Here is a 66662-nt window from a genome sequence, read left to right as displayed (position 1 = left end):
GGGTATTCAGTTAGGAAAAGAAGAAGTCAAATTGTCCCTGTTTGCAGATGACATGATTGTATATTTAGAAAACCTCATTGTCTCAGCCCAAAATCTCCTTAAGCTGATAAGCAACTTCAGCAAAGTCTCAGGATATATCCCCATTTTTAATGAAGATATTCGTATTGCTTTTTACAATATATGTGATGACTGTGTTTTTTTAATTTTTAATTTAATTTAATTTAATTTTTTTTTTTTTTTTTTGACTCAGTCTTGCTTTTGTTGCCCAGGCTGGAGTGCAGTGCCATGATCTCAGCTCATTGCAATCTCTGCCTTCTGGGTCCAAATGATTCTCATGCCTCATCCTCCCAAGTAGCTGGGACTACAGGCATGCACTACCACACCCGGCTAATTTTTGTATTTTTAGTAGAGATGGGGTTTCACCATGTTGGTCAGGCTGGTGTCAAACTCCTGGCCTCAAGTGATCTGCCCGCCTTGGCCTCCCAAATTGCTGATATGAATGAGCCACTATGCCTGTCCTGCTTTTCTTTTCTTTTCTTTTCTTTTCTTTTCTTTTCTTTTCTTTTTTTCTTTTCTTTTCTTCATAGTTCACGGAACATGAAAAGGGCATCCTTATCACTTGGACTTTTGTTCTCATCTTTTTCTTCTGTCGGTGGCAAGATGGTTGTTGCATTCTTGCATCTCCAGACATCACGTCTATATTCAAGACAAGAAGATTGAGAGGAATAAGCCATGCAAGCTGAATGTGTGTCATCTACTTAATAAAATAATTGCTTTCTCAGAAACCTACCCACATAACTTCTGTTTTATTCTCATTATCCAAAACTGGATCATATGGTCATTCCTGTGGGTAAAGCTGGGAAATTGGAGAACAGGATCGTCATGATTGATTTGAATCAATTGTGATTTATTGCCTGGGCCTGAACAAAAGTACAGGTCTGTTAAATAATAAGGGGGACATGGATACTGGTAGGGAAATTTAATTCTTGTGTGTTCATTAGTCCTTCTGTTTACATAAATAGTATTTTTATAAGCTGCTTTTCTTGTTTAATGTACCACACACATATATCTTAGTCCATTTAGTGTTGTTATAACCGAATAGCCGAGACCGGGTAGTTTATAAAGAAAAGAGGTTTATTTGACTCATGATTCTGGTGACTGGAAAGTTCAAGATTGAGTTTCTGCATCAGATGAGGGCTTCAGGCTGCTTCAACTCACTGTGAAAAGCAGAAGGAAAGCCAGTGTGTGTAAAGAGATCACATGACAAAAGAGGAAGCAAGGGTGGGGAGGTGACAGGCTCTTTTTAACAACCAGCTCTTGTGAGACTTAATAGAGTGAGAACTCAAGCGCCCCTGAGAGAGGGTATTAATCTACTCATGAGGAATCCACTGCGATGACCCAAACACTTCCCGCCAGGTCCTATCTCCCAACATTGCCACATTGGGGATTAAATTTCTTTCTTTCTTTCTTTCTTTCTTTCTTTTTTTTCTTTTTGAGACAGAGTCTCACTGTGTGGCTCATGTGGCTCAGGCCTGTAATCCTAGCACTTTGGGAGGCTAAGGTGGATGGATTGTCTGAGGTCAGGAGTTGGAGACCAACCTGAGCAACATGGCAAATCCCTGTCTCTACTAAAAATACAAAAAATTAGCCGGGTGTGGTGGCATATGCCTGTAGTCCCAGCTACTCAGGAAGCTGGGGCAGGAGGATTTCTTGAACCTGGCAGTTTGAAGCTGTAGTGAGCAGAGATCATGCCACTGCCCTCCAGCCTGGGTGACAGAGTGAGACTCTGTCTCAAAAATACATAATTAAAAAAAAAAAGAAAGCAAATGCTAACTTCTCTACTGAAAATGTTCATGGTTTGAAAGAGAGTAATTTATGTGGGCATACACAATTATAAATGTTGCTAGATATACTTGTAATTGAAAAAATAGGCCTGGCGTGGTGGCTCATGCCTGTAATCCCAGCACTTTGGGAGGCTGAGACAGGCAGATCACCTAAGGTCAGGAGTTCAAGACCCGCCTGGCCAACATGGTGAAACTCTGTCTCTACTAAAAATACAAAAATCAGCAGGGTGTGGTGGTGGGTGCCTGTAATCCCAGGTACTCAGAAAGCTAAGACAGGAGAATCGCTTGAGCCTGAGTGGCAGAATTTGCAGTGGCTGAGATTGTACCATAGCACTCCAGTCTGGGCGACAGAGTGAGACTCCATCTCAAGAAAAAAAAAAAATATTATGGCAATTCCTATTCTGTGAGTTTGTTTATGTGTATCACATTATTTTACCTTCAGAGGTACTTTGGAGTTTTTGTGAATTGCCTAATGCAAAAATATAGGGCACTCTACTTCATTTCATAATTATCTCTTACCCTGTTTGTTAACAGGGAACCGATATGTGTACCCTGAAAAGGCACCCAGGGAACCTGAATACTGACTGCATCCCCAATCGCTTTATAACTTGACCTCCTCCTAGCCCAATGGCAACGCAATCTTTAGTCAGGGTGCTGAAAAAGCCCAGGGATGAGGTACATGGTAGAGGAGTTAGGGAGATTGGTTAGGGAAATCTTCAGGGAAGTGGGAAAGGACTAGGGAATGGGGTAAGGGTAGGGAATTGGGTTGGACCAAGGCAGGAATGGAGAAGGGAAAGAGGTGGAGGTAAATAGAGAGGTTAGGGAAGGATCTGTCAGTAACTTTTTGAGACTGAAGAAAAGCTATGGTTACACTAGGAAGGGTTAAGTGCACAGATAAGAGCTATATTTATACAGAGAAGTGCTATACTTCGGGAAAGGCAAGCGCCAAGAAAAGAAAATGCTGAAAGTGGGAAACACATGTGGAGTTTGTAGGGCTGTAGGGTTGCTTGTGTATTGGAGACTGAGGTTTAAGCTAGTGTTAATAGGTGAGAGTATTCAGTGGGACCAATGGCCTCAGGGAGAATGGAGCCGGCCTTTGTCCCAAGACGAAGAAGAATCTAAGGACATTTTCAGGCACTTCCAGAACAGTGCTAAATAACAGGGGGGATAAAAAGTATTCTTGCCTTGTTCCTGGATTTAATGTGAATACCAGGTATATCATGATGTTGGTTTTGAGACAGATATTTTTTGTCACATTAAGTTGTCATATTTTATTTGCTAACAGTTTGTTTAAGGTGTTTGTGTGTATGCATGTGTGTGTGTGTGTACATATATATATATTTTTAAAAATTTTGTTTTGAGACAGGGTCTTCCTGTGTCACCCAGGCTGGTGTGCAGTGGCATGATTATAGCTTACTGCAGCCTTGCCTCCCTCGTTCAAGCAATCTTTCCACCTCAGCCTCCCAAGTAGCTGAGACCACAGGTGTGTGCCATCATTCTCGGCTAATTTTTTTTTTTTTTTTTTTTTTTTTTTTGAGAGATGGATTCTTGCTCTGTCACCAGGCTGGAGTGCAGTGGCATGATCTCGGGTCACTGCAACCTCCGCCTCCTGGGTTCAAGCAATTCTCCTGCCTCAGCCTCCCGAGTAGCTGGGACTACAGGCGCACCCCACCATACCCAGCTAATTTTTATTTTTTTAAATTTTTTTGGTATTTGAGTAGAGACGGGGTTTCACCATGTTGCCCAGGCTGGTCTTGTACTCCTGAGCTCAGGCAATTCGCCTGCCTCGGCCTCCCAAAGTGCTGAGATTACAGACGTGAGCCACCGTGCCCAGCCTCTCAGCAAGTTTTTATTTTTACTTTTTTGTAGAGACAGGGTCTCCCTGTGTTGCCCAGGCTAATCTCGAACTCTTGGGCGCAAGTGATACTCCTCTCTTGGATTCCCAAAGTGCTGGGATTACAGGTGTGAGCCTTAATCTAACCATGCCTGGCCTGTAGATATATATTTACAAGCAAGATGATATATAGTTTTCTTTTTAGTACTATCTTTTTCAGATGTGGTACCATGTTTATGCTAGGTCCCTAGAATAAATTTGTAAACTTTGCCTTTTCTTCTCTCTTGAACAATTTATACAGTGTAGGAATTATCTGCTCTGTGAAGGCTTGAATGAATAGCCTATGAAACCATCTGGGTCCAGCACTTTGAGGGTGCGAGAAGAGGGGAGATATTTGGCAACTTTTAAAAAACTAATACATGTATACATTTAAAATTTCAAACTGCTTCACATACAATGAATAGTCTTCACTTGCAAGTCAATCCACCCCTATTGCCAGTTTCTCTCCCCACAGGCAACCAGTTACCAGCTTTTTGTGTAGCCTCTGGACACAGTCTGTGAATATTCAAGTACAATGTATGGATATCTATCCATTGCCCTTACATTTTTACCCAGTTGATAGCATATCATACAAACTGTCTGCATCTTGCTTTTTATATGTATGTATGCCTGTATTTATTTATTTTTGTGGAGATGGATTCTTGCTCTGTCACCCAGGCTGGAGTGTAGTGGTGTGATCTCAGCTCACTGCAATCTCCTCCTCCAGGATTCAAGAGATTCTCATCCCTCAGCCTCTCAAGTAGCTGGGACTACAGGCACACGCCACCACGCCAGAAAAATTTTTGTATTTTTAGTAGAGACAGGGTTTCGCCATGTTGCGGTCTTGAACTCCTGAGTTCAGGCAATCTGCCCACCTCGGTCTCCCAAAGTGCTAGGATTACAGGTGTGAGCCACCGCACCCAGCCAGCTTTTAATATGTATTTTAAATTTTTCCTTTCAAAATTTCGTTTTAATGAAATTCCCCACTTGTTTTGAGTCAATTCTGACCATTTTTCTGTGAAATTATTTCCTTAATATTTCCTGGTTATTTTCATAGAGTTGTATGCTATATTGTCCTGAAACATAGATTAGCCAACAAAGTTCTCCATACCTATTGACTTAAATATTAATTCCACTTCTACCACTTACAAAGGTTCTGAATAACTTTGGGCAAGTCATGCAAGTCCTGCTGTATTGTAAATATCCATCATCTGGCAAAGAGTAATGACTGTAAGTGTATTACAGAAACTGAGTTAGTCTGGCAATTTTTTGAGATACACTTGCAACTAAAAACAGAATAATTCCTATTTTTGGGAGCTTGTTCCTATGCCGCCCCTTCCTTCCTGATTTTCTTTCTACAAAGCATATTGTCTCACACCCAACCAGTACCCTATTAGTTAAATGGGGAGAACAGGCATTGGTAGTCTGAAATAATGCCCAAGTAACCTGAGCACTGCCTGCCTCAATTGTTCTATGGTCTGTTCTCCTCTTTTTTTTTTTTTTCCTTTTTTTTTTTTTTGTGAGACGGAGTCTTGCTCTGTGGCCCAGGCTGGAGTGCAGTGGCGCGATCTCGGCTCACTGCAAGCTCCGCCTCCTGGGTTCAAGCCATTGCCTCAGCCTCCGGAGTAGCTGGGACTACAGGCGCCCACCACCTCGCCCGGCTAGCTTTTTTTTTTTTTTTTGGTGTATTTTTTAGTAGAGATGGGGTTTCACCGTGTTAGCCAGGATGGTCTCGATCTCCTGACCTCGTGATCCACCCTCCTTGGCCTCCCAAAGTGCTGGGATTACGGGTGTGAGCCGCCGCGCCGGCCGGCCTGTCCTCCTCTTAACCTGGCACCAAGGCTACCTTGAAATACGTGGCCAAGAGGGCCAATAGATGAGGTTAGAAGGGGTAGAAGCTAGGGGCTTGTGGCTAGGGAGAGATAGCTAATTTTGGAGGTTGGCAAGGAAATAGCAGACATTATCAATGGCCTCAGGGAAGTGGGATGGGATGTGGTGGTCTGGTAATCATAGGGTGGGAGGATGAGGTGAGAGGCTGAGGCTGGAGTTGGGGCATTTGTAGATGATATTCCCTTGCAATTACAAAAAGATTTCATATCTACTGGCTTAAATTTTAATATCACTTCCACCAGTATTTGTGCAAGTACTAAAATTGTACTTGGTCAGAAGGGGAATTATCGTAAATAAAACAAAACAACAAACACCAAAAAAAAAAAAAAAAAACCTCCATTCGTTTGGAATTTTGTCCCTCCACATTCCACATTCTTCCTTCTTAAGTTTACTACTTTGATTGCCTTGTGTGTGTGTGTGTGTGTGTGTGTGTGTATATATATTATATAAAACATTTTTATTTCACACCCATCCCCTGTGTTGTTGGTCAAATGCTTAACACCACCAAAGGGCACTCAGGCATCCTGGATGCTGATGCTGTCAACAATGGCTGCATGGTCTGACTACATTTTAGCCTGGGGCCAACGTAAACTGGGACCAGAAATACCGTGAAAGTCCAAAAGGATGAGATAAGGAAAAGAGGTTGGGACATGCAGATTATTTTTTATTTAAGTTATTCTCACAATAGTTACTCTCTTTTAGACCCTGAACATTTTCAGTACTTGCGCCAAATGGTTTAGCAACTTTTTTTTTTTTTTTTTTTTTTTTTTGAGACGGAGTCTCGCTCTGTTGCCCAGGCTGGAGTGCAGTGGAGCGATCTGGGCTCACTGCAAGCTCCGCCTTCCGGGTTCACGCCATTCTCCTGCCTCAGCCTCCCGAGTAGCTGGGACTACAGGCGCCCACCACCACGCCCGGCTAATTTTTTTGTATTTTTAGTAGAGACAGGGTTTCACCATGTAGCCAGGATGGTCTCGATCTCCTGACCTTGTGATCCACCCGCCTCGGCCTCCCAAAGTGCTGAGATTACAGGCATGAGCCACCGTGTTTAGCAACTTTTGAAGTGGGATTAACAAGTTTGGTCAACGAAGCTTCTTGCCCGCCCACCCCCAGAGTGGGTGCCCGAGAAAAGTAATCCTGGAGGGTTGGTGTGGAGGCAGTAGAGAGGTTTATAAAAGTCAAGGAAGTGGGAAGAGGCTTGGGAGCAGAAGGAGAGGCTCAGAGTCAGCGGGGCAGGGGCGGCGGCGGAGGGAGCAGTAGGTTGGGGCTTGAACCCTTCATTCCGGGGCACGGAAACTTGAAGTCGCTCGGCGGCCGGGGAAGGGTAGGAAGAGGCAGGCTCTTTCCTACAATCGCCGTGATAGAGGGTCTGGCACTCCAAGCCAACTCCTGAGAACGGGAAATGGGCGGGGGGGTCGGTGGGGTGGAGAAGGCAGCAGTGGTCGCGAGAGCGAGGGAACGGTCTGAGAATCTGGCTTGAGTGTTAAAGGCGGAGCGTGTCTAGCGGGACCCGTGGCCCGGAAGAAACGAGACAAGGCGATGCGAAGCTGTCCCTGACACCCCGAGGACCGAGGGAGAGCGAGGGGCCGCAGCCGCCGGCCATTGCCAGGCGCCATTAGGTGACGCGGCCGCACGCGATGACGCGCTGACCGGCCGTGGCCTCCACGTCGCAGGTTCCGCAAAGACCTGTGGGAGCGACCCGGGAGAAGGAGGGCCAAGATGGCGGAAGCGGAGGAGTCTCCAGGAGACCCGGGGACAGCATCGCCCAGGCCCCTGGTGAGCTTGGGATCTGCAACAAAAGGGACCGAGGGTGAGGCAGAGTGCCCCCTAAAGAAGTCGGGGAACGGGCTCGTGGCCTGAGAGCTGGATCCCCTTCCGCCCGGCAGGCCCTTCCTGTACCCGACGCCAGAACCAGTCCCAACGCTACACCTGTTCTTTGTGCTAACCATTTTGCCCCATGCCCTCCTGGTTCCTTCCAGGTCTTTTTGTGAAACTCCGATCTTTCCTTTCCCATCCTCCCAGGGCTCGTCTTCGTCCCCTACATTGTGTTAAATGGCGAACTTTAGGTGATTTCTTAAGTTATCTTTTCTTCTGCTGTCCCCTCATTTTTATCAAAACCTGTCACCAACCTTTGTTGAAGGAATGAGAGATTGCTTCCCATGGGACATTAACGTTTTATTGCTTATAACTTTAGTATTGACTTGTTCCATGACCCCAGTAGGTCAGGTTTAACCCCTGCCATTCCTGTCGCAGCTCCTTGCCATTCTCTTCACCATACTTGTTCTCCTTTCTTATTTTTTACTTTTTTTTTTTTTTTTAAATCGAGACGGTTTTATTCTGTCACCCAGGCTGGAGGGCAGTGGCGCCGTCTCCGCTCACTGCAACCTCTGCCTCCCAGGCTCACGTGATCCTCCCACCTCAGCCTCCCTAGTAGCTAGGACCACAGGTGCATGCCACCACACCCGGCTAATTTTTTGTAGTTTTTGTAGAGATGGGGTTTTGCCATGTTGCTCAGGCTGGTCTCGAACTCCTGGGCTCAAGCTATCCTCCTGCCTCGGCCTTCCAAAGTGTTGGGATTACAGGCATGAGCCACTGTGCCCAGCCAACTTCACCATACTCTCTTGCTCCTGTCTCTGCAAGGGATAGAATTTCCATTGCAAGCCCAAAGTGTGGACAAGTATTTTAAGAACACAGGCTTTGGAGTTAAACTTTACCTGGGATGGAATCCACCCACTTTGTGAGTTTGGGCAAGTCATTTTGTGGAGGGTGTTTCTTCATCTGTAAAATGGAGATAAAAATACCTGCCTCAAAAGAGTTTTTAGAAAGATCAAATGGCATAATTTATGTAACATGTCTAATACTACCAGTACCATCAACTGAGGAGTATAAAGAGGTCAACATTCTGCTCCTGTCCCTCTTCTCAATGTGTTTGGTTATATAGTAGTTGCTCACTAAATGGTTCTTCCCTTTCCTCTTTTTTTTTTTTTTTTTTTTTTCTTTTTCGAGGCAGAGTTTTGCTCTTGTCGCCCAGGCTGGAGTGCAATGGCACAATCTCTGCTCACTGCAACCTCCGCCTCTGGGATTTAAGCAATTCTCCTGCCTCAGCCTCCCGAGTAGCTGGGATTACAGGTGCCTGCCACTACGTCCAGCTAATTTTTGTATTTTTAGTAGAGATGGGGTTTCACCATGTTGGCCAGGCTAGTCTTGAACTACTGACCTCAGGTGATCTGCCTGCCTCGGCCTCCCAAAGTGCTGGGACACAGGTGTGAGCCACTGTGCCTGGCCCCCTTTCTTCTGTTTTGAATTAGCAACTTAACATAGTGAACTGAGCTAGGAGATCAGTGAACTTGATTCTAGTCCTAACTCTGCTGCTTACTCTCTCCATTTGTTCACCTCTTCCTTCACTCAACAAATATTTATTGAGCATCCATTACTATGTTCCAGGCACTCCTTTCGACACTGGGGATATGGCAATAAGAGTGAGTTGTGTTAAGTTCTATTATGACCTTGAGTAAAATCAGGCTGAACCCCAGTTTCCTCATTTGGAAAATGGTGATAGGAACACATCACTGAATTAGCGAAGAGTACTAAATGAGATAATATACACATAGTGCCTACTAAGACATTGTCATAGGTGCTTAGTAGTTTTTAGTTTCTCTCTTTCATTTAAACTTCTCCACCCCTCTTCTGTGAAGCTTTCCCCCAGTTAACTTCAGTGGTTCTAATCACTCATTACTCAATATGCAGTCTGCTTCCATTCAACAAATGTTTAGTGAACTCCCACAATGAGTAATGCACTGTGCTAGTTGCTGTAGGGAATGCAAAGGGCCTACCTCTATAGTGCTACCAGTCTAAGTTGTAGGGATAAGACAAGTACACAATGCTAAAATAAGGCAGTATATAAGAGAAAGTTACACAAAGAATATTACAGAAATTTAAAGGAAAATGCTGTCATGTCCAGTTGGGGTGACCAAGCTACACGGTGGAAGTTATATTTGAAAGGACTTCAAAGGATGGGTAGGATTTGAAATTGCAGGTGAGCGTAAGAGCTATCAATAACTGAGCACCTGCTACATGCTAGATATTGTGCTAGACATCCTCTGCGTATTTGCTAAACTTTACAGCAATCATTTCAGTTAGGTGGCTTTTAACTACATTTTATGTGCAGATGAGGATATGAGATGCAGGGAGGTTTGATGATTTTCCTAAGGTCTACATCCAGTTAGTGCCCATGCCTGATATTTGAACCTAGATCTGACTCTGAAGCCCAGACTATATCCATTTGTGCTACACAGCCTCTTGTGAACAAAGGCACAGATGTTGGAAGGTGCTAATATATATATAGAACAACAGGTAGATCACTTTGGCTGAAGCACAGGGAATTATTAGGAGATAAGCCTTCACATGTAAGCCTACTGAGTTAGGAAGGCAGTATGGAACAGTGGTGATTTGGTATGTGTACTCTGGAGTCGATTTGCTTAGGTTTGATTCTAAGCACTGTCACTTAACTAGCGGGATATTGGGGAAATTACCAAACCCCTCCTTGCTTCAGTTTCCCCATCTGTAAAATAGAGATATAACAATACTTAATTCATGGGGTTGTTAGGTGAAATGAGTTAACACATTGGATAAATTAACACACTTAATAGAATGTCTGGCATATAATATTGCAATAAGTATTATTTCTTATTATCGACTACTAACCTGGGAGGCTTAATGGGCTACAAGGAGCCAGTGGAAATTTTTGAGGAGGGAAGAATTTGAAATCATGAATTGGACAACATAATAGAGGGTAAGTTACAGTGGGGGAATATCTGGAATCTAGAAGGCCAGTGAAGCTGTTGCAGTAGTTTTGGGAAGAAATGATAGGGATCTGGACAACAGCAGTGGCAGGAGACAAGAGGATTTCAGACAAGGCAGAATCCACGAGGGTTTGTAGTATGTGAAGGAGGATTTGTCTTAGATCAGTATTTTGCAAACTTTAGTGTGCTAGCAGTCATCTGGGGAATCTTGTTAATTTGCAGGTTCTGATTCAGTTGGTTTGAGATAGGGCCCGAGATTTTGCATTTCTAACAGACTCCCTGGTGATGCTGCTGCTGCTGCTCCCGGTACCACATTTTGAAGAGTATGGTTGTAGACACCCAAGAGTATAGTGACACTCTGAACAAAAATAGATAATATACAAGGAGGGTTAGCTGGATGAGGGCCTTAAAAGTTGATTAATTCAGTTTGGGACATGTTTAGTTTGCGATACTGGCAGGCCATTCGATAGATATCCAACAGGCAATTGGACTTTAAAACCTGTACTTCAGGGCTCAGAAGAGGTCATGCCTAGAGATGTTGCTTTAGGAGTCATCTGCACAGGGTTACAAAGACAGAATCTTGGGTAATGCCTGTATTTAGCGGGCAGGAAGAAAAGGTAGGCTGTAATAATGGCTGCAGTCTGGGGTCTTTTTTTTTTTTTTTTTTTTTTTGAGACAGAGTTTTGCTCTTGTCACCCAGGGCTAGAGTGCAATGGTGCCACCTTTGCTCACTGCAACCTCTGCCTCCCAGGTTCAAGTGATTCTCCTGCCTCAGCCTCCCCGAGTAGCTGGGATCACAGGCATGCACCACCATGCCCAGAAAATTTTTGTATTTTTAGTAGAGATGGGGTTTCACCATGTTGGCCAGGCTGGTCTCAAACTACAATCTGGGATCTTTGGAAGATCTCAGGCTGTGAGGAAGCTGGACCCAGGTGAAGGGCTGGCTGGAGACCATGCCCACTGGCTATCCCTTCATCCACTCCTGGGAGCCAAGCCTCTTTGAGCTGATTCTGGCTTCATGCTTCCCCTTGTTGGTTCCTTTTTCCAGGATTTTGGTCAATAGTATAACCCATTTGCTCCCAGCTATTTTTTTTTTAAGGTTGCAGTCCCTGTTTTTATTGTGTGTTTTTGGCCCTGCCTCTACCTGTTCCCCTTACTGGCCCAAGCCAGGCAGAGCAGTGTGCATGTGTGTTTCTGTGAGCACATCTATATATGTGCAAGAGCCTGCCTACTGATGGGAAAGGGGAGGGGCATGGATCCAAGTCGCCTTTCCTGCTGAGGGCTAGACAGAGAGCAGGGTCCATTAGCTGAGGTCCTGGAAGTCCTGTCTTTTATACATGGAGCTGGAGGGCCATAGTTCCTGACTCCATAGCTCATGGAACATTGTTGCTAATTCTTGAAGAGATAAAGGGGAGAGAGTAGGGGATCACATGGCACCTCAGTGACTACAGTGACTTCTGATACCAACTACCTGGAGTTAGGCCAAACTGCACAGGTTAAAAGCACAGTCCTCTACAAGACTGCTCTTCAGACACCAGCCACAATTTTGGGGGTTCCCAGGACAATCCTCACTTCAGAGCAAGTAGCTACAAATTCAGGGATTTCCACATTCCCCTCAGATTTTTTTTTTTTTTTTTTTTTTTTTTTTTGGCACAATCTCAGCTCACTGCAGCCTCTGCCTCAGCCTCCCAAGTATCTGGGACTACAGGCACATGCCACCATGCCCGGCTAACTTTTGTATTTTTGGTACAGATGGGGTTTCACCATGTTGACCAGGCTGGTCTCGAACTCCTGACCTCAAGTGATCCGCCCATCTTGGCCTCTCAAATTGCTGGGATTACAGGTGTGAGCCATGGCACCTGGCCCTCCGTTCAGGTTTCATAATTCACTAGAATGACTCATAGAACTCAGAGCAGCACTCTACTTAAAATTACAATTTTATTATAGCAAAGGGATACAAATCCAAATGTGCAAAAGAGAGAGATACACAGGGCGAGGTCTGACAGAGTCCCAAACACAAAGATTCCTTGTCTTGTCCCTGTGGATTCAGGACATGTTACCCTCCTGGTTTGCTGGTATGTGACAATATGCAGAGTATTGCCAATCAGGGAAGTTCACTCATGTGTCTATAGTTTTTATTGGGGTTTCATTATGTAGGCATGATTAATTGGATCATTGCTCGGATAATAGAACTCAGTCTTCAGGGTCCCACCACTCCCCAAAGTTTGGGCTTATATGTTGTGACTTAAAGCCCCAGACCTCTAGTTATATGCGCGGTGTTTCTGACGTGGTTAGCCCCCATCCTGAGTCATCTCCAGAGCACAAACTACATAAGGGTCTACTATGACTCACCTGTTAGCATAAACTACCAGAGCCTCTGTGAATATCAAAAATACTCCTCTATCATTCAGGAAATTCTAAGTTTAGAGGCTAACTCTCAAGAACAGGGGACAAAGGCCAGCTAAATTCTTTATTATACCATAGTGACAGAACTGGAATTGACTCCATGGGAATCTTGAACTTGAGCTAACATTTATCCAGCCCCTATTGTGTTCCTGTATTAATACATTTCTTCCTCACAATAACCCTGTGATGATGGTACCATTATCTCAATTTTACAGAGGAGGAAACTGAAGCACAGAGAGGCTAAGTAACCTGCTCATTGTCACATGGATAGTACATGATGGAGCTGGGATTTGAACTCAGGCTATTTGGCCTGCACTCTTAATCAGTATTCTCCAAATACCATGTTGAGCATTGGGTATGTGCTAGGTGCTGTACAGGTGTTATTTATTTTTATAGCAGTGTTGTTTCCATGTGAGATCCCTGTTTGACTTTAAAGCCTGTTTTTTTCTACTGTACTACCCTGCTTCTCCTAGCAGTAGCAGGCAACAGGGAAACTGAAAACAAGCAATCCTGGCACTTGAAAGGGCAGTGTTATAGTAGCGAAGAGAAAATATGGCTTCAAAAAGTGTTGGTTTTGGCTGGGTGCGGTGACTCGCATCTGTAATCCCAGCACTTTGTGAGGTCAAGGCGGGCAGATCACTTGAGGTCAGTAGTTTGAGACCAGCCTGGCCAACATGGCAAAACCCTGTCTCTACTAAAAATACAAAAATTACCCAGACGTGGTGGTGTGTGCCTGTAATCCCAACTACTTGGGAGGCTGAGACAAGAGAATCGCTTGAACCCAGGAAACGGAGGTTGCAGTGAGCCGAGATCATGCCACTACACTCCAGCCTGGGTGACAGGGTGAGACTTCGTCTCAAAACAAACAAAATGGGTTGGTTTACGCATTACATGCTGCAGAGTATTAAAAGAGGATGAGGATTGAATGAAGATCCTTGTATTTCTTGATTATGTGAGGCTACTATCAGAGAGCACAATGTCAGTGAAGTGGTGAGAAGGCCACTGCCAGATTACAGAGGGTTAAATGGGAAAGTGAAAAGTGTGATCAAGCAAGAGAAGAAGGAGAGTAGTTTGAGAGAATAGCAGAAACAAGGGAGCAATATATTTTTAAATTTTATTACAGAAGCTTTCAAATGTATAAATAAAATGAAAAGTAGTATAATGAACCTCATGTACCTATCAACATTCTGCTATTATTTTATTGGTCTCACCACATGTTTTTTCAGTCTTTTTATTTAAAACTAATTTTAGACATATAGAAAAGTGCAAAAATAGTAGAGAGAGTGCCTGTATTCCCTTCGCCCAGATTCCTCTAATGCTAACATTGTATATAAGCATAGTACACTGATCAGAACCAAGAAATTAACATTGGCAAAACACCATTACCTATAGACCATGTTTGAATTTTAGCAGGTTTTCCACTAATAGCTTTTTTTGTTCCAAGATCTTATCTAGGATCCCGCATTGCATTTAGTTGTTATTTTTCCTTCATTTCTTCCAATCTGTAATGGTTCTTCAGTCTTTTCTTATCTTTCATAATCTTTTCTGAGTATTTTAAAGCAAAGCCCAGACATATCATCTTCATCTGTAAATACTTCACTATGTTTCTCTAACAGGTAAGGACGTTTTCTTTGTTATCATACATAACAAAACTATCCGTTCACCTCGCAATTTTCTAAAAAGATAAAGTCCTTTTTGGTGTTTGTTTAAATCGGGATCCAGGCTGGGTGCAGTGGCTCATGCCTGTAATCCCAACACTTTGGGAGGCTGAGGTGGACAGATCACTTGAGGCCAGGAGTTTGAGACCAGCCTGGCCAACATGGTGAAACCCTATCTCTACTAAAAATACAAAAAAAGAAGAAATAGCTTGCATGGTAGTGTGCACCTGTAGTCCCAGCTACTAAGGCAGCTGAGGCAGGAGAATTGCTTGAACCCTGTAGGCGGAGGCTGCAGTGAGCTGAGATCACACCACTGCACTCTAGCCTGGGCAACAGAGTGAGACTCCATTTCAAAAAAAAAAAAAAAATGGTAAATTGGATCCCCATATACACCTTCAACAATTATCTACTTACAATGAATCTTCTTTCTTCTACAGCCCTACCTACTTTCTGTATTATTTTGAGGCAAATCTCAGGCATCATTACATTAGTAAATATGTGGTATGTATCTCTAAAAGATAAGGATTCTGGCTGGGCACGGTGGCTCATACCTGTAATCCCAGCACTTTGGGAGGCCGAGATGGGCAGATTGCTTGAGCCCAGAGGTTCGAGATCAACCTGGGCAACATGACAAAACCCTGTCTCTACCAAAAATTTAAAAACTAGCCTGGTGTGGTGGCACCACTTACAGTCCCAGCTACTTGAAAGGCTGAGATGGGACAATTGCTTGAGCCTGGGAGATTGAGGCTGCTGTAAGCTATGATCATGTTACTGCAATCCAACCTGGATGACAGAGCAAGACCTTGTTGCGAAAAAATAAATAAATAAATAAATAAATAAATAAATAAATAAGGATTTTTTTTTTCTGATTTTGTATTATTTTAGAGTTGTCATCTTGCTATGTTGCCCAGGCTGGAGTGCAGTGGCTGTTCACAGTCATGATCGTAGCACCCACAGCCTTCAACTTCTGGCCTCAAGGGACACTCTCACCTCAGTCTCCCAACTAGCTGTAACTATAGGTGTGCCACAGTTCCCAAATTAGAATTCTGCTTTTAGAGAGAACATAACCACAATAATAATGCGTGTAAAAAATTAATAATTTCTTTATATATCTTATTAGGGTTCAAATTTCCAATTATCTCCTAAATTATATTTTTATAATTTAAAAATTGGCCCACTGCCTATTTTTCTAAGTATAGTTTTCTGGGAACAGAGCTACACTTATTTATTTGTGTATTATCTTTAGCTGCTTTCATGCTACAATGCAGAGTTCAGCAGTTGCAGCAGAAACCATATGGCTCTTAAAACCTGAAATATTTACTGTTTGACCCTTTACAGAAAGTTGGTGACCCCTGCTTTAGGCAATTATCTTTTAGAATAATTAAAAATAGGAAGAAATGTCATATTTGCCTTCATTTTAACCACTTTGGGAGATCATTTATTTATGTAAATCCAAGTTTCCTTCTGATATCATATTCCTTCTTTCTGAAGAACTTCCTTTAGCATTTCTTGTAGAATATATTTTAGCTTTTGCTTGTCTGAAAAACGTTTTTACTTTGCCTTTGTTTTTAATAGGTATTGCTGGGTTTAGAATTCTGTGTTAATAGTTTTATTCTTTTAGCCCTCCAGAAGTGTCCCTCCATTTTCTTTTGGTTTGCATAGTTTCTGGTGAGATGTCTTTCTTTATTTGTTTGTTTATATTTTGTTAGAGATGCCTATTTTTTTTTTTTTTTTTTTTGAGGTGGAGTCCTACCCTGTCACTTAGGCTGGAGTGCAGTGGCGTGATCTTGGCTCACTGCAACCTCCGCCTGCCGAGTTCAAGTGATTCTCCTGTCTCGGCCTCCCAAGTAGCAGGGATTACAGGCACCTGCCACCATGCCCAGCTAATTTTTATGTATTTTTAGTAGAGATGGGATTTCACCATGTTGGCCAGGCTGGTCTTGAACTCCTGACCTCAGGTGATCTGCCTACCTCAGCCTCCCAAAATGCTGGGATTACAGGTGTGAGCCACCATGCCCGGCCTTTTATTATAATTCTTATCTTTGTTCCTATGAATGCAATGCCTTTCTCTTTGGCTACTTTCAAGATTTTCTCTTTCTTTGGTTTTCAGTAGTTTGTGTCTAGGTTTGTGGATTTTTTCATTTTGTAGTTTGGTATTCATCTTGATTGGGGTTCTCTTAAGCTTGCATCTGTCCTTTCATATCTCATTATTTTTGGAAAATTTTCAGCTATTTTTTTTTTTTTTGAGACAGAGTCTCTGGAGTTCAGTGGCATGATCTTGGGCTCTGCAAGCCTTGAACTCCTGGGCTCAGGTGATCCTCCCACCATAGCCTCCCAAGTAACTGGGACTACAGGTGTGTGCCACCACTCCTGGCTAATTTTTAAATATTTTTTTGTAGAGATGGAGTTTCACCATGTTGCCCAGGCTGGTCTGGAATTCGTGGGCTCAAGCATTCTGTCTGCCTCGGCCTTCCAAAGTGCTAGGATTACAGGCGTCAGCCACTGCAGTTGGCCTGTATCTCTTCAGAGCCGTTATCTTTCTTTCTTTTTTTTTTTTTTTTTTTTGAGACGGAGTCTCGCGCTGTGTCACCCAGGCTGGAGTGCAGTGGCGCCATCTCGGCTCACTGCAAGCTCCGCCTCCCAGGTTCACGCCATTCTCCTGCCTCAGCCTCCGAGTAGCTGGGACTACAGGCGCCCACCACCACGCCCGGCTAGTTTTTTTTTTGTATTTTTAGTAGAGACGGGGTTTCACCCTGTTAGCCAGGATGGTCTCGATCTCCTGACCTCGTGATCCACCCGCCTCGGCCTCCCAAAGTGCTGGGATTACAGGCTTGAGCCACCGCGCCCGGCCCCAGAGCCGTTATCTTTCTATTCTTCTGGGATTCCAATTATTTACATAATAAGACCATTTAATGTTTTCCCATAGTTCCTACATACTCTATTCTTTTATCTTTTGTTCTTTTACTCTTCTCTTTTTGTTTTAGTTTGGATAATTTTGACTGACCTAGCTCTGAAATCTTTGGTATTGAGTTAACTGATAAGGCTGGCAAAGGCATCCTTCATCTGTTACTATGTTCATGTATTTCTCGCATTGCCATCTGCTTCTTACAGTTTCCATCTCTTTGCAGAAATTCATCACCATTCATGCATGTACCTTTTCTACTAGAGCCTTTTGCATATTAAACATAGTAATCTTAAATTTCTTTTCTGATAATTCTAACATCTTGGTCATCTCAGAGTCTGGTTTTGTTGATTGCTTTGTCTCATAGTGGGTTGTTTTTTCATGTGAATATGGGGGAGATAATTTGTTATTGATATTGAACGCTAGACATCATGTATACACTGCCAGAAGTGGCACATCTCTGCTACTGAGTTGTCAGTCAGTAGGGGTTAAGTCAGTCTAGTCAGGAGTTGAGCTTCATTTGTTCTTTTTTCGTTGTTGCTATGGGTACCTTCAGTGCATCACCAGCTTCAGATTCCTCTGCTGTTACCTTGTGTTTAGGGGTAGGGGTGCTATGTTGTCCCAGTGTTTTGTTTTTTGTTGTTGTTTTGTTTTGTTTTTTTTGAGACAGCGTCTCACTCTGTTACCCAGGCTGGAGTGCAATGGCGTGATCATAGCTTACTGCAGCCTTGACCTCCTGGGCTCAAGTGATCCTCCCACTTTAGCCTCCTCAGTAGCTGGGACCACAGTTGCATGCCACCATGCCCAACTAATTTTTTAAAAACATTTTTTTGTAGAGATAGGGGTCTCACTATATTACCCAGACTAGTCTCAAACTCCTGGCCTCAAGCAATTCTCCTACCTCAGCCTCCCAGTGTTGGGATTACAGGCATGAGCCACTGCACACAGCCCCAATGTTTTTATTAATGTTCATGTTCTATACTCAGCTTCTGTCTTTGCCCTTGCATCTCATGGTGAGTCTCTTTCTAAGCTCTAGCCCTTCCTCCAGCAGTAGACTGCTGTTGTTTATTGCTCCATACTTGCTAGCCTGGTGATAGGGGCCAGGGAAAGGGGATTCTTTGTTGTCATAGTCTAGTCTCTGCCTTAGGCATACCATGTGTCCCTGGGTCTCCTGGGTGGCACTTTCTTAGTGATCCTGTCCCCCTCCTAGCTGAAGGAAACTCTTAACGGTCTGGACCCAGGATGGTTTCTTGTCCATCCCTTAGTAGTAGAGAGCTTTTCCTTTTCCCTTTCACCAGCTTCAGTGAGTTGTTGCCTGTGTTCTGAAAGCAACTTGTTTTTGTCCAAGTGGCTTTAAGGCTCTTTCTCTCTAGGGGCTTTTTTCTAGAGAAGAGCCTGCAAGAGGGTGTGAACTCCCCTTACGTCTGTTGCTTCTAGGGGTTCTGTACTCTTGTGCTAGTCCATACTTGGACTTTAGCAATTTATTTAAAATTTTAGTTGAATTCTCACCCATCTGTGTGGTGTGGTGTGCAGCATTGTCTTCTCCTCATGCTTTGCTACCGTTGAGCCACTGCTGATGTCTCTTCGTGGAAGCACCTGGCGTTCTTTAGATTTCATCCAGGCTACTTGGTCTCCCTACAACTCAGGTCTCAGATGAATTCAGGGAAAGTTATGATAAAGTAAAGTATCTAGCCTTTTCTCATTGTTCTACTTGGGGAATGGTCTTTCCAGCTTCCTAGATCTTAGTCAGAAGTCAAATTACAGTGTTATATAGTCACTTGAAATAGGTGCTATCTTTGTGGTTGTGTGTTTATTTCAGTACGTGGTAGTTTCATTGGTTTAATTTTTCTCTCAGTTTCAGGGATTGCTTCCTTCAAATTTTAATTTTGTTTCATAATTGTGTGAACTGTTTATATGATTGCAAGTCATTTATACGAACAATATGTATTGAAAAAAGCCTGTCTGCTCTATCCTATTCCTTTCTTTCCTCTATAGGAAACCTTAAAAAAAAATTCTATGGAATGTTTCTTATAGTTAAGAAATATGAATGTGGTTAAGAAATTTATTTTATTTCATTTTATTTATTTATTTATTTATTTATTTATTTATGATGGAGTTTTGTTCTTGGTGCCCAGGCTGGAGTGCAATGGTGTGATCTCGGCTCACCGCAACCTTCACCTCCTGGGTTCAAGCGATTCTTCTGCCTCAGCCTCCCGAGTAGCTTGGATTACAGGCATGCGCCACCATGCCCAGCTAATTTTGTATTTTTAGTAGAGATGGGATTTCTCCATGTTGGTCAGGCTGGTCTCAAATTCCCGACCTCAGGTGATCTGCTCACCTTGGCCTCCCAAAGTGCTGGGATTACAGGCATGAGCCACCACACCCAACCCTTTACAAATTCTGTGAACATCCTCATTCTTTCTAAAATTTCAGTATACTGTCTTGTGTTTCCTCTATCTGCAACTCTTGCCCACTAAAAATTGTGCCTACTGGTCCAAAAACTGTATGAGAAGGCATTGCCTCTATTTTCTTAGGAATTTGTAGATTCGAGTTTCGGTTGTAATAAAATTTAGCAGATGAGTATGAATTTAAAAGTTCACATTCTTTATTCACTTTGAAAATTGTATTTGCTCTGTGATTGCCAGGTAACCTATAAAGAGTGTAATCAAGGTATATTTTGCTATTTCCCTTTTCCTCCCACTTGCCTTTATGGTTCATGTAATGCTCATTTTTAGCCAGCAGAGGCCACTAGAGCTTGCTAGGGAGCAGAAGTGCAACAGAAATGCAGGCATTCTAAGACAGTCATTGCTAAAAGGTCACTTTTTAATAACTTTACAATTATTATCTCAATTTTGCTAGCTTGTGCCATGTGAAGATTTTATGCTAAATGTTGGTGGGCAAGAAGGTGTCTATGACATTTACTTTAGTTTTTTCATTATGTTTAATCTTTAAAGAAATAAATTTGAGAATTATTGTTAACTGCATTGTGTAATGTCTGTTGAGCTAACACCTACTTTCCTATGTAAAACCCTACCAAATACATGGTCCCAACTCTCTAGGAAATGATGATATATATGAGGAATGCTACAGTTTATTACAGGCTTACTTTTTTTCCCGTGACTCCTCTCAGTTTGCAGGCCTTTCAGATATATCCATCTCACAAGACATCCCCGTAGAAGGAGAAATCACCATTCCTATGAAATCTCGCATCCGGGAGTTTGACAGCTCCACATTAAATGAATCTGTTCGCAATACAATCGTAAGTTAGACTAGTTGAGAGAACTTCTGTTCAGTATCCTGGGACTAAGTAACTGATAGTACTTTGCAATATTTTCATTTGGTTCACTGGTTTTGAATATGTTTTATATACTGAAGTTTAATATTTTATTCTAGAGAATAATTTGGTACAGCCTTTTTGGAGAGCAGTTTGGTTATAATGCATATTAAGAATCTTAAAACCGCAAGGTGTGGTGACTCGCGCCTGTAATCTCAGCCCTTTGGGAGGCCAAGGCGGGCGGATCACCTGAGTTCAGGAGTTCAAGACCAACCTGACCCACATGGTGAAACCCCATCTCTACTAAAAATACAAAAATTAGCCGGACATGGTGGCGCACGCCTGTAATCCCAGCTGCTTGGGAGACTGAGGCAGGAGAATCGCTTGAACCTGGGAGGTGGAGGTTGCAGTGAGCGGAGATCACACCACTGTACTCTGGCCTGGGCAACAGAGCGAGACTCTGGCTCAAAAAAAAAAAAAAAAAAAAAATCTTAAAATGTCCAAATCTTTTTAAACCAATATATTATCATACTTCTCCAAATATAGTATAAGGAAAGTTTTAAAATGTAAAACAAAAATTTTCAACATAAAAGTATCAATATACAAAGATGTTTATAATAGCATTCTTTGTAATAGGGGAAAGCTAGAAATGAATGAACCATAGATGAGGTATTGGTTAGGTAAATTATGTTATATCTTTGTGATGGGATGCTAAACAACTATTAAAAATTATGTTTACAAAGTGTTTAATAACATGGATAAAGTTCTAGGTGAAAAAACTAAAACAGAATTAGCTCAGTGGTACTTTGAGAGGTTGTATTTGTATTACTGAACCCTTCCTCCAGTTTCGTGATTTTTTTTTTTAATCTGGCTTCTAGGATTTGTTTACCAATTAAACTGAGAATGTTAGAAATTTATTTCATATATTGCAAAGAATGTGGTAGCTAGAGAGCAGGCTAATTGATCCTTGAGACCTCATCTTCTATGAACTGAATGTCGCATACTGTGTTTTGTAGAGCAGCTTTTTATAGTGCAATTGTTTTAGTTTCTTCAAGCAGCCTATTGGGAGGGCTGTGTTTCTTTTTTATGGATTTGTTTTCAACATCAAAACAGAACAGATCAAAAAAGATGTGGAAAAGTGTTAAAAGTTGGCTTAAGGAGTTAATAGAAAAAGTATACCCTACCTCTCTGGTTTGTTTGTGTAGTGAAGGAGTTGAACTGGAATTATCTGCAAAATTCAATGAAGAGTTCACAGGAGATTGAAATAAAAGAAATTTTAGCAAATTAAGTAAGGCTGCTGACAACCTTGGTCATCACAATACAACAGGTTGTTTCTGTTTTTCAGATGCGTGATCTAAAAGCTGTTGGGAAAAAATTCATGCATGTTTTGTACCCAAGGAAAAGTAATACTCTTTTGAGAGATTGTAAGTATATGAAGTTTTTAAGGGTTTGCTTAATCTATCTCACCGTGCCTTATCATAAGTACTTTATAAGGCAAAGGCTCTGTGGTAATAAAACTGACATCATTTTGTAGGATGAAAAAAATATGTAAATGATATGTAAATCAAACTTCTGGCAGAAATTAAACATTTATTTTATTTTATTTTTATTTTTTTTTTTTTTGAGACAGAGTCTCACTCTGACTCCCAGGCTGGAGTGTCGTGGTGTGATCTTGGCTCACTGCAACCTCTGCCCCCCGGGTTCAAGTAATTTTCATGCCTCAGCCTCCTGAGTAGCTGAGATTAAAGGTGCCTGCCACCACGCCCAGCTAATTTTTTTGTATTTTTAGTAGAGACGGGTTTCACCATGTTGGCCAGGCTGGTCTCCAACTCCCGACCTCAGGTGATCCACCTGCCTCAGCCTCCCAAAGTGCTAGGATTACAGGCAGAAATTAAAAATTTAGATTGGAATCTCAGAGACTGAAAGATTTTGCTTATTATATTGCCCTCATCAATAAATATACCTCATGAATAAATATACAGTGTCCAGGCATGGTGGCTCATATGTGTAATACCAGTACTTGGGAGGCTGAAGCAGGAGGATTGTTTGAACTCAGGGGTTTGAGACCAGCCTGGCCAACATGGCAAGACCTCATTTCTACTAAAAATTAAAAAACTAACCAAGCCTGATAGCGCATGCCTGTAGTCCTAGCTACTTGGGAGGCTGAGGTGGGAGGATTGCTTGAGCCCAGGAGATCAAGGCTGTAGTGAGTCATGACTGTGCCACTGCACCCTAGCCTGGGTGATAGAGCGAGACCTGTCTCAAAAAAAAAAATATATATATATATATATGTATGTATATATATATATAGCATACATATACATTTTTTTTTTTAATTTATTTTTTATTTTTTTTGAGACGGAGTCTCGCTCTGTCGCCCAGGCTGGAGTGCAGTGGCCGGATCTCAGCTCACTGCAAGCTCTGCCTCCCGGGTTCACGCCATTCTCCTGCCTCAGCCTCCCGAGTGGCTGGGACTACAGGCGCCCGCCACCTCGCCTGGCTAGTTTTTTGTATTTTTAGTAGAGACGGGGTTTCACCGTGTTAGCCAGGATGGTCTCGATCTCCTGACCTCGTGATCCACCCATCTCGGCCTCCCAAAGTGCTGGGATTACAGGCTTGAGCCACCGCGCCCGGCCCATATAAATTTTTAAAAATGCTCTAGTGGTTACTACAAAATGCATTTCTGGAGGCTGCTAATTTATAATATTTACATATATTGCATAATATTCCTGGAAGCTGCTGACACATAAAGAATTAATGATCTCCAAGGGAAAGGCAAATGTTTAAATTTTTGTTTGTTAGTTTTTTGAGATGGAGTCTTGCTCTGTTGCCCAGGCTGGAGTGCAATGGCACAATCTCAGCTTACTGCAACCTCTGCCTCCAGGGTTCAAGCGATTCTTCTGCCTCAGCCTCTGGAATAGCTGGGATTACTGGTGCCCGCCACCACATCCAGCTAATTTTTGTATTGTTAGTAGAGACGGATTTTGCCATGTTGGCCAGGCTGGTCTCGAACTGCTGACCTGAAATGGTCCACCTGCCTTGGCCTCCCAGAGTGCTGGGATTACAGGCGAGAGCCACCACCCCTGGCCTAAATGTTAATATAATAGTAAATACCCATAAACATTTAACAAATTATTAGTACCTTTATTGACAGTTTCATTTTCAAGCCTATCATTTAGTCTGATGACTGCTTTCTTTATCAGAGTTCTGTCAAAACAGACAGCGTCTCACTCTGTTACCAAGGCTGAGATGCAATGGCATAATCATAGCTCACTGCAGCCTCAAACTCCTGGGCTCAAGCAGTCCTTCTGCCACAGTCTCCTGAGTAGCTGGGACTGTAGGCATGTGCCACCACGCCTGGCTAGTTTTTAAATATTTTGTAGAGATGGGGGTCTCCCTATGTTGCCCAGGCTTGTCTCAAACTCCCGGCCTCAAGCAATCTGCCCACCTCAGCCTCCTAAAGTGCTGGGATTACAGGCGGGAGCCACTGTGCCCAGCCAATGTTTTATTTTTTCAACTTTTTTGTTAAAAACTAAGACAAACGCAAACACGTTGGTCTAGGCCTTCACAGGATCAGAATTGGATCATCAGTACAATTGTCCTCCACCTCTGTATCTGTCCTATTGGAAGGTCTTCTGGGGCATGAACACGCATGAAACTGCCATCTTCGATTATAACAATGCCTTCTTCTGGAATATCTCCCGAAGGACCTGCCTGAGACTGTGTTATGGTTAACTTTTTTCTTTTTTTAGAGACATGATCTTGCTGTGTCACTCAGGCTGGAATGCAGTGGCGTGATTATAGCTCACTATGGCCTCAAATTTCTAGGCTCAAGCCATTCTCCCACCTCAGGCTCCCATGCCTGGAGCCTGTGCCAGCATGCCCAGCTAATTTTTAAAAATTTTTTTGTCCGGGCACGATGGTTCACGCTTCTAATCCCAGCACTTTGGCAGGCCAAGTGGGTGGAACACCTGAGGTCAGGAGTTCCAGGTCAGCCTGGCCAACATGGTGAAACCCTGTCTCTATTACAAAAATTAGCTGAGTGTGGTGGCAGGCGCCTGTAGTCCCAGCTACTCGGGAGGCTGAGGCGGGAGAATCACTTGAACCCGGGAGGTGGAGGTTGCAGTGAGCCAAGATTGCGCCATTGCACTCCAGCCTGGGTGAAAAGAGGGAAACTCTGTCTCAAAACAAAGCAAACAAAGAAAAAACAAACAAACAAAAAAAACACGTGTTTTTAGAGACAGGGTCTTGCTCTGTTACCCAGGCTGAACTTTTTAGGTAGAAGTATGCTTCAACGTAACAATGAAAAGTATAGCATAGTAAACACTTAAACCACAGTAGCATAGTCATTTTTTATCACTATCAAGTAGAGTATTATGTAGTGTACATAACTGTGCTATATTTTTATATGACTGGCAACATAGTAGGTTTGTTTATACCAGCATCACCACAGACACGTGAGTAATGTGTTGTACTAGATGTCACTAGGTGATAGGAATTTTTTAGCTCCATTATAATCTTATGGGACCACTGTCATTGACCAAAATGTCATTATGTGGCACATGACAGTACACTTGAATTCAGTTTTTAAGTTGAGCAATTAAAAAAAAAATTAATGAAATTAGCAGCAGTTTTATTAGAAATGGTAGGATTATGGTTTTTTATGTCTTTTCCAAACTTTCCACAATGGTGTCAAAATTACTTACATAATTAAAAAACAAATAATATTAAGTATATAAATTTGCGTACGTCTCTTGGGTAAGGTTATATACATGTGAGGTTAAAGTTAGATGTGGGATATGTGCCTTTTTGGAATGAATTGAGGAAGGTAATTGTGCTCTAAGCTGTGTGCTACTGAACTGTTGGCATACAAATCACTCAGAAGCTTATTTTGTTTGTTTTTTTGAGACGGAGTCTTGCTCTGTCACCCAGGCTGGAGTGTAGTGAGTGGAGGTTGTGATCTTGGCTCACTGCAACCTCTGCCTCCTGGGTTTGAGTGATTCTCCTGCCTCAGCCTCCCGAGTAGCTGAGCTAACTGGTATGTGCCACCACAACTGGCTCATTTTTTTGTATTTTTAGTTAGAGATGGGGTTTCACCATGTTGGCCAGGCTTGTCTCAAACTCCTGACCTTAAGTGGTCTTCCCGCCTCAGCTTCCCAAAATGCTGGGATTACAGGCATGAGCTACCGAACCTGACCAAATCACTCGGTAGCTGTTTTTGTTGGTTTGTTTGTTTTGGAGACAGAGTCTTGCACTGTCACCCAGGCTGGAGTGCATTGGCACGATGTTGGCTCACTGCAACCTCTGCCACCTGGGTTCAAGCAATTCCCATGCCTCAGCCTCCCGAGCAGCTGGGATTACAGGCACGTGCCACCATGCCCAGTGAATATTTTGTATTTAATAGAGATGGGATTTCATCATGTTGCCCAGGCAGGTCTCAAACTCCTGAGCTCAGGCCATCTACCCGCCTCAGCCTCCCAAAGTGCTAGGATTACAAGCATGAGCCACCGCACCCAGCCTGCAGCTTTTGATTGAGGACCATGTTTGCTAGACCTGATGCTGGCAGAGCCTTCATAGCCTTTTGCAGTTTTCAGAAAGCTTTCATATGTTATTTGTTAAAGTTTAACCTTGTGAAATTACCAATACTGGGCTGTTTTTTTTACCTAGAAGAACAGCAACTCTATATTAATTCAGTATACTAATTATAAAAGGGAAGCAGTACGACAGAGTGGCAACAACTTTGGTCTAAGAATCAAAAGACCAGGCCGGGTGTTGTGGCTCATGCCTGTAATCCCAGCACTTTGTGAGGCTGAGGCGGGTGGATCACTTGAGGCCAGGAGTTTAAGACTAGCCTGGGCAACACGGCGAAACTCCATCTTTACAAAAAATACAAATTAGCTGGGTGTGGTAGCATGTGCCTGTAGTCCCAACTACTCAGGAGTCTGAGGTAGGAGGATCACCTGAGCCTGGGAGGTTAAGGCTGCAGTGAGCCACGATCGCACCACTGCACTCTAGCCTGGGCAACAGAGTGAGGCCCTGTCTCAAAAAAAATAAAAAAAAAAAAAGAATCAGGCCAGCTGCGGTGGCTCACATCTGTAACCCCAGCACTTTGGGAGGCCAAGGTAGGCGGATCACCTGAGGTCAGGAGTTCGAAACCATCCTAGCCAACATGGTGAAACCCTGTTTCTACTAAAAACACAAAAATTAGCCAAGTATGGTGGCGGGTGCCTGTAATTCCAGCTACTCGGGAGGCTGAGGCAGGAGAATCGCTTGAACCCAGGAGGCAGAGGATGCTATGAGCTGAGATTGCGCCATTGCACTCTAGCCTGGGCAACAAAAGCCAAACTCCATCTCAAAAAAAAAAAAAAAATCAGTAGCCCTAGGTTCTGGTCCCACCTCCACATATAAAACTAGGCAAGTCATTTCCTTCTCAGCTTCATTTTTTGTATTTGTGAACTGAGCATGATTATACTTGCCTTGTCTAATGCAGTCTCTGATCGGTAAAGTGCCTTGGTTATAGTCTTTTTTCTTAAGAGTATGGGGTAGGGAACCTAGGTCTTCTGATTGTTTGTCCATTGGTCTTTAATTATAGGATGCCAGTATGTGGCTTAGTAGATGGGGAGGAGGGAAGGGTGATTTGTGGGATATGAAGTAAACAAAACTTAAAGTCTATGTAAAGAAGTGCATTCAGGATTAGGGGACAGGGAGGGCAGGTAGTGGGAGAGGAGAGGTAGGAAGGCTTAGGCAGGCAAAGAGATCCTTGATGTCTGAATTCCAGGAGGGAGAGAGGTAGATATTGGAATAAAGACAGAAAATATTACCTTTGCTTCTGTCTTTTCTTGTCTCGTAGGGGATTTGTGGGGCCCTTTGATCCTTTGTGTGACACTCGCATTGTAAGTACTTGCATTTTCTTTCTTTGTCCTTTGAGCTAGACTAGACTTTTTTGTGGATTTTCAAAATTGTGGGGGATTTTGATTGAATATTTAATTTAGGACTTGTATGACTTGTTGGACATGTTGCACTCCTTAGGTATTTAAGCCTCTAACGTCACTTTCCAAATCAATTTAAAAATGATGAAATTAGGCTCACCTTCCTTAACCAATGACATTTTAGTCTGTTTTAGCCATGTCTATTCAACAAATATTTATTTACTTATTTACTCTCTTGTTCCTCCCCGTTATTAAACTAAGTGCATTAAGGTTTAAGCACCCTTTGTTTGCAAACGTAATTCTCTGTAATCTTACTAAAAATATGAATGAGAATGAGAATAAATCAGAAGTAGTAGTGAAAAGCAAGATCGTGTTTCAGAGCATTGTACTTTTCCATACACGTTGTATGTAAAGGAAGAGGACAGAGGAAGGAGAGAAGGGTTACACTAGAGAGAGGAATATAACCATTGATAGAGTGGGAAAAAATACTGCCCTGGAATTCAGTTCGGAGTTCGCATTCTGACTCTACTGTCAGCTAGCTATGCGACTTCGGGCTACTAATAACCAATGTTTGTATAATTTTTCCCACTTTGCAGAAAACTTTGAAATACTTTCTCTTACTTTAGCCACATAGCAAGAATTAAAATTATTTTCTTTTCTTTTCTTTTTTTTTTTTTTTTTTGACAAATAAGCTCAGGTTCACAAAGGTTGAGGATTTAACCAAGATCACATAATCAGTGGTAGACCTGAGATTCAACCTCAGGTTTCCTCACTACCTACTCTGTACCTCTAGGGTTCATTACACATCTCTTCCCACCTAGTCACTCTGGGTCTCCTCTTCCATATCTGTAAAGGGAGATGGTTGAGGGTCCTGTCCAGGCTTAACCCTTTGTGGGTCTAAATTCACTAAGTTTCTTGCTGACTTCTCTAATTTTTTAAATTTAAATTGAGCATATATTAATTTAGGTAATAATGTTGAGTACTATTTCTTATGCTTTTAGTAACTATGTCAAGGGATGCAGCCTAATGCCTTGATGGAGGGGTTTATATTAGACATCCTGAGCATATATATATATATTTTTACTTTCGAAAGATTAACCTTATAGATTATGTAGTTTAACCCCACTTAGTTGCAGAGAAAACTGGAGTCCCAGGACATCAAGTGACATATCTAGTGACAGAATTAGGATCAGTATCTGGGTCTCTTGCTTTCCAGGCTAGTTAATATTCTTTCCATCATACCATGCTGAAGCAATAGGGATTCCAGGCAACAAGTGATGAGTGCTGGCCATTCTTTGCATCTGGTTGTCAGGACTCGGAATGGAATATGCATAGCATAGAATACAAAAGCCTGTGTGTACTGCCAGGTCGCATAGCAGGGCAAGAAAGACTTACAGTGTGACTTCTCTATACTGTTTAATAAGAAGAGGTTGTGAGCTTACAATTACTATTTTTCTTGGTAATAACACCAAGTCCAAATATTCAAAACAGTTTACATCTGTAAAATTCTTAGACAAAGAAAGAATAGTTAAGTGGTTGTTCAACTACTCAATTCCAAAGCAAAACCCTTTAGTAATAATCTGTATGTTTTGATGTTTTTAAAAACAACTAAAAAGGTTTATAGACCGTTTCCATTTTTGTTTATTATTTTTATTTTGTTTTGAGGCAGTCTCACTCGGTTACCCAGGCGGAGTCGGTGGTATGATTACAGCTCACTGTAGCCTCAACCTCCCAGGCTCAAGTGATTCTCCCAGCTCAGCCTTCCTAGTAGCTACAACTATAGGCGTGTACCACCACGGCCAGCTAATTTTTTTATTTTTTGTAGAGACGGGGGTTTCGTCATGTTGCCCAGGCTGGTCTCGAATTCCTGGCCTCAAGCCATCTGCCTGCCTTGGCCTCCCAAAGTGCTGAGATTACAGGCTGAGCCACCATACCTGGCCTATTTCCATTTTTAAATATCTCAATTGAAACCTTAACCCAAGAATTGCAAATTCAGATATGTCTAAAGGCTAGAGTAGTAACCTAAATGCATGTAGTAGTGATATGGTGACTGTAAGCCCTTTGCACTTATGTCAGCTACATTTAATTGTTGCAGTGTTGGAATGCAGGCTCAGTGTTAGAAAGTCTAATAGTTTTTTCAAGAAGATCTAGAAATTCATATTCTTATGTGAAATAAAATAATGTCAATTTAAATTCAAAATCATCTTAAATATTATATAAGCCCAAAACCTCATATCTGTGAGGTACATTTGACCCTTCAGTTTATAACCACTGCTTAAAAAAAAAGGTCTTCAGTAATTCAGCAAGGTCAAATGGAGCACCCCTTGTAGTCCTGAGGCATTTGGAATTTGCAGTAAGGGAGCCTTGCCAAATACTTGTGTCATTTTCCTTTTAGTACAACCTACATATTACAGATCTTCGGGTGAGGTTATAGCACAGCAATCTGATTCAAAGTTTGAGAACCCATGCCTTAACTGTGTTGCCCTAAGTAAAAGATTAAGCAATTCTTATGCTGTTTCCTTTTCTCAGAATGCTGCAAAGAGACTCTGTAGATAGTGAAAAAGATGGAGGGCCCCAGTTTGCAGAGGTGTTTGTCATTGTCTGGTTTGGTGCAGTTACCATCACCCTCAACTCAAAGCTTCTTGGAGGGAACATGTGAGTATTATTAAAATGCATTGTTTTTCCCCCTTGCCAGGTAGTATACCTTAGATTAAGGAAGACAGGCTAGTTAGATTTTTTTTTTTTTTTTTTTGAGACAGGGTCTCAGTCTGTCACCCAGGCTGGAGTGCATTGGTGTGATCATGACTTACTGCAGCCTCTGTCTCCCAGGCTCAGCGTCCCAAGTAGCTGGGATCCTCCTGCCCCAGCATCCTGAGTAGCTGGGACTACAGGCATGTGCTACTATGCCTGGCTAATTTAAAAAATTTTTTTTTTTGTAGAGGTGGGGTCCCACTGTATTGCCTAGGCTGGTTTTGAACTCCTGGGTTCAAGTGATCCTCCCACCTTGGCCTCCCAAAATCCTGGGATTAGAGGCATGAGTCACCATACCTGGCCTGATATTTTTTTAAAAAGAAAAATCGAACTAAATAAGGGCCAAAGAGAAGTGTTCTTAAAACCACTACTACTGGACAGAGATAACCTTGTTGAGTTAAATTGTCTTAAATTATCTGAGGTCCTTTAATAAGCTTCAGATGCCCTCTCCAGGCCCTGAAATCATAGGCAGACTTTTTTGTGTAAGAAGAGTATGTACATTTTGGGGGGCAAGTGGTCCATAGCTTTCAACAAATTCTCAAGTATAATAAAAATTCTCAAGTATATATAAACTAGAAAGGATTAAGAACCACCATCTTAGAGGTTCAGAGAAAGATATCTGTAGGAACTAGAGCAGATCATCTGGTGTTAGATGATTGACTTTTAAGGGATCTGAGAGGAGAGGAGGAAGAGTATAGGGAAAGAAAATTAAAGCATGTACTTAATTTTTTTTTTTTTTTTTTTTTTTTTTTTAGATGGAGTCTTGCTCTGTCACCCAGGCTGGAGTGCAGTGGCACGAGCTCAGCTCACTGCAACCTCCACCTCCCGGGTTCAAGCGATTTTCCTGCCTCAGCCTCCTGAGTAGCTGGGATTACAGGCACCCACCACAATGCCCGGCTAATTTTTTTGCATTTTTAGTAGAGATGGGGTTTCACCATGTTGGCCAGGCTGGTCTCAAACTCCTGACCTCAGGTGATCCACCCACCTTGGCCTCCCAAAGTGTTGGTATTACAGGCGTAAGCCACCACACCCAGCCAAAAGCATGTACTTAATAATTAATGTTAGGATGTAGATGTTATGTACCAAGAAGGAGGAAACAGTCCATTATATAGAGAAATCTGTGTAATAAGCTGTGTCATAACACCCATCAGCTGTATTTATGATCTTTATTAATGTATTTTGTTTTTAAGATCTTTTTTTCAGAGCCTCTGTGTACTGGGTTACTGTATACTTCCCTTGACAGTAGCAATGCTGATTTGCCGGCTGGTACTTTTGGCTGATCCAGGACCTGTAAACTTCATGGTTCGGCTTTTTGTGGTGATTGTAATGTTTGCCTGGTCTATAGTTGGTAAGTATATACTTATTTCCACAATAACAGAACAAACAAAAACATGATTTAAAGATGAAGACCAGATGAGGAGCAGTATAAGTCCAAAGTTAGATGTGAGTAATACGATTCTTGACAGTATTATCCATAGAACCCTCTTCCCTGAGTAGGCAATGATGGGGCTGCTGTCTATCTTATCTGAGTTGGATATCTGGACTTATAAGGTATGGAGAGTCACATCTTTTTTCTTTCTTAAAAAAAAAAAAAAAAGGTTGGGAGAGTGGATTACACTACATTTAGCCCAGTCCTGGTATATAAAAGGCATTAGGTGACTTGTGAAATGACTGGGATCTTTTCCTGACAAAGTAATTAAAATAAAAATCATAACATTTATGGATTGCTTATCAAAGGCCAGGCACCGTTTAAGAAATACTATTGTTAGTCCCATCTTATAGATGAAGAACAGTTACAGAGAAGTTCGGCAGCTTGCCCTAGGTTGCATTACTAGTGAGTAAGAGAGTCAAATTGCAAACCAGGCAGTCATGAACCTTTAAGAACTGTACTATACTGCCTTTCAGTGTAGATTGTAAGCATCATTATATAGCACTTTTCTGCTTCAGTAGAACATTTTGCTAAAGACTAGGAAGGGCCTATAGCAATGATAATGAATGCTATGTGCTCATTGTTTTTACATTCCTAAAGTTCTCTTAAGATTCCAGCTTAAATTTAGAAGTGTTCACTAGCTTCTGCTTTAATGGATAGATAGACTGCTTAATATTTTTAAGTGTAGTAACATCTCATTGCTCTGGAACATGGTTGAAAGCTAACAAGTAATCCAACAAAGGTCTGAGAGAGCCAGAATTGATATTCCAAAGACTGTATATTAAGCTTGGGTGCTTTTCCCATGGGGACAGTCCCTCATTCTCTCACTGAGAATCTCATAATTACCATACATGTAATTATACTTACTTAGTTATCCAGTATCCAGGCTCACAGGTGATCACGAAGTAGAATCATAGGAGAGAGCAACTTTAATTCAGCAAACATTAATCACAAACTATGTGTCAGGCATAATTTTAGGCATGGTCTTTGTCCTTGGAGTTCAAAATCTAACAGAGCAGCCCGACATGAAAGCACTTAAAGGCAATAGGTGTTCTAGGTGGGAGACGAAGATTTATACATGGTAACATGATTATTCAGGAAAGATTTCCCAGAGGTGTGATGATGATGATGATGATTAGTATTTGAGACGGAGTCTCACTCTGTCGCCCAGGCTGGAGTGCAGTGGCACTATCTTGGCTCACTGTAACCTCCACCTCCTGGGTTCAAGCAGTTCTCCTGCCTCAGCCTCCCGAGTAGCTGGGATTACAGCTGTGTGCCACCACACCTGATTAATTTTTGTGTTTTTAGTAGAGATGGGGTTTCACCATGTTGGCCAGGCTGTTCTCAAACTCCTGACTTCAGGTGATCCACCCGCCTTGGCCTCTCAAAGTACTGGGATTATAGACATGAGCCACCGTACCCAGCTGATTATTTTCATTTATTTATTTGGCTAAAAAATATATATATATATATGTTTTTATATTATTATTATACTTTAAGTTCTGGGACACATGTGCAGAACATGCAGGTTTGTTACATAGGTATACATGTGCCATGGTGGTTTGCTGCACCCATCAACCCATCATCTACATTTGGTATTTCTCCTAATGCTACCCCTCCCCTAGCCCCCCAACCCCCGACAGGCCCTGGTGTGTGACGTACCCCTCCCTGTGTCTATGTGTTCTCATTGTTCAACCCCCACTTATGAATGAGAACATGTGGTGTTTGGTTTCCTGTTCATGTGGTAGTTGGCTGAGAATGATGGTTTCCAGCTTCATACATGTCCCTGCAAAGGACATGAACTTATCCTTTTATATGGGTGCATAGTATTCCATGGTGTACATGTGCCATATTTTCTTTATCCAGTCTATCATTCATGGGCATTTGGGTTGGTTCCAAGTCTTTGCTATTGTGAACAGTACAGCAATAAATGTAGGTGTGCATGTGTCTGTATAGTATCACCCAGTAATGGGATTACTGGGTCAAATGGTATTTCTGGTTCTAGATCCTTGAGGAATCGCCACACTGTCTTCCACAATGCTTGAACTAATTTACAGTCCCACTAACAGTGTAAAAATGTTCCTATTTCTTCACATCCTCTCCAGCATCTGTTATTTCCTGAGTTTTTAATGATTGCCATTCTAACTGTCGTGAGATGGTATCTCATTGTGGTTTTGATTTGCATTTCTCTGATGACCAGTGATGATGAGCTTTCATGTTTGTTGACCACATAAATGTCTTCTTTTGAGAAGTATCTGTTCATATCCTTTGCCCACTTTTTGATGGGGTTGTTTGATTTTTGTCTTGTAAATTTGTTTAAGTTCTTTGTAGGTTCTGGATATTAGCCCTTTGTCAGATGGGTAGATTGCAAAAATTTTCTCCCATTCTGTAGGTTGCCTGTTCACTCTGATAATAGTTTCTTTTGCTGTGCAGAAGCTCTTTAGTTTAATTAGACCCCATTTGTCAATTTTGGCTTTTGTTGCCGTTGCTTTTGGTGTTTTAGTCATGAAGTCTTTGCCTATGCTTGTGTCCTGAATGGTACTATCTAGGTTTTCTTGTAGGGTTTTTATGGTTTTAGGTTTTACATTTAAGTCTTTTATCCATCTTGAGTTAATTTTTGTATAAGGTATAAGGAAAGGGTCTAGTTTCAGTTTTCTGCATATGGCTAGCCAGTTTTTCCAGCACCCTTTATTAAATAGGGAATCCTTTCCCCATTGCTTGTTTTTATCAGGCTTGTCAAAGATCAGATGGTTTTGGATGGGCGGCATTATTTCTGATGTCTCTGTTCTGTTCCATTGGTCTATATATCTGTTTCGGTACCAGTACTATGCTGTTTTGGTTACTACAGCCTTGTAGTATAGTTGGAGGTCAGATAGAGTGATGCCTCCAGCTTTGTTCTTTTTGCTTAGGATTGTCTTGGCTATATGGGCGCTTTTTTGGTTCCATATGAAATTTAAAGTAGTTTTTTCTACTTCTGTGAAGAAAGTCAATGGTAGCTTGACAGGGATAGGATTGAAACTGTAAACTACTTTGGGCAGTATGGCCATTTTCATGATATTGATTATTCCTATCCATGAACAAGGAAAGTTTTTCCATTTGTTTGTGTTCTGTCTTATTTCCTTGAGCAGTGGTTTGTAGTTCTCCTTGAAGAGGTCCTTCATATCCCTTGTAAGTTGTATTCCTAGGTATTTTATTCTCTTTGTAGCAATTGTGAATGGGAATTCACTCATGATTTGGCTAGCTGTTTGTCTATGATTGGTATATAGGAAGGCTTGTAATTTTTGCACATTGATTTTGTATCCTGAGACTTTGCTGAAGTTGCTTATCAGCTTAAGGAGATTATGGGCTGAGACGATGGGGTTTTCTAAATATACAATCATGTCATCTGCAAACAGAGACAATTTGACTTCCTCATTTCCTAATTGAATACCCTTTATTTCTTTCTCTTGCCTGATCGCCCTGGCCAGAACTTCCAACGCTACGTTGAATAGGAGTGGTGAGAGAGGGCATCCTTGTCTTGTGCTGGTTTTCAAAAGGGATGCTTCCAGCTTTTGCCCATTCAGTACGATATTGGCTATGGGTTTGTCATAAATAGCTCTTATTATTTTGAGATACGTTCCATCAATACCTAGTTTATTGAGAGTTTTTAGCATGGGTGTTGAATTTTATCAAAGGCCTTTTCTGCATCTATTGAGATAATCATGTGGTTTTTGTCATTGATTCTGTTTATATGATGAATTACGTTTATTGATTTGCATATGTTGAACCAGCCTTGCATCCCAGGAATTAAGCCGGGTTGATCTTGGTGGATAAGGTTTTCGATGTGCTGCAGGATTTGGTTTGCAAGTATTTTATTGAGGATTTTCACATCAATGTTCATCAAGGATATTGGCCTGAAATTTTCTTTTTTTGTTGTGTCTCTGCCAGGTTTTGGTATCAGGATGATGCTGGCCTCATAAAATGAGTTAGGGAGGAGTCCCTCTTCTTCTATTGTTTGGAATAGTTTCAGAAGGAATGGTACCAGCTCCTCTTTGTACCTCTGGTAGAATTTAGCTGTGAATCTGTCTGGTCCCGGGCTTTTTTTGGTTGGTAGGCTATTAATTACTGCCTCAATTTCAAAACTTGTTATTGGTCTATTCAGGGATTTGATGTCTTCCTGGTTTAGTCTTGGGAGGGAGTATGTGTCCAGGAATTTATCCATTTATTCTATATTTTCTAGTTTATTTGTGTAGAGGTGTTTATAGTATTCTCTGATGGTAGTTTGTATTTCTGTGGGGTTAGTATTATCTCCCATTTATCAGTTTTTATTGTGTCTATTTGATTCTTCTCTCTTTTCTTCTTTATTAGTCTGGCTAGTGGTCTATTTTGTTAATCTTTCCAAAAAAACAGTTCCTGTATTCACTGATTTTTTGAAGGGTTTTTCGTGTCTCTATCTTCTTCAGTTCTGCTCTGATCTTAGTTATTTCTTGTCTTCTGCTAGTTTTTGAATGTGTTTGCTCTTGCTTCTCTAGTTCTTTTAATTGTGATGTTAGGGTGTCAGTTTTAGATCTTTCTCACTTTGTCCTATGGGCATTTAGTGCTATAAATTTCCCTCTAAACACTGCTTTAGCTGTGTCCCAGAGATTCTGGTATGTTGTGTCTTTATTCTCATTGATTTCAAAAAACTTGTTTATTCCTGCCTTAACTTCGTTGTTTACCCAGTAGTCATTCAAGAGCAGGTCATTCAATTTCCATGTAGTTGTGTGGTTTTGAGTGAGTTTCTTAATCCTGAGTTCTAATTTGATTGCACTGTGGTCTGAGAGACTATGATTTCCATTCTTTTCATTCTGTTGTTATGATTTCCATTCTTTTGCATTTGTTGAGTATTTTACTTCCAATTATGTGGTCAATTTTAGAATAAGTGTGATGTGGTGCTGAGAAAAATGTATATTCTGTTGGTTTGGGGTGGAGAGATTGTTGATTTGGGGTGCATATTGGGTTGATTTGGGGTGTGTATTGTTGATTTGGGGTAGAGATTCTGTTGATTTGGGATAGATGCATGTTAGGTCCATTTGGTCCAGAGCTGAGTTCAAGTCCTGAATATCCTTGTTAATTTTCTGTCTTGTTGATCTGTCTAATATTGACAGTGCGTTGTTAAAGTCTCCCACTATTATTATGTGGGAGTATAAGTCTCTTTGTAGGTCTGTTTTCTTGTTTGTTTGTTTGTTTGTTTTTGTTTTTAATGTTAATTTTATTTATTTTTGTTTTGTTTTCTTTTTAATTGTACTTTAAGTTCTAGGGTACATAGGGTACATGTGCACAACGTGCAAGTTTGTTACATATGTATACATGTGCCATGTTGGTGTGCTGCATCCATTAACTCATCATTTACGTTAGATATATCTCCTAATGCTATCCCTCCCCCTCCCCCCTCCCCCCACCTCACAACAGGCTCCAGTGTATGATGTTCCCCTTCCTGTGTCCAAGTGTTCTCATTGTTCAGTTCCCACCTATGAGTGAGAACATGTGGTGTTTGGTTTTTTTGTCCTTGTGATAGTTTGCTGAGAATGATGGTTTCCAGCTTCATCCATGTCCCTACAAAGGGACTTTTGTAGGGCTCACCCTTTTTTATGGCTGCAAAGTATTCCATGGTATATATGTGCCACATTTTCTTCATCCAGTCTATCATTGATGGACATTTGGGTTGGTTCCAAGTCTTGGCTATTGTGAATAGTGCCACAATAAACATACGTGTGCATATGTCTTTATAGCAGCATGATTTATAATCCTTTGGGTATATACCCAGTAATGGGATGGCTAGGTCAAATGGTATTTCTAGTTGTAGATCCTGGAGGGATCGCCACACTGTCTTCCACAATGGTTGAACTAGTTTGCAGTCCCACCAACAGTGTAAAAGCGTTCCTATTTCTCCACATCCTCTCCAGCATCTGTTGTTTCCTGACTTTTTAATGATTGCCATTCTAATTGGTGTGAGATGGTATCTCATTATGGTTTTCATTTGCATTTCTCTGATGGCCAGTGATGATGAGCAGTTTTTCAAGTGTCTCTTGGCTGCAAAATGTCTTATTTTGAGAAGTGTCTGTTCATATCGTTAGCCCACTTTTTGATGGGGTGTTTTTTCCTTGTAAATTTGGTTGAGTTCTTTGTAGATTCTGGATATTAGCCCTTTGTCAGATGAGTAGATTGCAAACATTTTCTCCCATTCTATAGGTTGCCTGCTCACTGTGATGGTAGTTTCTTTTGCTGTGCAGAAGCTCTTTAGTTTAATTAGATCCCATTTGTCAATTTTGGCTTTTGTTGCCATTGCTTTTGGTGTTTTAGACATGAAGTCCTTACCCATGCCTATGTCCTGAATGGTATTGTCTAGGTTTTCTTCTAGGGTTTTTATGGTTTTAGGTCTAACATTTAAGTCTTTAATCCATCTTGAATTAATTTTTGTATAAGGCATGAGGAAGGGATCCAGTTTCAGCTTTCTCCATATGGCTAGCCAGTTTTCCCAGCACCCTTTATTAAATAGGGAATCCTTTCCCCATTTCTTGTTTTTGTCAGGTTTGTCAAAGATCAGATGGTTGGAGATGTGTGGTATTATTTCTGAGGGCTCTGTTCTGTGCCATTGGTCTATAGCTCTGTTTTGGTACCAGTACCATGCTGTTTTGTTTACTGTAGCATTGTAGTATAGTTTGAAGTCAGGTCGTGTGATGCCTCCAGCTTTGTTCTTTTGGCTTAGGATTGTCTTGGCAATGTGGGCTCTTTTTTGGTTCCATATGAACTTTAGAGTGTTTTTTTTCCAATTCTGTGAAGAAAATCATTGGTAGCTTGATGGGGATGGCATTGAATCTCTAAATTACCTTGGGCAGTATGGCCATTTTCACGATATTGATTCTTCCTATCCATGAGCGTGGAATGTTCTTCTATTTGTTTGTGTCCTCTTTCATTTCATTGAGCAGTGGTTTGTAGTTCTCCTTGAAGAGATTCTTAACATCCCTTGTAAGTTGGATTCCTAGGTATTTTATTCTCTTTGTGAGCAGTTGTGAATGGGAGTTCACTCATGATTTGGCTCTGTTTGTCTGTTATTGGTGTATAGGAATGCTTGTGATTTTTGCACATTGATTTTGTATCCTGAGACTTTGCTGAAGTTGCTTATCAGCTTAAGGAGATTTTGGACTGAGACAATGGGGTTTTCTAAATATACAATCATGTCATCTGCAAACAGGGACAATTTGACTTCCTCTTTTCCTAATTGAATACCCTTTATTTCTTTCTCCTGCCTGATTGCCCTTGTCAGACCTTGCAACACTATGTTGAATAGGAGTGGTGAGAGAGGGCATCCTTGTCTTGTGCCAGTTTTCAAAGCGAATGCTTCCAGTTTTTGGCCATTCAGTATGATATTGACTGTGGATTTGTCATAAATAGCTCTTATTATTTTGAGATATGTTCCATCAATACCTAGTTTATTGAGAGTTTTTAGCATGAAGGGCTGTTGCATTTTGTTGAAGGCCTTTTCTGCATCTATTGAGATAATCATGTGGTTTTTGTCTTTGGTTCTGTTTATATGCTGGATTGTGTATATTGATTTGCATGTGTTGAACCAGCCTTGCATCCCAGAGATGAAGCCTACTTGATCATGATAGATAAACTTTTTGATGTGCTGCTGGATTTCGTTTGCCAGTATTTTATTGAGGATTTTTGCATCTATGTTTGTCAGGGATATTGGTCTAAAATTCTCTTTTTTTGTTGTCTCTCTGCCAGGTTTTGGTATCAGGATGATGTTGGCCTCATAAAATGAGTTAGGGAGGATTCCCTCTTTTTCTATTCATTGGAATAGTTTCAGAAGGAATGGTACCAGCTCCTCCTTGTACCTCTGGTAGAATTTGGCTGTGAATCCATCTGGTCCTGGTCTTTTTTTGGTTGGTAGGCTACTGATTATTGCCTCAATTTCAGAACCTGTTACTGGTCTATTCAGGGATTTTATGTCTTCCTGGTTTAGTCTTGGGAGGGAGTATGTGTCCAGGAATTTATCCATTTATTCTAGATTTTCTAGTTTATTTGTGTATAGGTGTTTATAGTATTCTCTGATGGTAGTTTGTAGTTCTGTGGGGTTGGTGGTGATATCCCCTTTATCAGTTTTTATTGTGGCTATTTGATTCTTCTCTCTTTTCTTCTTTATTAGTCTTGCTATCAGTCTATCAATTCTGTTGATCTTTTCAAAAAACCAGCTCCTGGATTCGTTGATTTTTTTGAAGGTTTTTTTTGTGTCTCTGTCTCCTTCAGTTCTGCTCTGATCTTAGTTATTTCTTGCCTTCTGCTAGCTTTTGAATGTGTTTGCTCTTGCTTCTCTAGTTCTTTTAATTGTGATGTTAGGGTGTCAATTTTAGATATTTCCTGCTTTCTCTTGTGGGCATTTAGTGCTATAAATTTCCCTCTACACACTGCTTTAAATGTGTCCCAGAGATTCTGGTATGTTGTGTCTTTGTTCTCATTGGTTTCAAAGAACATCTTTATTTCTGCCTTCATTTTGTTATGTACCCAGTAGTCATTCAGGAGCAGGTTTTTCAGTTTCCAAGTAGTTGATCGGTTTTGAGTGAGTTTCTTAATTGAGTTCTATTTTGATTGCACTGTGGTCTGAGAGACAGTTTGTTATAATTTCTGTTCTTGTACATTTGCTGAGGAGTGCTTTACTTCCAACTATGTGGTCAATTTTGGAATAAGTGTGATGTGGTGCTGAGAAGAATGTATATTCTGTTGATTTGGGGTGGAGAGTTCTGTAGATGTCTATTAGGTCTGCTTGCTGAAGAGCTGAGTTCAATTCCTGGATATCCTTGTTTACTTTCTGTCTCATTGATCTGTCTAATGTTGACAGTGGGATGTTAAAGTCTCCCGTTATTATTGTGTGGTGCCTACGTCTCTTTGTAGGTCTCTAAGGACTTGCGTTATTAATCTGGGTGCTCCTGTATTGGGTGCATATATATTTAGCATAGTTAGCTCTTCTTGTTGAATTGATACCTTTACCATTATGTAATGGCCTTCTTTGTTTCTTTTGATCTTTGTTGGTTTAAAGTCTGTTTTATCAGAGACTAGTATTGCAACCCCTGCCTTTTTTTTTTTTTTTTTTTTTTTTTTGCTTTCCATTTGTTTGATAAATATTCCTCCATTACTTTATTTTGAGCCTATATGTGTCTTTGCCTATGATATGGGTCTCCTGAATACAGCACACGGATGGGTCTTGACTCTTTATCCAATTTGCCAGTCTGTGTCTTTTAATTGGGGCATTTAGCCCATTTACATTTAAGGTTAATATTGTTATGTGTGAATTTGATCCTGTCATTATGATGCTACCTGGTTATTTTGCCCATTAGTTGATGCCATTTCTTCATAGTGTCAATAGTCTTTACAATTTGATATGTTTTTGCAGTGACTGATACCGGTTTTTCCTTTCCATGTTTAGTGCTTCCTTTAGGAGCTCTTGTAAGGCAGGGCTGGTGGTGACAAAGTCTCTCAGAATTTGCTTGTCTGTAAAGGATTATATTTGTCCTTCACTTATGAAGCTTAGTTTTGCTGGATATGAAATTCTGGGTTGAAAATTCTTTTCTTTAAAAATATTGAATATTGGCCCCCACTCTCTTCTTATAGGGTTTCTGCTGAAAGATCTGCTGTTAGTCTGATGGACTTCCCTTTGTGAGTAACCTGACCTTTCTCTCTGGCTGCCCTTAACATTTTTTCCTTCACTTCAACCTTGCTGAATGTGACAATTATGTGTCTTGGGGTTGCTCTTCTTGAGGAGTATCTTTGTGGTGTTCTCTGTGTTTCCTGAATTTGAATGTTGGCCTGCCTTGCTAGGTTGGGGAAGTTCTCCTGGATAATATCCTGAAGAGTGTTTTCCAAGTTGGTTACATTCTCCCCGTCACTTTCAGGTACACCAATCAAAGGTAGGTTTGGTCTTTTCACATAGTCCCATATTTCTTGGAGGCTTTGTTCATTCTTCTTCATTCTTTTTTCTCTAATCTTGTCTTCCCGCTTTATTTCATTCAGTTGATCTTCAATATCTGATGTTTTTTCTTCTGCCTGATTGATTCAGTTATTGACACTTGCGTATGCTTCACATAGTTCTCGTGCTGTGTTTTTGAGCTCCATCAGGTCATTTATGTTCTCTAAACTGGTTATTCTAGTTAGCAATTTCTGTAATCTTTTTTCAAGGTTCTTAGCTTCCTTGCATTGCGTTAGAACATGCTCCTTTAGCTCAGAGGAGTTTGTTATTACCCACCTTCTGAAGTCTACTTCTGTCAGTTTGTCAAACTCATTCTCCATCCAGTTTTGTTCCCTTGCTGGCAAGGAGTTGTGATCCTTTGGAGGAGAAGAGACATTCTAGTTTTTGGAATTTTCGGCCTTTTTGTGTTGGTTTTTCCTCCTCATCGTGGATTTATCTACCTTTGATCTTTGATGTTGGTGACCTTCGGGTGAGGTTTCTGTGTGGACGTCCTTTTTTTTGATGTTGATGCTATTCCTTTCTGTTTGTTTTCCTTCTAACAGTCAGGCCCCTCTGCTGCAGGTCTGCTTGAGTTTACTGGAGGTCCACTCCAGACCCTGTTTGCCTGGGTATCACCAGCAGAGGCTGCAGAACAGCCAAGATTGCTGCCTGCTCCTTCCTCTGGAAGCTTCGTCTCAGAGGGGCACCTGCCAGATGCCAGCCAGAGCTCTCCTCTGTGAGGTTTTTGTGGACCCCTGCTGGGAGGTGTCTCCCAGTCAGGAGGCATGGGGGTCAGGGACCCACTTGAGGAAGCAGTCTGTCCTTTAGCAGAGTTCAAGCACTGTGCTAGGAGATCCACTGCTCTCTTCAGAGCTGGCAGGCAGGAATGTTTAAGTCGCTGAAGCTGTGCTTACAGCTGCCCCATCGCCCAGGTGCTCTGTCCCAGGAAGATGGGAGTTTTATCTATAAGCCCCTGACTGGGGCTGCTGCCTTTCTTTCAGAGATGCTCTGTCCCAGGAAGATGGAAGTTTTATCTATAAGCCCCTGATTGGGGCTGCTGCCTTTCTTTCAGAGATGCCTTGCCCAGAGAGGAGGAATCTAGAAAGGCAGTCTGGCTACAGCAGCTTTGCTGAACTGTGGTGGGCTCCGGCCAGTTCGAACTTCCCTGTGGCTTTCTTTACACTGTGAGGGGAAAATCGCCTACTCAAGCCTCAGTAATGGTGGTCTCCCCTCCTCCCACCAAGCTCTAGCGTCCTAGGTCCACTTCAGACTGCTGTGCTGGCAGTGAGAATTTCAAGCCAGTGGGTCTTAGCTTGCTGGGCTCTGTGGGGGTGGGATCCGTTGAGTTCTACCACTTGGCTTCCTGGCTGCAACTCCCTTTCCAAGGGAGTGAATGCTTCTCTCTCACTGGTGTTCCAGACGCCACTGGGGTATGAAAAGAAACTCCTGCAGCTAGCTTGGTGTCTGCCCAAATGGCCGCCCAGTTTTGTGCTTGAAATCTAGGGCCCTGGTGGCGTCGGCACCCGAGGGAGTCTCCTGGTGTGCGGGTTGTGAAGACAGTGATGAAAGTATAGTATCTGGGCTGAAATGCACCGTTCCTCATGGCACAGTCCCTCATGGCTTCCCTTGGCTAGGGTAAGGAGTTCCCCGACCCCTTGTGCTTCCCGGGTGAGGCAACGCCCCACCCTGCTTCAGCTCACCCTCCATGGGCTGCACCCACTGTCTTACCAGTCCCAGTGAGATGAGCCGGGTACCTCTGTTGGAAATGCACAAATCACCGCCTTCTGCGTTTATCTCACTGGGAGCTGCAGACCAGAGCTGTTCCTATTTGGCCATCTTGCCAGCCACCTCCTATTGTTTTTTTGTTTTTTTTTTTAAAGAGATGGGGTTTCACTCTGTCATTCAGTCTGGAGTGGAGTGGTACAACCGTAACATACTGCAGCCTTGAACTCCTGGCTTCAATCAGTTCTCCCACCTCAGCCTCCTGAGTAGCTGAGATTACAGGCATAAGCCATAGCACCCAGTGAGATGAATGATTCTTTATTTTGTTTTTTTGTTTTGTTTTGTTTTTTGAGACTGGACCTTGCTCTGTCACCCAGGCTGGAGTGCAGTGGCACCATCTTGGCTCACTGCAACCTCCGCCTCTCGAGTTCAAGCAATTCTTCTGCCTCAGCCTCCCGAGTAGCTGGGATTATGGGTGCCCGCCACCACACCTGGCAAATTTTTGTATTTTTATTAGAGATGGGGTTTCACCATGTTGGCTAAGCTGGTCTCGAACTCCTGACCTCTGGTGATCCACCTGCCTTGGCCTCCCAAAGTGCTGGAATTACAGGCATGAGCCACTGCACCTGGTCAGAAGGGTGATGCTTGATTAGTAAAATGATGAGTAGGTTTTTCTTAGATGGACAAGAGAAGGATGGCATTTAAAACAGCTGATAATTTCAGAAGAACAGCTCAAAAAGCACAGCAGCACGAGGCCATTTACCATAGGAGCAAATAACCTTACACATCTTTGTAAGCCTTTTCAGTATAGTTCAATAACTTTTCCAGAAAAGGGTAAAAAACTCCTTTTAGAAAGATTTCCATCCAAAATGGTTTAGTACTTGAAATAAAAAGCCCTTGGCTCTCTGAAAAACTGTGTTGCAGAATGCCTTTATCTCTGAGGATCACCAGTATACTATTAGTGTAATTCTATGTTCCAAATGATGCCAAGCTCATGAATGTTTAGTAAATGTTAGTAGTTGTGACAATATTACTGTATTAAACATTCCTTTTTGTTTTGTCTTGTTTTGTTTAGCCTCCACAGCTTTCCTTGCTGATAGCCAGCCTCCAAACCGCAGAGCCCTAGCTGTTTATCCTGTTTTCCTGTTTTACTTTGTCATCAGTTGGATGATTCTCACCTTTACTCCTCAGTAAATCAGGAATGGGAAATTAAAAACCAGTGAATTGAAAGCACATCTGAAAGATGCAAGTCACCATGGAGCTTTGTCTCTGGCCCTATTTTGTCTAATTTTGGAGGTATTTGGTAACTGAGTAGGTGAGAAGATTAAAAGGGAGCCATATAGCAGTGTCACCACTTATGTGAGGAACTGATGTTTGAAAGGCTGTTCTTTTCTCTCTTAATGTCATTTCTTTAAAAATACATGTGCATACTACACACAGTATATAATGCCTCCTTAAGGCATCATGGAGTCACCGTGGTCCATTTGAGTGACAACTAGTGACTTGGGAAGCACATGGATACATCTTACAAGTTGAATAGAGTTGATAACTATTTTCAGTTTTGAGAATACCAGTTCAGGTGCAGCTCTTAAACACATTGCCTTATGACTATTAGAATATGCCTCTCTCTTCGTAAATAAAAATAAATGGTCTATATCCATTTTCTTTTATTTCTCTCTCTTAAGCTTAAAAAGGCAATGAGAGAGGCTAGGAGGGGGTTCATACATGGAGAATGAGAAAACATGCATTAACCAATATTCAGATTTTGATCAGAGGAAATTCTACACTTGTTGCTAAAAGAAAAAAACAGCAAAGGGCCTCTAAAGAATCAGCCTCTTTGGTCCCTTTGTGCAGTCACCTTTTTGCCGTGTTTACCAGCATCTAGGTTGGCACTCTAGTCTTAATCTTGCGCCTTAGCTTTGAATATGCAGTCTAAAATGTTAGTAGTCAACATGTAATTTTCCTTTGACTGAAATTGTGAATGTTCCAATGCTGGAACTTATCCAAAAAGAAGACCTCAGAAACTGAGATTGGTAGATCTCTAGTGCATATTATCATGTGGGCACCTTCTCTTAGGGTGGAATGAGGCAGTTTGGATGCAGTATAGTTAAAAGGAGCTCTTTAATATTCTCTGTAGTCTGGCCTCTTAACTAGAAAGTAAAGCTAAATCAGAAGTCTGCGTTTAACCATGTGAACAGGGAGGGATTTAGTGTTCTGATGGCTGATTAATAGGACAGCTAGATACTTAGAGCATGACGTGGGATGGGATGAGTTTACAACTGCTGCCTTTTCATAGTGGGCTTAGCAGGTTTCTCATTAGATGTGTTTTTTGGGTTGGGGAATAGCAATTTTTTTGTCTTGATTTTAGACTTTATCAAGCTAATTAGCTCCCCTTTAGACAAGTACATTTTGCACATGTGTACCTACTTGTACTCTCAGCTATTTATGCACACAGGTGTGAACGTTTTTCAGGGAGCAGAGCATCTGGGACAGGCTGATTCTGATCTAAACAGGGCTCCTTTAAGGCAATATGAACTGTTGCCTTCTATAAATTGCACATTGAGGAACTCTAATAGACAAAGATTAGGTGTCAGGCAGAAAACACTCATTGTAAATATACTATTAGTTGATAAACATAGGACTTTCTTATTCCCCAATTTTTCTTTATCATATAATTTAAATATTTATTCATTTTGTATTTAAAGACTACCTACACATAGATATATTACTCCAAAATCCTATTTTCTTCATCCCCACATTAACCAAGTGAACACAGGGCCAAATGGGTTCTTGGAATGATAACAACAAAGCATTGCAAAGTGGGTCCCTTGGTTCCAGCCTTGTCCAGAGTTTTTGCTTATATATTTCTATTCATTACAGTTTACCTTTTAAATTGTAAAATAAACCTTTGTGTGGACAGAGCCAATGTTTCAATCTTGAATTAGTAAAGAAAATACTTTGGAACTGATCCTCATTTTGAAATTGGTTCTAAATTATTATCCATTTCCAATGTCTGAAATTCTCTTACTTCCCGCTAAAACTCTCTCTCTGCCCAAGTTGTTTTGTAATCTGTCTCAATGACTATAATGTAAAATTAAAGAAGTAACCATGCTTCTCAAGGGGGAATTAAAAGTGTTTATTGAATTTTACTCGGGCTAATTGTTTGGTCAGAAATTCCTAAGGCCACAACTTTGGGGGGGTTCATGTAGATGTACGTGGTAGGTGGGTTATACATATCAGGACTTAAGACAGCTTGTTCTAGGTATTGATCTTTGCTCTTGGGTGACTTAGGGAATGATTTTACTTGATTTAACCCTTTTTCTGTTTGCCCTGAGAATACTCGCCAGTGGCGCATGTAGTTGTAGCATTTACCCCAAGATAACTTTGCCACGAAATATTTCGCTTTTATTATTTTCACATCATTCTGGTACATTGACTTTGCAAACAAAAGACATTGTTCTATTTATAGCATTCTTTTTTTTTTTTAATAGCGGTATTTCTATTTACAAAATATAGTAATTCTTGATCACTGAAAATGTCAAATCCTAGAAAACGTAGCATGCCTATACATGATGTTTACATCATTCTCGAATAGTTGTTGGCTGAAGATTCATTTGATGAATCCACTTTTCTTGAAATAGACAGTTCTGATGTTCTGTTTGGAAATAACTCAGTTTTTATATTTTTTTCACTTTGAAAATCAGATTTGCTTCAGCCTCAAAGAGCATGTTTATGTAAATTAGCGCTGGCAGTTTTTTTTTTTTTTTTCTAAACAAGAAAAGGGTTAAATGAAGGTTGATAAAATGGATGTTCAATTGTCTTTCTGAAAGTGAGTGGCTTGAAGGGATGAATAAACGTTTTCTTAATATATTCAAAAAAGTACATTGCTTTCTGTGATGGAAGTTAAGACCTAAATGTCTGGAAGTTGTAACCCTCAACACAGCTTTTCCTAATTTGCTGCAAAGGCACATAGCTGATTATAGAAGTGAAGACAGCAAGGACAGGGGACTCCAACAAAGGAAACCCTGTTGCAGGAATTGGGAACTTTCATGCTTCAGATGAAATTCAGGCATGTGAGCATCACTGCAGAATGTGGCGCATCATTGCCATCATGAATAATCACTTGCTGCTCCTACTTCTGAGACCAAGACTCTGTTGTCATATTCTTTAGCAATAGGACGGGTAAAGACTGGATTTAATAGCTGTTCAGAGTATAAAAACTCAATTGATGCCAACATATTTGAATGTGTGGTATAGTCTTAAAAGTCAACCGTTAATCATTTAGTCTTTTGCCTCTGAAGAGATTTATTACATGAGTTGATTTTGATCTTTTCATTGTGGTGGGATTTTCCTGTTGTTGGGCAAGGTGAGGTCACAGGACATGGGACTAGTAAGCATTTTACTGTTTGCTATATTTGTCTTTTTATAAACAGTATCTCCCAAAATGTGATTAGAAGGCTAGCAAGCCTGTATTTAGACATTTAATTGTGTACTTTATATAATGTAACTACTAACAGTATTTGGACTGCCTGTTCATTCCTGGAGACAAAAATGAAAATCCGTCAGTTCAAGTTCTTGGGTAACATCAAGTCATTAGAATTTATCTAAAGCTTGTCATGATTTGATAAGATATCCATTGCATGCAGCTGTTTTAGCGCAGTGCAAAACACTGAAATTGTGATTCTTAGACTGTTTCTGAGACATTTGGATGGAAATAAATGTATAAATGTTAATTGATGTATATAAATTAGAAACACTTTTCTAGATTCTGTAGGCTTTTATTAAAAATAGAGAATTTCTTGGGGTTTACTTAGGCCACAGAATGGCCAAATAATAATGACAATGATATTACTAATAATAATAGCTAACCTTTATTTGGCACTTACTGTGTGCCAGGCACTATTCTATTTTTTTAAGAATTTTTAAAATAACAGCTTTATTGAGATACACTTTACCATGAAATTCACCTTTTTTTTTTTTATTTTTATTTTTCTGAGACAAGGACTCACCCTGTCACCCAGGCTGGAGTGCAGTGGAGCAATCATGGCACATTGTAGCCTCGACCTCCCTGGGCTCAAGCAATCCTCCCACCTCAGTGTCCCGAGTAGTTGGTACTACAGGCATGAGTCACTACACCTAATTGGCTAATTTTTGTAGTTTTTGTAGAGATAGGGTTTTGCCATGTTGCCCAGGCTGGTCTTGAATTCCTGGACTCAGGCAATCTGCCTGCTTTGGCCTCCCAAAACACTGGGATTACAGGCGTGAGCCACCATGCCTGGCTGAAATTCACCTTTTAAGATGTACAATTCAGTGATTTTTAGTATATTCACACACAAAATTGCATAACTATCACTACCATCTAATTTTAGATCATTTCGTAACTTCGCCAAGAAACCCCAGGTCTGTCGACAGTCAGTTGCATTCTCCCTTCATCCCAGCTCCTGGCAACCACCAATCTGCTTTCTGTCTCTATTGATTTGGCCAGACACTATTCTTCCGTGCTTCCCATGCATCTCCTGTAATCCCAGTGCTACAATTCTCATTTTTTGTGGAAAATTGAGGCACTGAGAGGTTAAGTAAATTGTCCACGGTCACACAGTAATTTGATTTACAACAGTAATAACACATTAGATGAGAACATAGTAGGACACAATTTTGAATTCCATTTTTATGTACCTGAAATGAATATACCCCTCCCCCAAGGTATTTTCCCTATTGTTAGCCTTTGTACCCTAGAACTGACTGGATGTAGATAACATTTGTTTTCGGAGTAATGGAACACTGTATCAGCAGCATCTGAGAACATAAGAACAGTTGGACATTGGAAGGAGTTAGGTTTGTTGCCCTCATCCCTCCTTGAACCTCTTTTCTCTCCCGTTTCCACGACCACCACACACATATATACCCCTTTTTCTCACTCTTAAGAATCAATTTCTGCCTCTTTTTAATTCTCCCAGAGGGATGGTTAATGCATCACAGTTTAACTTGTCTATTCAGGTATTAATAGTCAAGGGATGCATCTGGTTGCTTATAGTACCAGTTATATTCCTAGGACCTTAGAGAACGGTAGTGTGAGAATAGAATGCCTTTCTATTTGGGTTAAACTACGTGGGAGGAAAAAGTAACAGAGTAAAGGCTTTGCCTTAATGAAGTCAAGTGTTCTGCCTGGTGGGAAGTGGCCACACGCTGCGCTGGGCTGCGCTGCTCTTGTTTACTCTGTTCTCTCAGAGCCTTTGTACTTTGCCATCACTGCTGGTAATTTCTTGGTCCTTTTCGATACTCCATTTTAATCTTGATTTTTTTCTATAAATAATAAATCTATGAAAAATCTGTAAAAAGATTTGTGACTATTAAATGTGCAAATAAAAACATTGGAAAAAGAATTTGTGTGTGCCTATTCTTGTACTGAAGGCACAGAGATTTGCTACATCTGATTTCAGATATATTGCCATCTGACAATATTGAATGCTTTGTAAATTGGGCAGGGAGCAAGTAAGAAAGGGAAGTCACATTGAGCAAATGCTGTATACCATGCCAGGCACTTTATTAGTTGCTTTACAAACAGTATCTCCTCTGATGACAGCAGCCTTTTGAGATCAGAGGCATTATCCTTAAAGTTGGATCTGGCTGGGCTTCGAGGCTCACACCTGTAATCCCAGTGCTTTGGGAGCCTGAGGAGGCAGGATCTCTTGAGCCTAGGAGTTCACGACCAGCCTGGGCAACATAGGGAGACTCTGTTTCTTTAAAAAAACAAAAAACCAAAAATTAGCCAGACTCGGTGGTGTGTGCCTGTAGTCCCAGCTACTCGGGAGGCTGAGGCAGGAAGATTGCTTGAGCTCAGGAGTTGGAGGATGCTGTGAGGTACGATGGTGCCACTCCAGCCTGGGTGGCAGGCTGAGACCCTGTGTCAAGATAGATAAATAAATAAAAATTTAAAACAGTTGAGAGATCTGGGACTCAGGTTAAATTGCCCAGAGTCACATAGTGAATGGTACAACCAGAATTCAAACACAGGTTTTATGACTGCAAAGCCTGTTTTTTATTTATTTTTATTTATTTTTTTTTTGAGGGGGGAGGGTTTTCTATATTGGTTCTTTGCTAAATTAAAACCATACCTACCCACTTAAATGAAGCTAAGCTAGGCCAAGCAGGCAATTTAGGCGCTTGGTAAGAAAAACTGGGTTTTCAGCTTTCTGCTGGGGACTATACCTGTTCCTGCTCTTGACTTATAAACTACTTGGATAAACAAAATTCCACATTGCCCTACACACATAATAGTTGAAAAATGTCATGGCTTTTATTTTTGGTACCAAATAAAATAGCAGAGTGATCAGTAAAAACAAGAAGTCTGTCCAGCACTTTGGGAGGCCGAGACGGGCGGATCACGAGGTCAGGAGATCGAGACCATCCTGGCTAACATGGTGAAACCCTGTCTCTACTAAAAAAAATACAAAAAACTAGCCGGGCGAGGTGGCGGGCGCCTGTAGTCCCAGCTACTCGGGAGGCTGAGGCAGGAGAATGGCGTAAACCCGGGAGGCGGAGCTTGCAGTGAGCTGAGATCCGGCCACTGCACTCCAGCCTGGGCGACAGAGCAAGACTCCGTCTCAAAAAAAAAAAAAAAAAAAAAAAGTCTGTGAAGTATTGAGAGAATTTGTATCATCCAAGAGTAGAAGAGGAAGGGCATTCCCAATGGTAGAGAATACTTACGAGCAAAGATAAGAGGGAACAAGCAGGTCTGTCTGTACAGCTGTTCACGTGCACATGTGAGAGTGTGGCACCTTGTTCTGTACATAATCACAATGCATTGTGACACTTCATTTTCCTAGCTGCCTTTATTTTATGTCACTGCGAAGTAGATAAAGCTGATTATCTTTTTTTTTTTTTTTTTNAAGATGAGACCAAATTATTGAGAGTAGGTATTGAAAACCAGGGAATTGTGAAGTTAGGTCTTACTGTGGTGGGAAATAGGGTGACTTCAAGGGGAATATCTTGATGAAAGTGACCTCAAAGGAATAAATGGGGACATAGTGGGAAATTGGATTTGGAGGAGGGTAGAGGGAAGAAAAGAGTGTGAATATATTTCTAAGCTGTAAGTCTGAAGTCGGGAAGAATGGTGGGCTAACAGTTGTGGAGGCACTGACTTTGGCTGTCACAGTGGTGATATTCTACAAACCATTGAAAATTGGCGCCTGGAGGGTAGTATTATAGAAGTCATTGCTATAAATGTAAATTTGAGCTTACAGATGTGATGAATATTGAGAGAACACTGTCCAGGCACAGTCTTGATGACAACCACAGTGCTGGGTGATAGGCTTATGAAAAGGAGCCAGAAAGATGAGGAGGAGGAAGTTACGAAGCTAACACTTACCTGCCATGGATTTTCACATTGCTGTCTTCATCTAACACTAACCCTGTGAGATCATTCCCTCCATTTTTCAGAAGAGGAAGAAGTTTGGATTAAATACCTTGCCCACAGTAAGTGGCAGAGGTGGAATGTGAACATAGGTCTGTATGAACTCCAAAGCCTTGGTGCTTTCTGCTGTGCTGTCACCACCATGCCCGATTAATTTTTGTATTTTTTGTAGAGATGGGGTTTCGCCATGTTGCCCTTGCCAGTCTTGAACTCCTGAGCTCAAGCAATCCACCCACCTCAGCCTCCCAAAGTGCTGGGATTACAGGCGTGAGACACCATACAGCCAAATATTTTATTTATTTATTTATTTAAATAAAAACACGGAAGTGTTGACGAATGTGTGTGTCATCCTTCTGCAGGGGCCATGCTAATGTTCTCCCCATTGTTCCGATTTTAGTATATATGCTGCATAAGTAAGCACTTATGATAGGTAGGTGCTTGATAGGTAGGAGATGGAGGCTCCTAGTCTTTGTTCCTTATTTGTAGATTCAGATCAGGCACAGAACATTAGAGATTAAAAGAACGTGAGCGATAATTGGTTCACTTTGCTTATTTTACCAATGAAAAACTGAGGCTCAGAGAGGGAAAGTCATTTAGCCAACGTTGTTGGAAGGAACCAGACTAAAACTTAGTTTTTTCATTTCTGGTTTGCTGCTCTTTCTACTACCTGAGAGTACAGTAGCTAAAAGGATGATAACCTAATGCAGGTTAAACAAACAAACAAACAAAACACAAATTCACAATTCTTTTTTGTTTTTGAGATGGAGTCTTACTCTGTCGCCCAGGCTGGCGTGCAGTGGCGTGATCTCATCGCAACCTCTGCCTCCCGGGTTCAAGTTCTTCTCCTGCCTCAGCCTCCCCAGTTGCTAGGATTACAGGCGTGAGCCACCACGCCCAGCCCACAACTTTTTTTTTTTCATCAGTGGATATGTGCATATTTAACAGTGAAAAAGGAAGGAGCTCATGAGAAAAAGTGATATGCTCTAAGGAAAAGAGTTTGTTGAAGGAGCAACACCCTAAAGAAGGTGAAAAGGGCTGGAATTCGGAATATAGTTGGTAGATTTAGCTTTAGAGAAAGGAGAGAAACCTCTTGTGAGGTGGAAGAGAAGAATAAGTGGCTAGAGGCATGGATGATGAAGTGTTCACACATTCAATAAGTTATTGAACATTCTACTACTACACTAGATAGGATTCAAAAATGGCTAAGACGCTGGTCTCTGCTATCAGTACTAGCTGTCAATAGGATGCAGCTTTGATAGTTCCAACTACATGGCATGGTGAGAAGGAAGGAGTAATCAAGCCAAAGAAAGAATGGGAAATTCATGGGCAATAATGGTAGCCATGGCCCTGGGTAATATGTTGAATGGTTGGAGCAGGCAGGAGTGGAAGAAAGATTGAAAATTGAGATCAGGAACTCAGCTAATGTAGTCCAGGCAGACATCCAGAATCCAAGGAGAAATACAATCCAGGGTAGTGGGGCTGGTGCTATAGCTTCAGAACCAAGAGTGGGAATGTGTTCCCTTCCAGCCATCATCCAGATGCCAACCTGCTCTCATCCAAACTTCTCGAAAAAGCTTGTCTACATTCATGTTCACTTGTCAACCAAATGCGGTCTGGCTTCATGCCCATGTCATGAACATTCTCAGAAAGTGGCTGCTCTCACTAAAATTGCTAAGTCCTTACCTTACTCTACTGCACTGATGCTATTGTTAACTCCTATTCCTCCTGGAAACATTTTTCTTTCTTGTCTTCCATGACAGCTAACTCTCTTGATTGTCAAAATAGTCTATTTCTTCTTAAAGAACCCCTCTTCTTCCACCTGCCCCTTGAAACTGAGTGTTTTCTCTGCCTTCTGCTCTTTTCAATCTACAAATTCTCCCTAGATATCAAAATTCACTCTCATAATTTCAACTACCATTCAAACTATTCAAACTATTGTTTTTTGTTTTTTTTTTTTCCCAGCATGCATTTTCATTTTCTTTCTAGTTCCTTTGGAGAATTCCTCCCTTACTAGACTAACCTAGACTGAGCCATGTTACCTCCTTTCCTTGATCACAGTGATTAAGTAATGAATACTTAAGCCAAGTTGGGCCAATCAAAGGCCTTTCTAGGTTTTTTCTGCTAGACCTAAGAAGCCAGACTGTCTTCCTTTTGTATTATGACTTGTAAAGATGCAAGCCTGGGGTGGTCAGTGGCCAACTTTTTCATCACAATAGCAGAAGAGAATAAGTGTATCACAAGAAGAGAAGCTGGCACTGAGGGAAGCTTCATGAGGTTTGAGCCTGAGTCCAGCTGTGCCTGAAGGCAGTGAACTCCATCCTCAGATGGATCAGCCAGTAAATCAGCTTGAGGAGTTCTGATAACTCCGGAATCTCCAGTTTATGACTCTGACATATGATTTCTAGAATGATACAGAAGTAATTGCTGGACAGTCACTTGAATGTCCCATTACTTTTTAAACTCATCACGTCTCAACTAGCAGGTCCCCCAAACCCTGCTCCTCCTATGTTCGTTATTTTGGAGAACCACTACTATACCTAGTTACCCAAGTCAGTAATCTGAGAATTGCTCTTAACTCCCCCTTCAGTTTCTTATATCCATTCAGTCACCAATCCTGCTAGTTTTACCCAATAAACATTTCTCAACTCCATATCTTACTCCCTGTCCCCACTGCCACGGTTTGGTTCAGGTTCTTATCTTCTCCTTTTTGGCCTGTAGAAACAACTAGCTAAGTAATCTGCTTCCATGTTGCCCTGCTCAAATCCATTTCTCATACTGTTGTCAGAGTGACATACTTTAAGTGTATATTTGACCCTATCTCTCTTCAGTTTAAATTGCCCTACTGTCTTCGTGTCCAGAGTTGGTTCCTTCCAGTGGGTTTGTGGTCTCGCTGACTTCAAGAATGAAGCTGCAGACGTTCTCGCTGGGTATTACAGCTCTTAAAGGTGGCACGGACCCAAACAGTGAGCAGCAGCAAGATTTACTGTGAAGAGCAAAAGAACAAGGTTTCCACAGCATGGAAGGGGACCTGAACAGGTTGCCACTGCTGGCTGGGGTGGCCAGCTTTTATTCCCTTATTTGTCCCTGCCCATGTCTTGCTGATTGGTCCATTTTACAGAGTGCTGATTGGTCCATTTTACAAACCTCTAGCTAGCTACAGAGTGCTGATTGGTGCGTTTTTACAGAGCACTGATTAGTGCATTTTACAAACCTCTAGCTAGCTACAGAGTGCCGATTGGTGCGTTTTTACAGAGCACTGATTGGTGCATTTTACAAACCTCTTGTAAGACAGAAAAGTTCTCCAAGTCCCCACTCAACCCAGGAAGTCCAGCTGGCTTCACCTCTCACCTTCACATCTTCTTTGGGACAAAACTGAAGCCTCTTATGCCATTGATTACAAGACCTTCTGTCATCTGGCCCTAGCTTTCCTCTCTTCCAGCCTTGAATTCTGTACTCCCGCAACAATGAACTACTTGTTCCCAAGCGCTTGCTGTGCTACTTCTCACCTCCCTGCTGTCCCTCTGAAGTGCCCTCCACACCCCACTTTTCCTGTAAAAGTCATCTGGGCCTCACCTAATCCAGCAGTCCAATTGCTCTCCTCCCTTTTCACCTCCTCTGCTATTTCACCTGGCTTAGGTATTCTCTTCTGTGCCATCATAATACCATGCATTCATTCATTTAACAAATATTTACTGAGTGCTTATCAATAGTGAACAAGACAGAGTCCCCACTTTCACGGAGCTGACATTTTCTTGCATTCTCTTGTGGTTAAGTTCACATCTGTCATTGTACTTAACTACACTATGTTAAATTATACTCACCTGTTAACTTGTCCATATCTCCTACTAGATCATGAGATATAAAAGGACAGGAATCGCCGGGCGCGGTGGCTCAAGCCTGTAATCCCAGCACTTTGGGAGGCCGAGACGGGCGGATCACGAGGTCAGGAGATCGAGACCATCCTGGCTGACACGGTGAAACCCCGTCTCTACTAAAAAATACAAAAAAACTAGCCAGGCGAGGTGGTGGGCGCCTGTAGTCCCAGCTACTCGGGAGGCTGAGGCGGGAGAATGGCATGAACCCGGGAGGCGGAGCTTGCAGTGAGCCAAGATCACGCCACTGCACTCCAGCCTGGGCGGCAGAGCGAGACTCTGTCTCAAAAAAAAAAAAAAAAAAAAAAAAAAGGACAGGAATCATGTCTAATTTACCTCTTTGTCCTCAAAATCTGGCCCAAAACTTGGTACATAGTAGGCACAGTATTTGTTCAGTTAATTAGACTCAGAAGTGTCATTCTAGAAGACTAGCATAGTATTCTGTTTTGTTTTGCTATAATGGAATACCTGACGCTGGGTAATTTATAAAGAAAAGAGGTTTATTTAGCTCGCAGTTCTGCAGGCTGTACAAGCATGACACCAGCATCTGCTCAGCTTCTGGTGAGACCTCAGGAATCTTACTCATAGAGGAAGGTGTGTCACATGGTGAGAGATGGAGCAAAAGAAAAGGAGAGAGGAACTAGGATCTTTTTTTTTTTTTTCTGTTTTTTTTGAGATGGAGTCTCACTCTGCCACCTAGGCTGGAGTGCAGTGGTGCCATCTCAGCTCACTGCAACCTCCACCTCCTGGGTTCAAGTGATTCTGCCACCTCAGCCTCCCCAGAAGCTGGGACTACAGGCACGTGCCACCATGCCTGGCTAATTTTTGTATTTTTAGTAGAGATGGGGTTTTGCCATGTTGGCCAGGCTGGTCTTGAACTTCTGACCTCAGGTGATCCACTCCCACCCTCTCCTCGGCCTCCGAAAGTGCTGGGATTATAGGTATGAGCCACCACGCCCGGCCTTCTTCTTTTTTTTTTGTTTTTTGTTTTTTGTTTTTTTTTAGACAGAGTCTCACTTGCTGTGTTGCCCAGGCTGAGCGCAGAGGTGCAATCATGGCTCACAGCAGCCTTAACTTCCCAGGCTCAAGCAATCCTCCCACCTCAGCCTCCCAAGTAGCTGGGACTGCAGGCATATGCCTCCATGCCTGGCTAATTAAAAAAAAAAAATGTTGTTGAGATGGGGGTTCCACTACGTAGCCCAGGCTGGTCTGGAACTACTGGATGTAAGTGATCCTCCTGCCTCCAGCTCCCAAAGCGTTGGGATTACAGGCATAGGCTATTGTGCCTGGTTGCCAGGCTTTTTTTTTTTTTTTCTTTTTTTTAACAGCCAGGTCTCATGTGAACTAATAGAACAAGAACTCACTCATCATCGAGAGGAAGACACCAAGCCATTCATAAGGGATCTGCCCCCATGACCCAAAAACCTCCCGCCAGGTCCCACCTCCAAAGTTTGGGGTCACATTTCAACATGAGATTTGGAGGGGACAAACATCCAAATTGTATCAACTGGGTAGAAGGGATAGTGGAAGTTTGATCTCTGGGGAATAGGGGAAGATAGACAGGTAAGGAGATACATTTAACTACAATGTGGAAAACACTTTAAAGAGGTATGGCCAAAGGCTGTGAGAGCCCAAGGATGGAGCATTTTTATCTAATGTGTTGAGGTGAAGATGATAGGCCATGAAGCCATTCACTCTGTATGTTGGCACTCTGGAAGCCTGCTCCTCTGCTGACAAGGGAGAAACCATGTTCTAGATATTTAGTGTATGCTTTCACTGAGTCCTTCATATGAGCCCTGCAAGATATATATTATTAGCACCATTTTACAAATGAGGAAGCAGAGACTCAGAGGTGAAATGACTCACCCAAGGCCACACAGCTGGTAAGTGGCAGGGCTTGGACTTGAACTCAGTCCGGTTCTAGAGAATGCATTCAATTAGAATTAGATGAATATAGGCTGCATGTAACAGAAGAATCCAAAATAAGCGTGGCTTAAATAAAATAGAGGCTTATTTCTCTCTCATATAAAAAAGTCTAAAGGTGGGAGGTCCAGTGCTGGTATGGTGGTTTTCTGGTCATTTGGGACCTAAGAAGCTCCAAATTCCTGGTGCCACCATCCTCATTATTAGTTTCCTTCCTGATGGTCCAAGATGGCTGTGAGAGGCCAATTCATTATACCTACCTGCCAGGCAGCAGTTAGAAGTAGGGGAGGACAAAAGGGATGTTATTTTCTAGCCAACTTAGCTCCCCTTAAGCTACTTCTTAGAAGTTAAACACAGCACTTCTACTTACATGTCATTGCTAGGGAGCTTAGTCGCATGGACATGTCTTGCTGTGGGGGAGGGAGGGAAGGGAGCTGAGAAATGTACAATTTTAGCTCCATGCATTGCTATCCCAAATAAACTTGGAGTATTGCTATTAAAGAAGGGAGACTTGATATTGAGTACAGCAAGCACTCTGTCATAATTCTTTGTTTGAATAAATTTAAGGATAATTTACATACAGTGAGTACTCATGTTTAAATGTACAGGTTAATGAGTTTTGATAACTGTTAAAAGTCATAAAAGTCATGTAAGATGTTGAATATTTTCACCACCATATTCATGATATTGAATATTTTTGTTTCTAAAAAGTCTTTTGTGTCCCTTTGTAATCACTCTCTTCTAATCCCTGGCCTCAGGTATTTAGTTATCTACTTTCTGTCACTTTAGATCAGTTCTTCCTGTTTTCGAATTTCATGTGGTCTTTTGTGTCTGATTTATTTCACTCTGCATGTTCTTGTGGCCAATCCTTGTGTGTATCACTAGTCTGTTCCTTTTAATTGCCAAGTAGCATCTCATTATATGAATCATTCTCCTATTAATGGATGTTTCATCTGTGTTCTAAAATTCATCCCACATTCTCACCAAAGTCACGCTTCCCATGAGCTGTTCCCTGCAGTGACTAAGTGGGATAGGCATACTGACAGGCCCATTCCTGGGATAACGGGGCTACTCTGATGGGTGATTTCGGTTTTAAGGACTCTTCAATAGCCTTGCTGCACTTTTGTTTCAGAACCGCACTGCAATCTGAGATGTTTCCATCCAACTTTTCTTCTTCCCTCTCTTCTTCACTAGGAATCAGACCTACATGATGGTCTAATGGCTCTCCCAATCTCCCTTAGCTCCCCACTCATCTTCTCTCACAAGATTTTCCTTAATACATTTCTAGCATATTAAAGCCAATCTTGACATCTACTTTTCAGAGGACACAGACTAACACAGATTATTTCCAGTGTTGTTACAGAAGTGAGGACGGATCTGCCCACCTGGGGCAGCAAAGCCAAACATTGAGGTTTGCACCAAGAGAAAGTGAGGCATTTATTACAGGGAGCCAAGCAAGGGGAATTGGGCAGCTCATGCTTAAGACTGAAACTCCCAGTGGCTTGCATGTAAGGGTTTTTAAAGGTGGGAAGGCAGAGGTTACAGGAAAAGTCATAAATCAATACATGGAGACTATACATTGGTTTGGCCTAAAAAGGTGGGACATGTAAAAGTGGGGGAGCCCATAGATTATAGGTAGATTCAAAGATTTTCTTCTTTTTTTTTTTTAAATTGAGACAGAGCCTTGCTCTGTCACCCAGGCTGGAGTGCAATGGCGTGATCTTGGCTCACTGCAACCACCACTTCCCAGGATCAAGCAATTCTCTTGCCTCAGCCTCCTGAGTAGCTGGGACTACAGGCGTGTGCCACCATGCCTAGCTAATTTGTGTATTTTTAGTAGAGACGGGGTTTCACCATGTCATCCAGGCTGGTCTTGAACTCCTGGCCTCAGCCTCCTGAAGTGCTGGGATTACAGGCAGGAGTCACTGCGCCCAGCCCAAAGATTTTCTGATTTATGATTGGTCAAGCTTTTCTTAGCAGAAAAGATAACATTTTCCATTTGTTGGGGGTTCAGGTTTCTGAAAAACAACTCAGGGACATATGTTAAGATGTTATCGTTAGTTTCTATAGGGAACCAAACATTTTGTGGCTCTAACTTCCTTGGCTATTGTTTTAAGCTATTATTACCTTCTTGTTTATCAGGTTACTTATTTATTTTTCAAGGCTAGCCAGGTGCCTGGAATTTCACTTGAAGGAGCACAAGGTTTTACTTTATTTTCATTCTTGGGGAACCCAGCAGGCCCACAAGAAGGGTCCCTGCTCTGTTTGACTATCATGAATAACGCAGCTATGAAAATTCTTGTTCAAGACTTTTTGTGGGCTGTGCTTTCATTTCTCTTGGGTAGATACCTAGGAAGGGAACTGCTGAGTCACGTGGTAAGTGTATATTTAACTTCTTAAAAATTTGCCATATAGTCCTCCCAAGTAGTTATACCCATTTACACTCCTACCAGGAGTGTTTGAGAGATCCATTACTCTACGTCCTCACCAATACTTGATATTTATAATTTTATAAACTTAGGCTGGGTATGGTGGCTCATGCCTATAGTCCTAGCACTTTGGGAGGCTGAGGCAGGAGGATCACTTGAGCCCAGGAGTTCCAGGCTGGCCCGGCAACATAGTGAAGAATAAGCTTGTGTATGAATGACTGTTAAGTAAATGGAGATATAAGTGAACAAGCATATAATTACTCTCAAAGTAAAAATAAATGAAATTATGTATTCAGATTTTTTTTTGACAAGGTCTTGCTCTGTCACCCAGGCTGGAGTTTAGTGGCACGATCTTGGCTCACTTCAGCCTTGACCTCCCAGGCTGCAGCCATCCTCCCACCTCAGTTTCCCAAGTAGCTGGGACAACTGTCATGCACCACTATGCCCAGCTATTTAAAAAAATTTTTTTTTTTTTTTTTTTTTGTAGAGACAAAGTCTTACTTACCTTGCTCAGACTGGTCTTGAACTTCTGAGCTCAAGCAATCCTCTTGCTTCAGCCTCCCAAAGTGCTGGGATTACAGGTGTGAGCCACTGCACCCGGCCAGCTTGTTCTTAGTAAACATTTGTCAAATTGGGTTAAAATGCAGCTGCCTTAGAAAACAGTTTGGTAGTTCCTCAAAAATTTAAACATAGAATTACCATGTAACCCAGCAATTCCACTCCTAGGTAGGACCAAAAGAATTGAAAATAGGTACTCAAACAAATACTCATACACAAATGTTCAAAGCTACTCAAAAGTACTGGTTCACACTACTCAAAAGCGGGGAACAACTCAAATGCCCATCAACAGATGAATGAATAAACAAATTGTGCTATATACATGCAAATGGAATGCTACTTAGCCATAAAAAGGAATAAAGTACTGATACATGCTACCATGTGGATGAACCTCAAAACATTATGTGTAGTGAAAGAAGCCAGAAACAAAAGGTAATATATTGTAATATTCCATTTATATGAAATATCGAGAATAAGCAATTCTATAGCTGTCTAAGAAGTGAAGAGCTAGTAATGTTTTATAGGAAATAGGTCCCTAATAGGACCAGAATATGGAGACCTGCCCTGCTCTGCCATGTCCCATTTTTTTGAAGCTTCCATCTGGATCCATGCAGAAATGCTGGAAAAATAAGCAACAAGTGGCCTGCAGATGAGGTGATAGCAAAACAACAACAAAAAAATCCACAGTGTTTGATCTGTATTTGTTAATTTACTATATTTAGGGAAGGTAGTTGGGGATTAAATGGAACTAATAATTATTCAGCGTCAACTATGTGTCAGGCACTGGGCTAAACATTATACATTTATAATATCTTTAATTTATACAACATTTATAAACAGAAGCTCAACTAGCTTAAGAAAAAAAAAAAAAGTACTCATTTAACCGGGAAGTCCGAAGGGCTGGGTTAGCTTCAGGCACAACTGGATCCATGTGCTCAAACAATGTCACTGAGATTTGTGTGTTGGCCAGGCATAGTGGCTCATGCCTGTAATCCCAGTATTTTGGAAGGCCAAGGCAGGAGGACCACTTGAGCCCAGGAGTTCAAGACCAGCCTAGGCAACATGGTGAAACCCCATCGCTACAAAAAGTAAAAAAATTAGCTGGGCATAGTGGTATGTGCCTGTAGTCACAGCTACTTGGGAGGCTGAGGCAGGAGGATCACTTGAGCCTGGGAGGTCCAGGCTGCAGTGAGCTGTGATTGCACCACTGCACTCCAACCTGGATGACACAGAAAGACCCTGTCTTTAAAAAAAAAAAAAGACTTGTGTGTCTGTGTGTCTTCTCCTCTTCTGTCAGCTTTGGGGGTTCATTCTCAGACTCTCTTCATGGTGTTGCAAATATAGCCCCCAGCTACTCACAATATACATGGTCCTTAGAACTCTAATTATACTATCTGAAGCACAGGACTTTCTCTCTCACAGCAACAATCCTCTTCAAAGGTCTCTGATGAATCCTGCCTGGGAAATGTGTACTTCCTTGGCTCACTACATCCAAGGGAACTGGAGCAATTAGATTGCTCATTTTGGGTTGAGTGCCCCTCTCTGTGGTGGTGGAGATGAACTCCTACCGATTGATCACTGGTAGGAATCACACAGCGGAGGAGGGGCAGGTCCTAAAAGGAAGAGATGTGAAGCATAATTTCATTGTCAAGTGGGCATTATCATCCCCATTTCACAGAGAAAGGAACTGAGGTAAAATGCCTTGCTCTACATTACAGACCTAGAATATTAGAGATCTGTGGGTTGGAAGAAGCGGCATGAAAAGCGGACAAAGGTTTGGATTGCGGATCAGACAGACTGGGTTTCACCTGGCCTTGACCATTGACTATATACATATGCAATTATGGGAGAGTCAGTCCCACTTAGTCTCATATTCCCCATATGTGAAATGGGAATAATGTCCCTAATTCTGAATTCATTATGAGGATTAAGCGAAATATGTATGTGAAAGCACTTTGTAATAAAGTACTATGTAAATTCAGGATGTATTATTTTCTCTAGTATATTTGACAATGGGAACAGATATTTTACTTTATGTGAATTATCAGTTTCATTTTCTAAATTCACATAGAGTTAAAATGACTTTTTCTTTTTTTGAGACAGAATCTCACTCTGTCATCCAGGCTGGAGTGCCATCTTGGCTCACTGCAACCTTCGCCTCCTAGGTTCAAGCGATTTTCCTGTCTTACCACCATCCTGAGTAGCTGGGATTACAGGTGTGCACCACCATGCCCGGCTATTTTTTTTTTTTTTAAATTTTTAGTAGAGACAGGGTTTCATCATGTTGGCGAGGCTGGTCTCAAACTCCTGTTCTCAAGTGATCTGCCTGCCTCGGCCTCCCAAAGTGCTGGGATTACAGGCATGAGCCACCATGTCAGGCCTAAAATTGACTTTTGACAGGGCATACAGTTCTATGAGTTTTAACAAAGAAATAAGTTTGTTTAATCGGGATACAAAACACTTCCATTCACAAAAAAATATCTCTGTAGTGCTATCCATTTATAGTCACATCTTCTCCCTACCCACTAAACACTGGCAACCGCCGGTTCTGAACCACTATGGTTTGTCTTTTAGGGAATCGTATACAAAGGGAATTACGTATTATGTAACCTTTTGAGACTAACTTCTACCACTTAGTATTTAAGATTCATCTATGTTGTTGGATGTGGCTAGAGGCCATTGTCCTAAGTGAATTAATGCAGAAACAGAAAAGCAAATACGGCATGTTTTCACTTATAAGTGGGAACTAAATATCGCATACATATCGACATAAAGATGGCAACAAAAGACCCTGGGGACTATTATAGAGCGGAGGTAGGGAGTGGGGAAAGGATTGAAAAAAGAACTATTGTGTACTATGTTCACTATTTGGCTGATGGGTTCAATTGAAGCCCAAACTTCAGCATCACGCAATATATCTATGTAACAAACCTGCACGTGTACCTCCAATTCTAAAATTTTTAAAGAAAGATTCATCCATGTTTTTGTGTGAATGTATAGCTCATTCCTTTTTATTGGTGGTTACCATCTCATTGTATGGATCTACCATGTTTGTTTAACCACTCAGCAGTTGAAGGACATTTGTGTTGTTTCCTGTTCTGTGCTATTACAAATAGAATTGCTATGAATATTCCTGTTGAGTCTTGTATGAATATATTTTCCCTAGGGTAATTACCTAGGAGTGAGATTGCTGAGTCACATTGTAAATGTGCAGTTTACTTTCTAAGAAACTGCCAAACTGTTTTCCAAAATGGCCATGAAATTTTGTGTTCTGACCAGCAATGTGGGAGAATTCTAGCTGCTTTGCATCCTCAGCAGCACTCTGTATTGTCAGTATTTTAAAATTTCAGCTATTCTAATTAGGTATGTAGTGGCATCTCATTGTTACCTTGATTTACATTTCACTAATGGCTAGTGATGTTTAACATCTTTTCATGTGCTCATTTGCCATCCATATATCTTCTTCTGTGAAATATCTTTTCATGTCTAGCCCATTTCCTAATTGGATTGCTTGTACATTTTCTGTTCAGTTTTGACAGTTCTTTATATGTTCTGCACAAAGTCAATTGTCTGATGTGTAATTTACAAATATTATCTTCCAGCCTCTAGCTTGTCTTTTTACCTTTTCAACAATATCTCTTGCAGAGTAAAGATTTTTAGTTTTGATGAAATCCAGATCATCAATTTTTATCTATCATGCTTTTTGTGTAATGTCTAAGAACTATTTGCATAACCACAGGTCATGAATATTTTCTATACTTTTTCTGGTAAAAGTTGTATAGTTTTGTGTTTTATATTTAGATCAGTGGTTGTTAACCAGGTGCAATTTTGCCTGGGTCAGGAAGGATTTAGATGTATGGTACACTTTGAATTAATTCTGTGTACGGTGTCAGTTTTAGGTTAAGTTTCATTCTTTTGCATGTGAAGGTCCAGTTGTTCCAATACATTTGTTGAAAGGACTGCCCTTTCTCTGTAGAATTTATCTTTATAACTTTATCAAAAATTAATTGGCCATATATGTTATGTTATCTACTTCTAGACTCAATTTGGTTCCATTGATTTATGTGTCTATACTTTTGCTAATACAACCTAATCTTCATGACTGTAACCCTGAAATTGGGAAGCGTGACCATGACGAGGTGTAATTTATCCCAAGAGTGCAAAGTTGGTTCAACATCCAAAAATCAATATAATACACCATTTTAATAGAATAAAAGTCAAAAAGCACATGATTGTCTAAACAGATACAGAAGGAGGATGTTAAAATATCCAACATTCCTTCACCCAACAAATGAAAGGCATGTCCTCAACCGGATAAAGGGCATCTACAAAAAATCAACAACCAACATCTTACTAAATGACAGAAGATCGAATACTTTCCCCCTCTGATCAGGAACCAGACAAAGACGTCTGCCATTGCCATTTGTATTCAATGTTGTGCTGAAGGTCCTATCCAGGACAATTGGGCAAGAAAAAGAAAAAAAAAGGGATCCAAATTGGAAAGGAAGTAAACAATAACAATCAACAAAAATCTATTGTATTAATAAAAATCTGTCCCTGCTAAGAAACGAGTTCAGATTGATGGTGGTCTTTAGTTCCTTTATATCTTTGATGATATTCCGCTGACTAGTGTTATCTTTCACTGAGAAGAGTGTTGATGGCTCCAACTATAATTATAGTGCCTTCTATTTTTCACTTCAGATCTGTGCATTATTGTTTCATGTATTTTGAAACCAAGATTTTAGGTGCATATACATTTAAGATTGTTATGACTTCTTGGTGAATGGATCCTTTTTTCATTATGAAATGTCTCTCTTTTTTCTTTGTAACGTTCTGTGCTCTGAAGTGTACCTTGTCTAATATTAATATAACTACTCCAGCTTTATTTATTTATTTATTTATTTATTTATTTATTTATTGAGACAGAGTCTGGCTCTGTCGCCCAGGCTGGAGGGCAGTGGCCGAATCTCAGCTCACTGCAAGCTCTGCCTCCCGGGTTTACGCCATTCTCCTGCCTCAACCTCCTGAGTAGCTGGGACTACAGGCACCCACCGCCTCGCCCGGCTAGTTTTTTGTATTTTTTTTTTTAGTAGAGACGGGGTTTCACCATGTTAGCCAGGATGGTCTCGATCTCCTGACCTCGTGATCTGGCCGTCTCAGCCTCCCAAAGTGCTGGGATTACAGGCTGGAGCCACCGTGCCTGGCCTCCAGCTTTATTTTGATTAGTATTATATGGTATATCTATTTACTTTTAAAATTCCTGTATCATTATATTCAAACTGAGTTTCTTTTAGCAAGCATTTACTTGGGTCACGTTATTATTTTTATCTATTCTGATGCTCTCCATCTTTTAATTGGTGTGTTTAGTATATTTACATCTGATGTAATTATTGACTTGTTTGGGTTTAGGACTAGTATTTATTTCTTTTCTCCTCTATTTTTCATGACTCTGTTTTTCCTTTCTGCCTTTTGAACATTTTTAGCATTCCATATTAATTTTACCATATCTATTTGCATTTTTAGCAATTGCTTGAGTGATTACAATATACAAACCTAACTTTTAACAGTGTATTTTTCAATAATATTTTACCACTTTAAGTGGAATCTAGAAACTTCATAACCTCATAGATTCCTTTTCCTTCCCTCATTTATGTTGTAGTTGCCTTATTAATTACAGGTACATAAACTGAAAACTCCATCATCAGGCTCGGCATAGTGGCTCACGCCTATAATCGCAGTTCTTTGGGAGGCCAAGGTGGGAGGATCACTTGAGCCTGGGGAGGTCGAGGTTGCCATGAGCTGTGATCATACCACTGCACTCCAGCCTGGGCAACAGTAGGAGACCCTGTCTCAAAACAAACAAGCAAACAAACCTCCACCATCAGATAATGGTATAATTTTCTTTTCAAGTATGGACCGTATTGTAAAGAACTCAATACAAGAATGATCTATTATTTCTACCCAGCTATTTACCACTTATGTTGCTCTTCCTTCATTTTCGGTGGTCCAAGTTTCTTTCTAGTATA

The 66662-nt window shown here is 41.4% G+C and overlaps 1 protein-coding gene and 1 non-coding gene across 4 annotated transcripts; one reads left to right on the top strand and one right to left on the bottom strand.

The window, feature by feature from the left end:
* Positions 1-6753: 6753 nt before the first annotated feature.
* On the top strand, positions 6754-49821 carry YIPF6 (Yip1 domain family member 6). Of its 3 annotated transcripts, none has more exons than XM_025372717.1 (7): positions 6754-7380; positions 20503-20631; positions 21992-22070; positions 27497-27539; positions 30105-30230; positions 31517-31674; positions 44517-49821. In XM_025372717.1, exons 1-7 carry the CDS (start codon positions 7324-7326, stop codon positions 44633-44635), a joined length of 711 nt encoding a protein of 236 aa, XP_025228502.1. In that variant the 5' UTR covers positions 6754-7323; the 3' UTR covers positions 44636-49821. The 3 variants fall into 3 exon arrangements, with proteins under 3 accessions (XP_025228502.1, XP_025228504.1, XP_025228503.1); XM_025372718.1 differs by having other exon boundaries at positions 7306-7414; XM_025372719.1 differs by lacking the exon at positions 20503-20631.
* A 2347-nt stretch (positions 49822-52168) lies between these two features.
* On the bottom strand, positions 52169-52275 carry LOC112616679. The gene has a single exon (XR_003117717.1). It is a non-coding gene; the product is annotated as a U6 spliceosomal RNA (small nuclear RNA).
* Positions 52276-66662: the final 14387 nt, after the last annotated feature.

Source organism: Theropithecus gelada, chromosome X, assembly GCF_003255815.1.
Source record: "Theropithecus gelada isolate Dixy chromosome X, Tgel_1.0, whole genome shotgun sequence".
NCBI lineage: Eukaryota > Metazoa > Chordata > Mammalia > Primates > Cercopithecidae > Theropithecus > Theropithecus gelada.
Note: the sequence above shows the minus strand (reverse complement) of the source record. Positions and strands in the feature narration are given on the sequence as shown.

Coding starts and splice junctions, on each gene's coding strand:
- YIPF6 (XM_025372717.1), top strand. CDS start 7,324: ATGGCGGAAGCGGAGGAGTCTCCAGGAGACCCGGGGACAGCATCGCCC. Junction 7,381..20,502: donor CAGCATCGCCCAGGCCCCTG/GTGAGCTTGGGA, acceptor GACTCCTCTCAG/TTTGCAGGCCTTTCAGATAT. Junction 20,632..21,991: donor AATCTGTTCGCAATACAATC/GTAAGTTAGACT, acceptor TCTGTTTTTCAG/ATGCGTGATCTAAAAGCTGT.